Genomic DNA, 72,089 nt, shown 5'->3' with positions numbered 1-72,089 from the left:
CACCACAAGAGGTTAGAAAGGTACCCAGATGCCAGAACAACCTCCAAATCAACAGAGTTTACCTGAAACACCAGAGCCTATCACTCTTTCAACAGGATTGTAAATGAGATCTGGGAAGATTATAAGACCTCCAGACTGCCTGATCCTATGAACTCAGAGACTTGAAGGAGGGAGATGGGGGTCATAATAATGATGTAGACACATTGGGGTAAATTAGAATAACTTGAAATACATTGGATAAAGAGTTGGGGGGAACTGTAATATAAGGGTCTGGCACATGGATAGTTGATGTGGGATTGAGTATAGTACCCCACACAGAATTCTAAGAGAACACATGACCTATGGGTCAGTCGAGTGTTGGAAAGAGCCATGTGCACAAGCAAGCATGGAGACAGCTCCTAGCTTCAACCCTTTATTGTATACATGTACATCCTTCTTGTATTAAATAAATACATTCAGTTAACCTACTTAAAACTACAAAGACTTCATTAAGACCTATCAAACAATATCCAACACCCTACAACACAAAGCACTCTCAGTTCAAGCACTGTGGGCAAAAGACACTTAGACAAAGAAGCAGCTGTCACAGCCCTGCATTTAAAGGCTTCCCAGCCTGTCAATTACTCAGCTCTGTCAATCTCACTGTCCCCTCACCTTATTGAACCTGGCAAGTTTCAGACAGGCTGGCAAACCTGTGTGCTGGATGTTAAATTGTTTTTTTGCATATTAAATCGCAGACATCATTTCTATGAGGGTTTTTCACACACTTTGAAATATGTATCAGCTAAATGCAGAAGTCAGTGGCTTCCTGCCTGCATCCTGACATGTCAGCATTTTCTAGCACTCACTGTCAAACCCTCTCCCCATGGGTTAAAATTCCCACCTTTATATCTGTGAATAATATTTCAGTCTGATCAGCTAGGAATTACAAAGATAATACATTATCGAGTCATATAATCTTCACGTTATGTACATCTACATAAAAATTAGGGTTGGTAATGAAACCCATTTCACTCTGGGATAATTTAGATCAAGGAAAATTCCAACCCTATCTCTAATATATTATAATTACATATTTATATCCTTTCCTTTAATTACCTTAATCCAGCTAAATTAATAAAATCCTTACAATTGGTGTCAGGGTGCGGAGTGTGTCATTGCAATTTGTTGGTTTTAGTGTTAAAGGTAAAAGATTAAAGTGAACTTTTCAGGCAATCTCAGTTTCTGGAAGGGCCAAAAGTAACTCACTTCAACATTTCTTCTCTAACTTCATTGGATAAGTTCTGTCAGATTTCATTGAAATTCAGAAGTAATTGCACAAGGTAGACTGAGCAGATAATGGTCCAGAAATTGCTGGAAAAATAATGGTGAATTCACAACACCACCATTATTAGTTCAAAGATTTTGAACCAGTTGTGGTGAGGAGGAGATATGCCCTAAGTAGCAAATTGCACAAATCTCTGAATGTTTCACACCGCTCTGCCATTAGCCTAGTAAAAGCAAAAACTTGCATCAACCTCCTACGAATATCATGAAATTGCTGGATTTGTGCTGTAAATACAAATGAATCTTAATGCAGATATTTAGGACTGGTATTTCATGTTGTAAAGACCCTGCTAATATTATGATTATGGTCCTAAAATGATACTCAAGCTTGGAGACCCAGGACAGGAACAAATGCAATATGGAGTTCTACTGTACTCATACAGGTAGCAAATTTAAATCTAACATTTAAAGGTTTAAAGTTTAAAATTATTTTCTTACTTTTCCTTTCAGTCTCTCTTTCCTCTCTTCCTTATTTTAGCTGGAGTACAGTGTCCAATTACGGGTACCATCATTTAAGAAGGACATGAAAACTTTGGAGAGGGTACAGAATAGATTTATTAGATTTACTAACATGGTCCTGGAGTTGAGGACTCACAGTTACATAGATGGACTGGAGAAACTGGAGTTGTCCTCTTTAGAACAGAGAACACAGAGGAGATTTGGTTGAAGTATTTAATATCATGAAGGGTTTCTTCTTAAGTTCTCATGGTGAAGGCAGGCCTGGCCACAGCATCATGACCTCCATCACAGATAGGGCAAGGATGCTGGTCCCAAATCCACCCCAACCTCAATGGCGATCAAACCCCATCTTGTTGGCACCAATCTGACCCACACCAGTTGTCCAGCCAACCAGTGACCGCCACCACACCACCCCCACCCGCTCCCCCCAAGGTGTCTTAGCTGCTTTAGCAACATGCACTTTTACATGCATGCTGTAATCCAGAGCTATGAATAATTATGGCAGAGGTTCCAATTTTCATTCCATCGCATGGCCGACCATGCTCTTACCACATCCATCGGCATATGTTGGAAGGATTTACAGGTTGCTACTCAGCCTTTTTGGCTGCGTTATGAACACACCTTCTTTGACCATCAAGTCCTGGAGTGTGACTTGAACCGGGAGCTTCTGGTTCAGAGGCAAGGACCTCCATATGAAGGGTTTAGGTAGAGTAAATAAAGAAAAACTGTTTTCAGTAACTGAAGGGTCATGACGAGAGAAAACAAATAAAAGGCAATTAGCAAAAGAACCAGAGGTGATATGAGGACATTTATTTTGTGCAACAAGCCCTTAGGATTTGGAATTCACTCCCAGGTAAGGTGGTTGAAAGACATTCAATAGTAGCCTTCAAAAGGGATTTGGATAAATACTTGATGGAAAACAAAATTGCAGGGATATGGGGAAAGAACAGGAAAGTGGAACTAACTGGATTGCTCTTTGAAAGAGCTGGCACAGACTCAATAGGCTGAATGGTCTCCTTCATTGTACAATTCTATGGTCCTATAATCCAATCTTCCTTTTCCTCTTATTATTTCTCATTATGCATCTAATTTGACTCTAAATTCATCCTATTTTTTTCTCCGTTGTGTGCTCTATTTGTTTATCTTTAAATTTAATTATTAAAGTTTATTGGACGTGTTGTTCATGAGGTTCCAAATTCCCTGTTGACCTTGCATCAGATTGCGCTTGCAGTAACAAAAATAATATGATCTGAAGGGTGAGGTAAAAAAAATCAATTTCACATCAGTGCTCACTACGAGGGATTTGATATCACTGCATCACCGACTGTAACGTTGCACTCACCTTTATTTACAAAGTTGGGAAATACTTTATAATACACAGCGTTGGCATCAGTGTTCCTCGTTCCACATTTATGGAGTTAGTTAGTCTTTTCGAATTCAAGAAAGCCCGTGAAAAATATTGTCCTTGCATCGTGTTAACTAAAACTAACGCTATTGAGCTCATGTTTTCTTACAATTGCTTTTATTGAGATATTTTTACTTCAGCAAAGTTAATTGTCCTCACAGTTTTCACTTTTCACTTTGTAAAAATCTGTCAGCCATTGAAGTGTTAAATCTATAGACAGATGAATATTTCCCTGTATGTCCATAATCATGACAGGAAATTTTATAAAGTTTGGGGAATGACACTGATTTCCACTGGTCGGGGAATCTAAAACACAGAGGCACAGTATCAGGATAAGGGGCAAATCAATTAGGACTGAGATGAGGAGAAATCACTTCACTCAAAGGGTTGTGAATCATCGGAATTCTCTATCCCAATGATGCTCCCTCACTGAATACATTTAAGGCTGGGATAGACAGATTTTTAGTTTTTCAGGGAATTCAGGGATATGGGGAGCGGGTGCGAAAATGGAGTTGAAGCCCAAGGTCAGCCATGATTGTACTGAATGACAGAGCAGGCTCAACGGGCCATATGGTCTACTCCTGCTCCTATTTCTTGTGTTCTTGAAATATCGAAAGGAGAGTTTTGGAGGAACTTACCTTAAACAGTTTTATTTAAAAGTGCCTTATAGATTTTCTTTCTTAACTTGGGAAGGATAGGGGCAAAGAACAGTTTTAACAATTAGGCCTTCCAGCAGTTTCCCGCTAAAACTATAAGTCAAATTTAATTCTGTAAGTTAGAGAAGTACTGACCATTGTATTTTAAAATAAATGAATATTATAACAAAATAATTTTGTAGCTTTAAAATGTCATTCTTTATAGGAATACTTCAGTTACTGAAACTTCAGGAAACTACTGGCTCAACCTCAGTGCTTTCAGAACAATAATCCAAGACAAAATCAACAGTCACTTGGACAAGTGTGGATTAATTAAGGAAAGTCAGCATTGATTTGTTAAAGGAAAATTGTGTGTAATTAACTTAATTAGATAGCAAGAGAGTTGATGAGGGTATTGTGGTTAATGTGTGCATAGACTTGCAAATGACATTTGTTAACGTGCCACAAAATAGGCTTGCCAGCAAAGTTGAAGCCAACAGAATAAAAGGGACAATGTAATATGGCTATGAAGTTGGTTGAGCGACAGAAAACAATGAGCAGTGGTTCATCTTGTTTCTCGGCTGCAGGAAGGTGTGCAGTGGGGTTCCCCAGGGGTTGGTAATGGGATCACTGCATTTCTTAATATTGTTATGACCAGTGAGAAGGAGTGGACTGGCTCCCCACTATGCAGCCTCCTCGGTCAGTAACAACAAAGGTTCAAGTTTCTTTTTCACAAGGATATGCCTTTTCCAAATTCAAAAGTATTTAACTATTTATGCAGTGAGCAATAAGGAGCCAATCAAACAAGGTTTTCTTGAATTAAACAAAGACAAATTTATTAACCTCAAAACCCAAGAAAAAAAATAATAAAAATGCGACATCACACACACACACACAGCTATCAGAAATAGAGGAAGTTTGAGCCCAATAAAAAAAGTTAAAAGAATATACGATTGACTGTCATTTGATTTTTCTTGAGGCCTAAATTTCTCACGTTGCGGCCAATTTAGGTTAGCTGGTTTCTTGGATGCGGTCAGATGTAAAAGATGTTGCAATTATTACAAGATCTTGGTTCGCTGGTAGGTTTCTGATAGTTGACTTGTTGAACTGATTAATACACTTGTTCCAAGAGAGAGAGAGTGAAAGAACGCAGCTCTTCAGCCTGTTTACTCTGCTGAAAACTTTCTTGACACTCCATGTGTCACTTGCAAATCTCTCTGCCATGTCTGCAGCCTGGCCTGTTAATCTTCACCCTTTGTGTATTTCCAAGAGGTTTGGGGTGGCAGTTGTTGTTCCAATATCCAGTACTTTGAATTTTAACATCTCTTCCTTAGGCAGTGACGAGTTTCGATGGATTTTTGAATCATACAAAATGTCTCTCTCTTCACACTCCCCTGAAGGTGTCTTGTTTGCTTTTTCACCTTCACCTTGGAAGGTGGTCTTGAATTTTGAGTAGTTTGCTCTGTCTCATTTCAAATTGCAAAATTTCCAGTCAGTAGAAAGCTGTAGAGTCATATTTTCAAAAATAAAGGGCATAGCTCTGTGGCAATATACATTAATGACCTAGACTTGGATGTAAAGGGCACAATTTCAAAATTTGCAGATGACACAAAACTTGGAAGTACTGTGAAGTGCAAGGAGGATAGTGATAGACTTCAAAAGGACATAGGTAGGCTGATGAAATGAGTGGACACATAGCAGATGAAATTTAATGCAGAGAAGTGTGAAATGGTACATTTTGATAGGAAGAACAAGCAAGGAAAGGCAATATAAAATAAAGGATACAATTCTAAAGAGGGCGCAGGAACTGAGAGGCCTGGGGGTATTTTTGCTCGAATCGTTGAAGGTGACAGGACAGGTTGAGAAAGTGGTTAAAAAGGCATCCTGGATCCTGGGCTTCATAGAAAGATGCATAGAGTACAAGAGCAAAGAAGTTACGATGAGCCTTTATCTAAAACACTGGCCCGGCCTCAAATGGAGTGTTGTGTCCAACCCCGGACACCACACTTTAGGAAGAAAGTGAGGGCTTTAGAAAGGGTGAAGAAAAAATTTATGAGAATGGCTCCAGCAGGGATGAAGGACTTCAGTTACATGGATAGGTTGGAGAAGTTAGGCTTGTTCTCCTTAAAGAAGAGAAAGTTGAGAGGACATTTGATAGAAGTGTTCAAAATTGTGAAGGTCTGGACAGAATGGGTAGAATAAAAATGTTCCCATTAGCAGAAGGGTTAAGAGCCAGAGGACACTGAGCTAAGGTGATCAGCAAGACAACAAATTGCTACATGAGGAACAGCCTTTCTACACAGTGAGTGGTTAGGATCTGGAATACATTGCCTGAGAGTGTAGAGGAAGTAGAGTCAATCGTGGCTTTCAAAAGAGAATTGGATTAGCACCTGACAGAAAAATTGTTTGCAAGACTATGGGGAAAGGGCGGGGAGTGGGAATAGCTGAGTTGCTCTTGTAAAGAGCCAGTGCAGACTCAACAGTCTGAATAACCTGTGATGTAACCATTCTATGATGTTATGGGCTGAATTTTACGGCCCCTTGGGGTCAGTCTGGGTGGCAGGAGGGGTCAGAATATTTGGATGGAGGGCATCGGGACAGGAGCCCAACATCTTCAAGCCCTAACTGGATAAGGGCAACTGGCATGACATGGCATGCGCTCACATGTGGCGGAAAAGTGATTAAACAGGCAATTAACTTCAGTTTTACTGGGACTTTCTGATTTTTCATAGACTGTATGGAATCCATGGGGTCTCAGAGCTTCACGAGGTATAAGGAAGCAGTGAGCTCCCATGAGATCCATGCTGGCTTCAGATGACAGCCATCATGAATCCTAGGGCAGAATTTTACGCCTCGCGGGCGGGTGTACGCCCAACTGAACGGACACGAAATAGCGCAAGATGATGTCGGGCAAGCGTCCCAACGTCAATCCCGTGCGTAAGCAATCTTCAGGTCGGCGGGTGCGCGCAGCAATCAGAAGCGTGCCCGCCAACAATTAAGCCCATTAAGAAAACAATTGAGCAATTGAGAGTGATTTTTCGTGGCCTGTCCACTTTTACGGTTGGCGGACGGGCCAATCGGCCAGGCGGCCTTTACATTTTTGCTCAAACCTCAACCCAGGGCGGGATGAAATCTCCGTGGGGAAATAAAATAAAGACAGATATCTGGGGACTGGTTTTTTTTACGAGGTACACTTTCAGATGCTTGATTGTGCTGCATGGACATAATTTGCAGTATTTTTGTTGTTTTGTTTATTCTGTGGAGGTCTGCAGCTCCCTTGGGCAGCTGCCTGCCTTTGGGGAGCTCAGTGGAAGTGCTCACCAGCACCCGCAGTGACATCGGCACCCGCCCTCTTCCTGCCCTCACCGACGGTGCTGAGCCTTTCTTAGCACGCATTTCACACTGGCAGGCCGTTAATTGGACAACCAGTGTAAAATCATGGTTGGGGGCCGATTGCAGTCGGGGGCCCATTTCCCTTCCACTTCCGGACCCGCCAATCGCATGCGCCAGGCGATTGAAAACTTCAGATCTTAGTGTGGCTTGGCAGAGAGGGTGGAGCAGTGCAGGCATTGGCATTGTCAGTCGGGAGAAGGAGAAAAGTTGCCAGCATTGTCGGGGCATACGGCCAGAGTACCAAATTGGAGCTGGCATTAGGTAGGGCTGGTGGGAGTTAAGAGGTCTGGAGAATGAATGCATCTACATACCATGGACCCCTTTCACTCAGGGGCCCTCTAATGAGGAGTATCAAAGAGGGAGAGAGCTGCAGCCATGGCAGTGAGTTAGCAGCAACCTGAGGGGCAGCAGAAGCGCCAGCCCCAGTGTTGGGAGTACAGGAGAAGGGCAATGAGAGAGGCACACAGTCAGCCTCCTGTGCAAAGAACAAAGAACAAAGAACAAAGAAAAGTACAGCACAGGAACAGGCCCTACGGCCCTCCAAGCCTGCGCCGATCATATTGCCCGTCAACTAAAACATTTTGCACTTCCGGGGTCCGTATCCCTCTATTCCCATCTTATTCATGTATTTGTCATGCTGCCTCTCAAACACCACTATCGTACCTGCTTCCACCGCCTCCTCTGGCAGCGAATTCCAGACACTCGCTACCCTCTGTGTAAAAAACTTGCCCCGCACATCACCTTTATAGTTTTCTCCTCTCACCTTAAATCTATGTCCCCTAGTAATTGACTCTTCCACCCTGGGAAAAAGCTTCTGACTATCTACTCTGTCCATGCCACTCATAATTTTGTAAACTTCTATCAAGTCACCCCTCAATCTCTGTCGCTCTAGTGAGAACAATCAGAGTTTCTCCAACCTCTCCTCGTAGATAATAACCTCCAGACCAGGCAGCATCCTGGTAAACCTCCTCTGCACCCTCTTCAATGCCTCCATATCCTTCTGGTAATGTGGTGACCAGAATTGCACGCAATAAAGAAGAAGTTACCCTCCACAGAGGGTCTACTGACTGAAGCTCAGCTATCTTCAAATATCAGGGCAGCGGTGGGGCAAAGACTGTCTGCCCAGGTAGGCCATCACAGTGCTGCTCGCCATAATGGAGGATGAGCTGAGCCCCATGTGAAGTGGTGATTTTATACCTCAGGGTCATTCCAGGGATTCACTGGAGATATCTGTGCGATCTCCCAATATGCGGCTCATCGCTGCATCAAGATAGTTACCCATGAGAGAGCCCAATACGTGTGCTTTTGCACCAATCTAGACAGTCAAGCTGAGAGGGCCATAGGGTTTATGGCCATCTCTGTATTCCCCCCAGGTGCAGGATGTAATCGTCTGCACTTATGTGGCCATTCAGGCTCCCACTGACCAGCCTGCAACCTTCATCAACAAAAAGGGCTTCCACCCTCCCAATGTACTGGCCTATGATCACTGCAAGTGGTTCCTGAAGGTGTGCGGACGGTTCCTAGGAAGCAACCATGATGCCTACATACTAAGATAGTCTTGGGTGCCACAACTTTTCAGACAACCACCCCCCCCACCCCCCCCCCACCCAAACCAGGCTGCCATCCCCATGCCTCAAAGAATGGATACTAGCTGATAAGGGCTGCTTACTGAAGACATGGCTATTGATGCCTGTGAGGAACCCTAGCATAGAGATACAATAGTTGCCACAGGACAACTTGTGTGACCAGCAAGCAGGCCATACTGCTTTTGAAGATGCAGTTCAGATGCCTAGATAGATCTGGTGGAGTCCTTCAGTATGTCCCTGCACGGATCTTGTCTATCATGGTGCTCTGCACAAGCTGGTTGAACAGAGAGGAGAGATTTGAATCATGGAAATATCGTGAAGTGCGATGCCTCCTCCAACAATCAGAAAATGGAGGAAGATGATGGCCAGGAGCAGGATTGCTGAAGAGCCCTAGGGACCACAGGAAAGGCAAAATGAGGTGCGTGCGAGGGAAACTCGGGACACGCCAATACAGGAACATTTCACATGATCCTTAATGACAGATCCATGCAGTTCAACAAAGCTTCAACATTCTGCGGGCTTGTTGCTGCTTCTTTTGTTGACCTTGCCATTTATCTGCACCCGGTAAGACACTACACTGTGACATGGGGAATGCCTCAGCCTCACGTGGTGTGTTCCCACCCATCCCACCCTTAACAAAGCCAAGCTCCTGAAGTCTCAGCAACCTGCAAGGATACCTTTTGCCTTGCCACATCAAACATTTAATGGTGAACAAAAAAAGTTGCAAGGCAGCATGCATTAACACAATATTAACACTTGAACCCCAAGTGCAGCGAGGTGCACTTCTTGAATCTCTTACAGGTGCTTCTGTATTGTGCTCCTCCTGTGCTGTCAGCTGAGGTGGAGGCAGACTGCTGACTTTGCTTCACCCCTGGCTTGGAATGACCTTGCCAGCTGTCCTATGCCTTCCTGAGGTCCGCAGGGCCCTGGCACATTGAGGGCCTATTGCACGTGCAGGATCCTCCTCTGTCATCAGGTCTAAGTGAGGTGCTGGTGTCACTGACAGAGGGGTTGAGGAGCAGCTGTCTACACCAGGGGCACCCTGAGTTAAGCCCCCTGGTGCAACAGGCACACCTGTACATCTCTGCTCACCTGAGCAGTGTGAGGGCCTGGCGGTGAGTCCAGGTGCCTTGTTCCCTCTCTCATAGTTATTGGTGCACAAAACTCATGGAGTTGGTGATGACATGCAGGTCAGCATACATCTCCGGCATCTACTGTGTAGTTTGCTGGATATGTCTCTCCATGAGGGTCGCCAACCTCTTGATGGAAGAAGCCAAGCATGCACATGCCAGGGACATGGTGGCACTCAAGGCCTGGTTGGACTCCTCCATGCTAGGATTTGCATAATCTCTGGAAGCTACGCAAAATGTTCTCACATCTCACACTGCAGCTCCAGCATCAGCCACCTTGCCATCAACTCCTGAGGCATTTCATCAGCCCGAGGCTCAGCATCACCCAGGGCTCCTACGATCCTCCTATTAACAGTGATCTCAGCTGTCACAACCTCTGATAGCTGATTGGGCAGGTCTGTACTGTGCTCGCCAGATTGTAATCCCAGATCTACTCGCAAGCAGATACCCACCAATGTAATGGTTTCTGCGCTGGTGGAGGATGCAGGGGGATAATGTGACAGTGCATCCTCTGAGGCTCCCTCCTCCTCCTCAGAGGTGGATGGCTGTCCCCCAGTCTCTGGAGCTGTCTGTTCTTGTCTTTGACCTACGTAAGAGAGAAGATTAATTAGACAATATTGCATATTCCATCACATCCTTCAGACTACTCCTAGTGTGGAGCCCCCTGTGAGTCATGGTGGACACATGAGCACTGTGCTTCGTGTTTGCCAGAAGCTCTCTTAGAACCATAGACAAGTTACGGCACAGAAAGAGGCCATTCAGACCATCATGTCTGTGCCAGTCAGAGAAAAAAAGAAACTATCTGCTCGTTTTTAATCCCACTTTCGGGCACGTGATCCACAGCCTTGCAGGTTACAGCATTTCAGGCACAGATCCAGGTACCTTTTAAATGAGTTGAGCATTTCACCTATTTAGGCAGTGGATTCCAGAAGCCCACCACACTTGGGGTGAAAAAGTTTTTCCTCATGTCCCCTCTAATCCTTCTACCAATCACCTTAAATCTATGCCCCCTGGTAATTGACCCCTCAGCTAGGGGGAAACAGATCTTTCCTGTCAACCCTATCTAGGCCCCTCATAATTTTGTACACCTCAATTAGGTCAGCCCTTGGCCTCCTCTGTTCTAAGGAAAACAGCCCTAACCTATCAAATCTCTCCTCATAGCTGCAATTTTCAAGTCCTGACAACATTCTCGTAAATCTCCTCTGTACTGTCTCCAGAGCAATTATGTCCTTCCTGTAATGTGACCACCAGAACTGTACACAAAATTTCAGCTGTGGCCTAACCAGCATTTTATATAGTTCCATCATTACATCCCTGCATTGTATTCAATACCTCGTCCAATAAAGGAAAGCATTCCATATGATTTCTTTACCACCTTATCCAGCTGTCCTGCTACCTTCAGGGACCGGTGGATATGCATTCAAAAGTTTCTCACTTCCTCAACCACTCTCAATATCCTCCCATTTATTGAGCATTCCCTTGCTCTGCTTGCCCTTCCCAAATGCATTACTTCACACTTTTCCGGATTAAATTCCATTTGCCACTTTTCTGCCCACTCAACCAAACCATTGATATCATGCTGGCCTCTGAGTTCAAGAGCCTCCTCCATGGGGGATCAGCATTGTGAGGTAAGGGACACTGCCACCAGACTTAACCCTTTCTTTAGCATTGTGTGCAGTCTTCTCCACCAAGCATGTAGATGACCATTGTTAGTCACCAGTCAAAAACATACAGAACACCTATCCTGGTGGCAGCCTGACTGTCTATGATGGTACCACAGGAAAGCCTCTTGCATGCGGCCACTCAGACGTGGCAGTGCAAGAGTCAACTCTGATGGACTGGGGCCCTTTACAGCAAGGCTGACATGCCTCCGACAGCCAATGTTGTTGCCTGGCCATTGCCAGTAACTGGGTTGGCATTCCCTTTCTACCAATCTCACCCTCACGCATTGCCACATGTCAACACCAAAGGAAAGCAATATGCAGCATACTCACCTTGGCAGATTGGGATAATTAAAAACAAAAACAGAATTACCTGGAAAAACTCAGCAGGTCTGGCAGCATCTCACTTGCCACACTGCAGCTTGGTTCTAGAGATGACCCCGCAGTTGTTGACCTCCTCTGCAATCTCCCTCCAGGCTTCCTTGGTCTGGCGGGTATGTCTCTTCCTCCCATCCTGGAGGAAGAGAACCTCCCACTTTGCTCGGGCAGCCTGGGGGAGAAGCTGCAGGGAATCACCACCAAACTATGTGGCCGCCTGGGATCTTCCCTCTGCCATTTCTTTCCAGGCCTTCTTCCTCAGGTCTTCCACTAATGCTTCTTTGTTCATGCATGGATTTCAGTGAGTGCTGGCAGTCTATTGCGCCAGCACCTCCAACGTCGCCTGAATGATACCTCCTCCATCTGCCAGCAGTTAATTAGCCAGCTGGCAGAGAATATCGTTCCCCAGCCCACACCCCAGCAGCTCCTGTTTCCTGTACAAGCAGCGGGTCCTCAGGCCTTGCCACAGAATTCAGCCTCTGACTCTATTATATTTTACCACTGAAGCTTCATTAATTCATTAATTATCACATTTAGCAACCAGTTCAACGCAGAAAGTTGAAAGTGTCAAAGACATCGAAAGTAAATTTGTTTTTTTTAAATGGAAGCTTTTGCAAACACGTCTTGTACCTGTCAAAATCCAAATGATAAATTGCTTACTCATGTAAGTCTTGTGATGATGAAATTTCATTACATACAGAATTTTTACGCTCTGTTTTTCTAAAATAGAAGCTACATATTGCAGTTGTAGCACCAGTTTGTACAGTCTGAGTCTGCATTGCACAGCTAAATTATATCGTCTGGCATCATCAAGGGACTGATACCCATCATAGAGATGACAAATAATAGACGCCCTTATATTGAAGCAGATATTTACATGGGTTATTAGCTAATATCTGAGAACAACAAGAACCCAATAAACTGCAAGTAAAGCCAAACACACATTTATAATTTTCTGTCAATTTTGCATCCAGCCGAACTTTTCATTATTAACTTTTCACTTGAATTGGTCCTTTGTTGTGACTATAATTTTAATTTGATACTTTGTGAAATAGAGAATGTAAGTGTAAAAGTTCTCTGGAAGTGCAGAATATTCTGGTCCAATCCTTCTCCCAGGTGCAAACACAGAGGAAAGAATTTTCCCCCCATTGCGGGGGAAGTGCGGGAGCAGGCGCGGGTGGGTGCGCCTCCGATCAGTGCCCCCGATCGGGGCGCGCCGCCATTTTGCGTGGGCGGGCCAATTGAGGCCCGCCCAGCGTGACGTCCGCCAGGAAGCGCTATGTGCTCCCTGTGCGGGCAGCGGCCGGCTCAGCCGGGAGTGCACTCTTTCGCACATGCGCACAAAAGAGCACATAGATCTCCCTGAGGCTAAGTGCTGCCTCAGGGATATCAGCTCCGATTTAAAACTTTCATTCGACATGTTTAAAAATTTTCCCTGCCATGTCCCCCTCATGTGACACTGTCACATGAGTTGGGACATGTCCATAAGTTTTATTGAAACCTTTCTTAAAGATTTAAATATCCTCATGAAACCTCGTCCCGCCCATGGATGAGGTTTCATGTTTTTTCCAAAGCCCGCCAGGGCTCCTGGCCTGCCCGCCAACCTTAAGGTTGGATGGGCAGGTCCATTAACGACATTAATTACTTTTTCAATGGCCTCAATAGGCCGTTGACAGGTCAGCGGGCACACAGCTGACTCGGCTGTGCCCCCGCCGACCTGAAAATGGAAATAACACGGGGTGACGTCGGGAATTCCACCTGACATCATCCTGCGTCATTTTACATGTCGGCGAGCGGGCCCTGCCCCCGATCACTGACCGGAAGATCCTGCCCAGAGGATTTTTTTTTAGGGAGAGAATTAATTCCCTACGATTTCTTAACGTGTAATAATTTTACTGGGCTAGAGGAAAAAATGAAATTAAACACTCAGACAGTAAAATTGCTTTGTATTTTTTAAACTGTGACTTTTTTTTTAGCAATTACCTACTACCACAATCTTTTTATTTCATCCTACTCTTGATATACTTTCTATGGTAGAATTCACACTGGGCAGAGGCACAAAACTGGTGATATTAAATCAGCCGCCTGTTATATGTAATGCCAAATATCCAGCTCTATTGTAACTCCAGCGAGGACCTTGGCTTCAGGAGGCCCAGGTAAGTCTAACTTTTTAAAAGAAAAACATTTAAAGGTTCCTTGTGGACCAGGTGGAACCAGCAGGGAAGCTTACACTGTAAAGGGTTAACATCAGAGCATACTGTCGGATCACATGACTGAAAAGTAAGAGAGATCTGGAAGGAGGAGAAGCTCCAACCTCGTGTCGAGATCCAAATGTGTAAATACTTGCTGTAAATAAAGAGTAATGGTTTTGAGAAACTACAGACTCAAGCAGCATACTTTGGGAGAATAGACAATTCCCAAAACCCCCATCTAGACCCCGACTACACAATGAAACATACACGACTAAGAAGAATATCAAGGCAGTTTTATTAGATGAAAAAAATCTTCTGCAACAAATAATTAGGAATTGGATTACACTCTCTGATAAGGTAATGGATATAGATGCAGTAGAAACGTTCAAAATGGAATTGTATATAAACTTGAAGGAGAAAAAATTGCAAGTATATGTAGAAAGAGCAGGGGAGTGGAACTAACTTGATTACTCTTCCAAAGATCCCGAACAGACTCAATGGGCTGAATGGCCTCCTCCTGCAGTGATTCCATATTCCAATCTTTATTTCCTTCTCCTTATTTCTCATTGTGTACCTAAATTGACTCTAATTCAGCTCTATTTCTTTCCCTGTCCTTTGCCCTGTTTCTTTCTCTATCCTTAAATTTAATTGGTTGGGATCATTGAATCCGACATTCATGAGGTCCCAGATTCCCTGTTGACTTTGCATCAATTCACACTTCCAATGGTGTGCTGAAAAAAATAACATAATCTATGGATGAGGTAAAAAAATCCAGTTCACTCAGTTTACTGCAAGATGCCCCATTCTTTAGTTTAAGTACCTATGCCACGTATTGCAAAACTGCCATCCATATGAATACTCAATCGGCTGAATTTTACCTCGAAGAAGGAAGTCTGGTAATGGGACTGAAAGTGCATCCCGAGTTCACGTGGGCAAATCAGAGCTCAATCACAGTGCTGGGAAATTGGCAACCTTGGCATCGCCAACAATAATACAAGTGGCCTCAATGAGGCTACGGGGAGAAGGAGACATCGCCTCCATGTTGACGTACCCTCAAAGGGTAGGTAAGGATTTTTTTCAATGTGCTAGGACCAGGCAGGCAGGCAGGCTCTGGCGATCGGAGGGGTGAGCCCTCCAGCAAGGGTGTAGGAGATGAGGGGGGTAACCATTGCCAGTGGGCCATGGAGCAGCCATCAAGAAGGGCCCCCTCTGCCCCAGGAAACTGTTGGGAAGCTGCCTCAATGTAGAAGGTGGTCTCCCTATAGGATTGGGAGGGTCCTGTAAACAAACCAGCATCATCATGAAATGAAAGTTAACTGGCAAGTTGATTGAATGAATTGGCCATTCTCTTCTGGTGGTGGCCATCCGAGCCACTGCCATTCCTGCTTCTGAGAATACCCTGTGGCCATGGGAAGTTGTCAGTCTTCCCTCCCGACACCTTCTGCCGCTATTTTATGAGCCCTCAGGCCTCCCAGCCTGTCTCCAAAGTGCTGATAAAATTCAGCCCAATACCTTGGCAATAAAAACGATGTCCATCATTGCTCTTAATTATCCTTCTATCAAGACCCATGCATATCACAACTTTCTTATTTTACCTCATTCAAATAAAATTGTCACATTGGCCCAGATCTTCCGGTCAGCGGATATGTTGTAGGCGATTGCCGCTGACTGTGAAGATTGCTGCGCCCTGACATTTTTTGCATCCTTCCAGCTGGGACTCCCTGTCCTGGCTACAGCAGCCATCAATGGGAAGCACTGGCGAAGAGGAGGAGTGCAGAGGATGCACCCACGTTTTACATCAGCAGCCTTATTCAGCTTAAGTGTTTAAAGGTTCTCAAAGATTTTCGGTGAATGAATGGGTGAGTGAGTGGGTGAGTGAATCAGTGTAAATGGGTGGCTGGGTGGGTGAGTGAATAGATGGGTAGTTGGGGTGGGCAGTCAGGTCAGCAGGGTTGAGGGGCTGGATAGCTGGGTCAGAGGTTTGGTGGGGTGTGCAGTCTGGTCGCTGCAGGTAAATAGTCAGATTGGTGGGCGGAGTCGTGGTTGAGTAGGCAGTCAGGTCATAAGGGTAGTGGAGTGAGTAGTCAGTTCAGTGGAGCGTCAGGGAATGGGCAGTCAGGTTGGGGGTGGGCAGTCAGTTTGGCGGGGGTGCATTGTTGGGTCAGGGAGGTGGGTAGTTGTGTCGGTAGGATTGAGGAGTGGGCAGTCAGGTCAGTGGGGGTGCAGCTGGTTCAGTGGGTGGTGGGTTGTGTTATGCTGTTAATCTGAGTTAATCTGAGTGTAACATTTCTATGGTAATTAGCACATATGTATCCCAAGTCTTCGACACTGAGCATCCCGGGCAATGCAAATCAGCCCATCGGAACTTTATCTTTCCCAGGTGGTTACACTGCCTGTGCATGTGTTAGGATTTGCGATGGGTCCTAAAGTGCAACAGTGGTGAACACCTCAAAGTTCACCACTGTTGGCATCTGAAGACTTGGCCCAAACTACTAGGATACTGGTTAATCCAAATTTATAGCTTGTCACATTTTATGCACCACAATGATCCACAGCCCAAATGTTTTAGCTTAACAGAGAGTTAATAGAGAGCATTCTGCAAAGCCACAGGCTTGTTTGTGCATTCTGCCTCTGTGATGTTCACTATGCATACACTTAAGTGCTGCTAACATAGTAAGTTAGATTGTAAAATTAAGCAAAGTGTTAGCACATTTGCCAACCTAATGAAAGCAAGCAAATTTCTTCCTCAGCTACCCACAAGACCGATGCACATTTGGGGATGCATTCATCCTTTCACAGCCTGCATACAGACGAAAGTGCATTACTCTGTAGGATCTCCTGCAGCAGGATCTCCAAAGCCTTGTTCCAGCCATTTCATCTTCTCGAAGTAGAATGACTTTAAGAGCACTCAGCAGCAACTTAATAGTTGCTGGTATCAAATAGCCTGCCCTCAGACCCTAATGTTCTTCCAGTGCATCATGTTCTGTGTTCCTGAAGTGTAACCATATTATATGAACAAGATATATCATGGAGTCAGCTGAGCATTAGATGAAATATAGTGGGAGAAAGCTCATGTGTAGCATAAACACCAGCATGGACCAGTGGGACCGAGAGGCCTGTTTATGTGCTATCTAATTCTAGATAAGAATACTGAAGAGGCCACAGTATCCAGAAGGCAGCAGTCCACCATAAGTGTGATTACATCACATTAACAACCTTTGAAATGTTCCTACAGAAAACTCCTGGCATACTTAATCAAGAATAATTTAAATTTGATGAGGAAGTGACTGCTGCACAATTCGAAGGTGGCTCTGCAACTCATCCAATGCTGGGATCTGAATACTCAGTGAAAAGAACAAAATGTGGTTAGAAATTTGGCTAATAGATTTTGCATATCCACCTCACCTACTGCACAGTTGAATCAGTTCCTATGGGATTCCTATGAGGCATTCTTACACTGTTTTATCATTATACTATCTGCTTTTATAAATGAGCTAGTAACATTTGTGGGGATTTACAGGAGACATTATCAACAATCAATCAAGACCAATACACACAGAGTACTTTTAATAGTGTTTGCTTAATAGCAATGTTCAGTTAAAGTGAAATGTTTCTTTGTTAATCATCATCCACAGGCATGGGTCAGCTTCCATATAGATGTTAATTACACCCGCTCTACCTCTTCATCACCTCCACAATCCAACAACCAACTCTACTGTCAGACAAAAAACTACTGCGGATGCTGGAAATCCAAAACAAAAACAGAATTACCTGGAAAAACTCAGCAGGTCTGGCAGCATCGGCGGAGAAGAAAAGAGTTGACGTTTCGAGTCCCCATGACCCTTCAACAGAACTAAGTAAAAATAGGAGAGGGGTGAAATATAAGCTGGTTTAAGGTGGGGGGGGGGGTGGGTGGGGGGAGAGAAGTTGAGGGGGGTGGGGGTGGTTGTAAGGACAAGCAAGCAGTGATAGGAGCAGATAATCAAAAGATGTCACAGATAAAGGAACAAAGAGGTGTTGAAGGTGGTGATATTATTTAGTAAACACCTTGTCAAACACCAGGGGAGAAATGGAAAGCAATGAAGGTGAACAAGGCAGAAGAGAGATACGGAAATCCTATCGGAGTGCAGAGCAGTACTTCTTCAAGGCAGGCATCTCTTGAAGAGGAGTGGCAGTCAATTAAACACAGAGATAAAAACAAAAAACTACTGCGGATGCTGGAAATCCAAAACAAAAACAGAATTACCTGGAAAAACTCAGCAGGTCTGGCAGCATCAGCGGAGAAGAAAAGAGTTGATGTTTCGAGTCGTCATGTTTTTATCTCTGTGTTTAATTGACTGCCACTCCTCTTCAAGAAATGCCTACCTTGAAGAAGTACTGCTCTGTACTCCGAAAGGATTTCTGTATCTCTCTTCTGCCTTGTTCACCTTCATTGCTTTCCATTTCTCTCCTGGTGTTTGACAAGGTGTTTACTAAATAATATCACCACCTTCAACACCTCTTTGTTCCTTTATCTGTGACATATTTTGGTTATCTGCTCCTATCACTGCTTGCTTGTCCCTACAACCACACCCCCCCCCAACTTCTACCCCCCCACCCCCACCTTAAACCAGCTTATATTTCACCTCTCTCCTATTTTTACTTAGTTCTGTTGCAGGGTCATGAGGACTCGAAACTGCCGATGCTGCCAGACCAGCTGAGTTTTTCCAGGTAATTCTGTTTTTGTACTGTCAGACTGCCTATTTGGTAAGCCACAATTCCACCGACTTAACATTGGGTAGATCAAAGTCACCAGTTTCAGCTCCATTCGCCTTCCCAGCCAAATATTTGGGATGAACTTGACTGTAAAAAATTTTGACTACCTGTTCAATTCCTTTTCAATCCATTGCCAAGACTACTTTTTTTCACCTATTCAATAGTGCCCATTCTGCCAGCTCCTTCCTGTGGAAACCCTCTTCCTTGCTTACTCACCTCCAGACACGTCTATTCCAATTCTCTATTTTCTGGCCTCTCAACTTCCACCCTTTACAATGCCCAAAACGTAGTTGCCCATATCCTGTCCCACACTCTCTGACCAGTTTTACTGGTGATACAGCCAAAGAGGCCTCAAAGCACATTTAAATTATTTTCATGGGACCAGGATGAACAGAAGAGTCCCACTGAGTCCCTTAAATATATTCAGCTGCCAGAGCATCTCCAGTCTCCCCTTACATGACCATGAACCTCACCATCCCTGGACTAGCAGCTATTGGGCTGTCCAATATTGTGTCGGTCTGAATCAGGCAAATTTGAAAATCTCCTCCCACCTCCTCTGCCCAGATTTGTCTCGCATACATTGTAGTTAACAGTTAAATTTTAGTTGGCTAATTGGCGGAGCATGTCTGCTACTCACCCTGCTGGAGACAAAGACGCCAGAACCATTTTGAGACTCGGGACTCATTTAAATAAAGCAGGAGAGCCGCCTGTCACCAACGGGTATTGTGGTGCAGCTCGCCAGGTTTGGGCTGACAAAATGTTGGATATACTGGAGGCGTGCTGTCAGGACAGCCTGGGAAGCAGATGTTGCTCTTTTCATGATTGGAAAGGGCAAAAAAACCCACTGGACAAACAGCAGCCACAATTAGATTTCTGAGGCTTGGGAGGAAAGTCATTCTAAATGTATCTTTTTAAATCTTCCTCAGCTGTACCACCAGAGAAAATGAGCGAGGCGTGCAAAGCATACCTCCCACCTAATAGTTATAGTAGTGTTAGATTCCTTGTTGTTCAAGTATGTCCGAGCTGTAGTGATTTTGAAGGTCACTCTTTTACAGCTAATCCTATGTTAATGAATTTGATTACGGTGGAGGAAGGGGGCGTGCTGCTGCCTCACTCTCTCAGCTGCTTTTGCATGATCCCAGAGGTGAGGACCTCCAGATGCCTCCCAAATATGGCAATCATGGTTTTAGCTACCTCATAGGTGCTCTATTTGCTTATTGTAAGTGCCCACCTGTGTGAAACAGGTGGGTACCTCTGATGCCCAGCTGTAGGCCCCTTTAAAATTAATGGTGACTGAAATGTTAGTGTTAACACGACAGTCACGATCCTCTTTTGAAGCCAAATTTGTTTAATATATGTTGGCCGAAATTAGCCCCTCTTTATACTTGCTGCCTTTAACTTGCTATTTCCTGGTTCTGCTTTCCCTCCAGGACTGTTTATTTCTTCTGAATTAACTTTTTAATTTTCTACTTTTCCACCTGTGTTTTTTATTTGTTCATGGGATGTGGGCGTTGTTGGCTAGGCCAGTATTATTGCCCATCCCTAATTGCCCTTGTTCAGAGGGCATTTAACAATCAGCCACATTGCTGTGGGTCTCGAGTCAGGTTTAGGCCAGACTAGGTAAGGACGGCAGATTCCTTCTCTTAAGGACATTACATGATATTCCCACTGAAATGATAAAGTTAAGCTTAAGAAGCTATATATACTATATATATGAAAACATTCTGTAATAATATTAATGGACACTAATGATAAGCAAGCCTAGTATACAGGGGAAAACAGTTTCAGATTTTGTTTGTTTTATCAACCTTCAGATACTTTAATTTACCAGGAATTTACCAGGCTATTGAAAAAAAGTCTTTTTTCGAAAAAAAATATTCTTGAATAGTATATGCTGAAATGCCTGGGCCCAGAGAAAACACATAACCTGGGTCTGGTACAATGAATAGCAGGGAACTAGTGAGTGAATCTACCTCATCTCCTGGTGCCCAATGTTATGGGCAACTAAGGACTGTTGGGGAGAAAGAAAAAGGAAAATGAAACAGTAACTATGTGTTATCACTCGACTGAATTAGCTGTGCTGCCAGAAAGACCGATGCTTTACTTTTTTCTAACTACTACGAAGAAATTAACTGAACACAGTGCTGAAAATGATGCATTATACCGAGTTTACCAATACCCGGATTTTAGTGAGTTCTGTGTGTGGGGTTCCGTAGCCGCTATTGTGAAGTCAGGAAACCCTGAAAAACAGGTTTCTCGAATGTCCTGCAGAAGTTAACCGCAGCGCTGCTTTATTTTTTTCTCTCTGTGGGCTGGCTGGAGGCATTTCAGTCAGGAGGGAAGCCTGTTTCATAAAGCTGCAGAGAGGGTAGCAATATTGCGAGAGTTAGAAAGATCATGGGAGGGGTCCGATTTTGGGGTTGGGTGGGTTTCACATTGCAAGGGTGTGATCCAGATTGTGGTTGTGTGGGAGTGGGGATGCCTCATGGGATGGGTGGTGGAGGGGGGGCGGGTGAGGCATAGAACAGTCAGATCACAGGGGTAATGTTTACTAGGTTAGATTGTTGGGTCTTGTGGAAGCACTCGTGCTCTTCCTGGCCCATAAACAGTACTACAAAGCGACTTATCTCATGATTTAACCCCCTTCAAGCCCTTCTTTTGTATTTTAACTTCTGACATGAACCCACCATCTGTTTTTGGGAGTTAAGATTCAGCCAAATATTACAGCGTTAGATCCATTTCCAAGGGAACGGAGCCCCAAGGTACGTCGATGTTTACACCTCTGTGATTAAGAGGCCGTGAACTAAAACTCTTTAGACCTCTGTCCATGAGCAGTCTGATGCACCCACTTTGAGATTTACACTACCTCTTGCAGAACCATTCTGTTTCTTCTGACTGGAAATTGTTGATGGGAAAGCCAATTCTTCCTGACTCAAGTTAAATAGATTGAGAGCCGAATTGAAGGAAAGACAATTTTCATTGCCTTGTTAGAAGGCATGAGGGAGATCATAACGCAATGTTGAAGACATGAAATCTGAAGGAAGCCCATGAGTGCAATCATCAGTAAACAATGGATAGGATTGGATAATGAGCAGAGGGGGTTGATGATATGAAGAGGGAACAGCTGTACATTTCAGACACTGTTAAGAATTGTCCTGTGATTTGTACTAGTTGTAAAAGTATATAAATAATTTCTAAGGTACTAACTTCAAATATCATCTTGCTGCTCCCTACCCAGCAAAGTCCTCAGCAGTCAGGAGACGTTAGTTTCCTGGGGCTGAATTTCTGTGTCCTGAAAAAGTCGGGAAGGGTGGATTTAGCAAAAAAAAGAAGCCTGCAGGCAGCAATTTTGCACTTCCCATTGGAAAAGCAACTCTCACAAACTTCCCCTAGGCAGGAAGAAGTGTGGTTTAGGTTCAGGTTGGGATCCCACACACATGTCCTCTGACATCAAGGTCACCATTGACAGCCCCATGGGAAATTTATTTTTTATGGGCTGAGTGGGTTTTGGAAGGCTTCTGAAAATCTGCCTGTTTGACAGTTTGTGAACCTTGGGGGAAGCCAGTTGAGGAGTTGGGAACATTCTGACGGTTAAGTGTTAAATGGTTTCACAGCTTCAAATGTCATTATTAGATGCTGTATTATAACGTAGCTGTGTTTTTAGTGCAGTGATTGATTGTAGGGCACTGTCCTGCAAAGGTATGTTGACCATTTCATTGTTTAAGTGTTGAGATGTATTACAGCACTTCTCCCAACAGGAAAAGTGCATTCAAAACTGAAGAAAACAGTGCTTTGCAATTCGAGACTCATGGCCTGAAGTGATTTAAATCTCCACAGTGCTTTAAATTTGTAAAATAAACGGGTCTAAAGCTTTCACTTAGAGAAGAAAAACAGCGACCTGCTACCGATTCACAACCCATCTGGCTTAGGAAAAAAAGCCATCTCAATAGACTTTATTGTTTAGAGCTGTGATTGATTGTTTTGACAATTGAGTTCATTACAAATGCTTGGCTGAGTTTCAAAAGTTTCAGAACCAATCTCAGTAGATGTCCTGTTCATAGTTTGATTGACAGTTTTAAGAGATTAATAAGGGTTACAAAAAAACAGAAAATGTTGGAAAAACTCAGCAGGTCTGACAGCATCTGTGGAGAGAGAAATAGAGTTGAAGTATTTCAAGTCCATATGACTCTTCTTCAGAGCTCTGAAGAGCCATATGGACTCAAAACATCGCCTGTTTCTCTCTCCACAGATGCTATCAGACCTGTTGAGTTTTACCAGCATTTTCTGTTTTTGCTTCAGGTTTCCAGCATCTGCAGCAGCTTGCTTTTATCTTAAAAAAGGTTTATCTGTCTTTGATGTGGTTAGTGAATAGATGTTTGTTTGTTCTTAAAGCTGACGGACCACTTGAGGCGATTTACTTTTTTTTCATTAGGTCTGGATTTTTAAAAATATATGACTAGTTGTGTTTTTCAGTGACAGCTCTATTAGATTAATAGAGGTTTAATTTATTTTTCTGTACAAAGACTTCCCATTGCAACTACATGGCTCCTGATATGTATCCACATGTATCCACATAGTGGATACTAGATGAGTGGCTATAGAGCATAGATGGGCGGCATGGATGGGGGCATGGGAATATGAGTGGACCTGGAGGATATGAAGGGCATGGGGGGATAACTATGAGAGGGAATAAAATCTATGTTGGAGAGCTGGGCCAGCAAGCCAAGGCGGGCCTTCTGACCAGCCCACCTTGTCACCCGCACCCCCAAACACTGCCTCAGGAGTCTGGAAACCCGAACCATGCCCACCTACATCTCCAGAGAATGAAAATATGACAGGTATTGGCAGAGATGACAGGCTCAGGTTTCCAAAATTGGGAAATGGCTCGACGCATGACAATTCAGCCCCTAGAATCCAGCATACACAGTATTCCATCCTAAAATCGACCTAAAGCCATCATTTCATCTATTGTGACACTCCTCTAAATCTCTCTTGATCTGAGAAAATATCTAGCCCTAGATTTTGTAGTCAGGAATGAAGCAATGGCGCTCATCGCTGCCCACAAAGATATAGCAATCTCTGTTGTGTGGGTTCCCCCTGTCCCGGAGTCAATTTGAATCTGTCACTAAGAAGAGGGGGTCTTCAGGCTTCCAGCAACAGTAATGTCAACAAGTAGGATAAGCAGCCAATCACATTGAAGTATTCTTACTGACAGCAAACCAGGAAATAAAATGCAAACATAAAAACAAAAAACTACTGCGGATGCTGGAAATCCAAAACAAAAACAGAATTACCTGGGAAAACTCAGCAGGTCTGGCAGCATCGGTGGAGAAGAGTCGACGTTTCGGGTCTACATGACCCTTCAACAGAACGCACTGTTTAACCTTCACTTTTATAAAGTTTTCAGAGAGAAAAATAAATGATTGGGACATACACATTCTCTCTCTCTCTCCTCATGTAGCATCTTCATTGTCCAAGGGTTGTTAATCATGGCTCAATAATGCTATGATATCACAATGGGGAAGGAGAAGAGGCAGGTGACAAGAACTACTTCAGCCCATGTATGAACTCCAGAAATTCCAGTCAGTTTCAGAGGAGTAAGGACCGCTATCTCCCTCTCCTCTCCCAAAAGCCTTTCTTATTTCTTTGGGTTGTGGCAGGAGGAGTAGCAAACCAGTTTAGGACTTCATTCGTCATATGTTGTCAGTCCACATTGTTCTTTTCTGCCCAGTCTTTGACACTTATCTTCAGTAGCTGATTTATATAATTCCACCCACCTCATTCAAACCTGATTCCTATGCTTCTACAATTCTTTTATTCTTTTCCTGATATTTTACACAAAAGAATATCAATGTGTGCCAAAGCGAGGTAGAAACATACGATTTTATCATGGAGATCAGTGATCACACTATATGTTCTACTCACTAGCTGTGCAGTGTTTTTGGCAACGGTTTTTAGTTTTGAAGTTATTTGAAAATACTGAAGAATCCTTGCAAGTAATAATAAATGTAAATCATTTACAATCACTGACCTTTGCTGAATGATCTCAACTGTATACTTTCAGTGTTGCAGCATTTTGATGCTACCATTGGTGACCGTCAGCGAATTATCATGACTCTGCAGTCACACAGTAAAATTTTCCATCGAATTTTGTCTCACAAACAAAGGGACCCATCTGGGAGAAGACATCTTGTGAGTCAGAATTTAATGGAAAATTGTGTAATGCAACAAAACATAAATTAGACACATGATGTCATTCTACCCAGAATGCCACATACCTTCTGGGTCTCCTGGGAATTGTGTAATTACCACCACAAACAATACTGAGATTTTGCTGAACTATTTTAAAAGGACAGATTACACAACTACCTTTCTTAATCGTCAAGATATGTTTAGGGCCAAATGTTCAATGCCATCATGCCCTCTTTTGAAGTAGGGATCCAAAATGGCAGACTTACTTTGAGCCAGAAGTGCATAGCTCGCCATATTTGTAAACAAACAAAAATAGGTGTCTACGTGCAAATAAAGGGCCCAATGCCTGTTTAAGATGCCTCAGCAATATTAGTTTGCCCAAAATAGCCAGTGCCAGGCCTACATATGGCTTAATAGGTGGTTCTTAAAATGAATGTTGGAGGGCCAGCCAGCGCCAACAAAGTAACTTTGTTAAAATTATTTACCTAAATGTAGATCTGGGTGCAGCAGGAATGCTCCTCCAGAACCAACATTAGAATCATAGGCCATTTTTGACCACTACTTGTCCATTTCCAATTGCAACCTCAACCCCCTCTGATCATTCCCTGATCCATGCCATCCCCCTTTCATTGTCCCCTTTGGGTACTTACCCAAGGGCCATTGCCAGCGGTGCAGCCACCTGATCCTCAAGGTCTATTTGACGAATTGCCTGTGGCCACCCATTAAGTGCCCACAGCTTTTCAGTTCAATAATGAGATCTGAAGCCCAATTTAAGTTGTGCCTTCTAGACATATCCATTCAGGTGTGCCCCTCTTCTTGAGCACAGATAAATTTTTATACTGTACACAATGTTTACAGAATTCGAAAGACAAGAATAACAAGCTTCTGGTGATTAAAATACAATACTATGAGCTGGGCTTTTTTGGACAGGCTGCAAGATTTAAATCAATCCTGCTCCACTATCTATGCCAGAAATGTGATCAGCACCAGTGCAAACAGAGTGTGAAAGATCAATTCAAATAGTAGATTTGGGTTCAATTCCAGGAAAGGAATTTGTAAAAGGCAAACATGAATACCTTTGAATACACAGCTCAACACTGGCAAGCAGAAATCAAGCCAACTTTAACACCTGAGATAAACAAGGGTTTTTGAAAATAAAATAGTGATACAGGGCTCAACTTTTGAAAATAGAGAATTGTGGCACTATAGAACCATGGAAGTTTACCACACATTTAGCCCATCATAATTGTGCCGGCTCTTTGTTACAGCAATCCAAATCCCATTGTCCTGACCTCCCCCCATAGCCATGTATCTTGCTCCACTTCAAAAATACTTTCCCTTTAAAAGATGCAATGGTGTCACGTCCCGTGAAAAAGCATACCATTCTCTGCGGAGAGAATTTATCCTAACTTCTCGCCTTAGTGACAAGCTTAAATTGATACATGTTCACACTGATTCCTCAGCTAATGAAACTAAAGCTGTTTGAACATTTTGGGGGGAGGGGTTGTGGAAATCACCCGTAGTCCAGCATTATATGCAACTTTAAAGTAACTTCTTTTAATAGTCAATAATCTACTCCTCTTCTGGCATTTTATGGCATGGTGGCATAATACCATTTTGAAAAAAATCTGTTTAAAATATGTTGGCATAAGTTGCCCCTTCTTGTGTTAATTGTATACCAGTTGGTTGTTAATATATTTAGGTGGTGGGTATTAACTAGGGACTCACCTAGCTGTGCTCATATAGTAGGCTGGAGGAGGGGTTTTTTTGTCAGAGCTGCATGGTATGCATTGTGTATCTCTGTAAATAAAACCAGGTATAAGAACAAAGGTAAGGCTTCAGTATTCTCTGCTTCACCACCCGTCTATCTGAGTTTTGACACCCTGCACTGTGAGTTGTTGATTGTCTCCGATGCTTCAGTAGAAAATTCCACTTTTAGCTCAATGGAATTCACCTTTTACTTTTGAAGAATTGCCCTATCACAACAAACTAACATATGGTCTGCTATTGCATTGGATATTGTGCTCCCAATAGTGGGACATACTGAGACATTTACTGCAACTGAGGGTCAGAGTAGAACCACAGCATCCAGGGAGCCAACTAATGCTCGAATACGTAAGTTGTTTCACCAGAAATGGCCCTGGGGAGACTATGCTGATAGTCCTACCAGGACCTGTCAGCATCTAAATTTAAGCCGATTAGCCTACACATGCTGTGAGTTACGCTGATTTATTTAGGTCCACTCGTAGCAGGTGTCAAGACTGCTGAGGACCGCAGCCCTTTAAATCTGCAAGTTGTCGAGACACTGCAGCATCCTTCTGCCGCCCCCCGTTCACTCCTACCTTTATCACTCCTGTTCCGCTCCCATTCCCAACCCTCCTCCCGCATATGCATCACCAGCTCTGTTCCCATCCCTCGCCTGTCACCCCCACCTCCCTGCATGTTAATGTTAAAATCATGCTACATGGAGTGCATGCTTTAATTTCAATTGAGGGCAGCTGCCATCAATTGAGGGTAGATTAGGAAATTATTCCAATTGTATAAAAACCAGTTTACACCAGGTGTCGCAAAGGAAAAAGGAAATTTGTGCCTGTACTGTGTGGTCTTATGAGTAAACCTGGATGGGGGGGGACGGACAGAGACAAAGAGAAAAAAAAACTGGCTCCAGATTTATCCTTTCCTCAATGTATGAACAATGGTTTTTACACTACACCATGTCAGAGAAGAGCTGATGATGGATGGGTGGTTGATTTGGGGAGGGGGTGACAGGGTGGGAACAGGAGCAGGGGGGAGTGACGGGGTGGGAATGGGAGCGGGGGGGTGGGAATGGGAGCAGAGTGGGTGGGAATGGGAGCAGAGTGGGTGGGAATGGGAGCAGAGTGGGTGGGAATTGACAGGGTGGGAATGGGAGCAGAGGGGTCAGGAGTGACAGGGTGGGTACGGGAGCAGAGTCGGTGGGGGGGGAGTAACATGGTGGGTACGGGAGCAGAGTGGGTGGGGGGAGTGACAGGGTGGGAACGGGAACAGGGTGGGGGTGGGAATGGGAGTAGAGTGGGTGGGGGGGGGAGTGACAGGGTGGGAACGGGAGCAAAGTGGGTGAGGGTGGAGTGACAGGGTGGGAACGGGAGCAGGGTGGGTGGGTGGCGGGGGAGTGACAGGGTGGGAACGGGAGCAGGGTGGGTGGGTGGCGGGGGAGTGTCAGGGTGGGAACGGGAGCAGAGTGGATGGGGGGGAGTGACAGGGTGGGAACGGGAGCAGAGTGGGGGGGTGGGGGGAGTGACAGGGTGGGAATGGGAGCAGATTGGGGGTGGGAATGGGAGCAGAGTGGGGGTGGGAATAGGAGCAGAGTGGGGGGTGGGGGGAGTGACAGGGTGGGAATGGGAGCAGAGTGGGGGGTGGGGGGAGTGACAGGGTGGGAATGGGAGCAGAGTGGGGGGTGGGGGGAGTGACAGGGTGGGAATAGGAGCAGAGTGAGTTGGGGGGAGTGACAGGGTGGGAATGGGAGCAGAGTGAGTGGGGGGTAGTGACAGGGTGGGAATGGGAGCAGAGTATGGGGGGGTGACAGGGTGGGAATGGGAGCAGAGTAAGGGGTGCCAGGGGTCGGAAGGCGTGGTGGGGTACAGCCAGGGGGCCTGAGTTGGGGAAGCTGGAATTAAAAGTAGATTAAAGAAAACATTTTAAAACAGCTTAAAAATATTTACCTGTCTTGGACTTGAAGACTGACTTCAAGGAGCATGTCTTCGGCTCATTAAGTCAAAAGGGGCCCTGGCCTCACTGGAATTGCCTCGCCAAAAGGCCTCCCCGCTCACCTTGTTGATGGAACCACGCTGAAGCCAGGAGAGCAAGGTCCTGTTGCAAACTATCGGAAAGGTAAGAATGTCGTTTTAAATGCAGTCAGCAGCATGCCTCTGATGCATCACTGACTGCAAGATCCAAGCCATTACTTACCTCCTACTGTCTGGACATAAATTTGTTCTGGCACAATACAGTCATCAACACTGACATCAAAGATTCAGAGAAAGAAAACATCTTAAAGTTATTAATTTTTTTAGTAAGAAAATAATTGTACAACTTCAGAGAAAGAGATATGGAAATTGGATTATTCATTAGAAATGCTCCATCAATAACATTGGATCCTTCTCACTGTAAATCTTACATTATTCCCATGCTATTTTAAAATAATGATTATTTGGTTTTCAGCACATACAATTTGGCCTCGAAATTCATTGGCCCATCTGGCAGACTCCCTCCTGTAACTTTAAGAGGAGTCCACTGGAACAATCAATCACAAAATCAGCCAGGCCTCAGATACAGGTACATTGGGTATTAGTCTGATGCAGGGATTCCCCACATCCCACATTCCAACCCTCAGCTGGGACTCAAGGTAGGGTCAGCACGGTACCCAGGGGGACAGGTATTACCTGTGCCTACAGATATCAGGTGAACCTGTGGCTTAAGGCTTGGATCACAGCCTGAGCTCCCAAAGGAGAAGGGTCATCATTTTTCCAATGTATTACAAGTGACTCCCTGACCCTCTTTTCTGAAGGAGGACATTAAAAACAGTCAGCCTGCAGCTTGGAAGCTTTAACTGGTGTTTCCACATTCTAATAGCAGAAGGCAGAATACTCCCCAAACCATCAAAGGTCCAAATTTTACAGCCCTTCCCCAATCTGTGAGCTGAGTCCAATGTGGCAGAGCAGATACTGGCACTTAAGCTGGGATGCAGTCCTCAACTCCATGGATTTTCAAGGTCTTTTTGTTTTGCATCAATTAAACCACTCCTTTCAAATTGCTGAGGTTGTAGATTCAAGCCCCAGCAATATCTGTTGCAAAAATACCAGGTAGCAATATGAATCCATGCATCAATCCCCATTCGGCTGCTAAGTGAGACATTCTACAGAAGGGAAGTATCTGACCCGGGGAGAATATCCTTTTGCTCTTTTTTGAAGTGCAGCACCTACATTCTAGGCAACTGGGGTGGGTGGTTTCACCAGCTGCTTCAACAGCAGGCTGCGGGCGGTTGTCTTAATAGAGGGGTTAGAAACAAAAATAGCACAACATGGATCAAAAACACCTGCTTAATTTTATCGGCTTCTGTCCTCATTTTATTGATGTTAATTTTCAAGAACCAATATGAATTAATTGTATTAATTGCAGAAGAGTCACAGACAACAAAAGAATGATCATAGATCCATACACCAACATGCTTTCTTTGAATTATTACTTTAGTGTAATATTATTCCCAACACCCATATTTTTTTTAAACCTAATATAGGAAACTTCATAAAAGCAGGACAAGAGAGCCCTGAGATATCAACATTTATCAAGATCAGTCTTAGAAGTTACTTATTAAATTACAAAGACAAGGACATGCAGACTGCAGTCTTTTGTTCAGTGCTTATATCAGTCTCCAACAATTACACTCGGCTATTGCAATGTTTTAATTCTGCTGCATTGCTCTGCTGCAGGATTCTTACACCTATCAGAAATGTAACATCTTCAAAGGGTTGTAAAGCACACGCCAAACAGATGCACAGGGCTCCTAAAACAAACTGATGTTTGTTTAAAAATTGTAGAACAGTTCTAATAAATTAGTGGAAATAAATATTCCAAAGCTGAATTCTCTCAGTAATAAACATGATGGAGATTAGTGGGACTTCTGATAAGATACAGAGCCATCCACTTCTTTCCTAAGATATACTGCATTGGTAATGAGCACTAGGTCCATGTATAATTTTCCCAAGTTGATCCTAACATAGTCCTCAAACACATTCCCATAGTTCAAACAGATTAATTCGAGCCGATGTTTGATATTTGGTAGTTCAACCCTTATATCACAGTGGCACAATAACTCAATCTAAAGGTTTGTGTAAACCATGCATGTGTGAAAATGGTTTTCTCACATTTTAAAAATAAGGCACATGTCAATAGTTTAAAAAAAACTCCAAACTATTTTTTTATATTGTTCACCATGGTGCTTTCATATCTTTTTTTCAAGTAATTTCCTATTCTCTGGATTTTTGGCATTGTTGGGTGTTCTGTCATCCTCTGCTTCTGAATGTTGAACGTAGCTTGTTATAGCTGGAATATTTGTATTGTTTTCTTTCTCTCTTTCCTGTTCCTTTTTCTCTTCATCCAGTGTGCAATTTCCAAATGTTTCATATATTTTTCTAACGTTCTCTGGTATCTCTCTCTTTAATTCTTTATTTTTGTATCGTTTGGGCCCTCTTGCTGAAGATCCAACTTTATTGATGATGTTGTCTTCTGAAGCTCCTTGCATGTGTTTGTCATATTGCCTTGTTTCTTTCTGCTGTAGATTGTTAGAGTTTCCGTTTATACTTTCCTGAGATGATGCCTTGAATTGACCCGTCTCCAGACCTGCAAACGCCAACCGTTTCTCGGGAGAAAGCATGTCAAGAGAATGGGCTCGTTGGTCCAAACCAAGCCGCCTTCGCTCCATGTTTCGGATGGTTGCTGCCCTTTGAAGTTTGTCATGAATTTCCACACTTAATCGCCTTCGTGTTTCCCTGAACTCTGCTGTCACATTTGCTTTCCATTCAGCGGCGTGAGCCTTAATTTCACCAACCTGCAGGCACATGGGAATCATTATTGATTGTTACACAAAACAAAGAATGACTCAGTAAGGGCAACGGTAACATGTTAGATCAATGGCAGTGTTAAATAAAGACAACTTTACACACAAAAAATAGGTAAGAAAACAAAAGTTGCGTGTGTTTGTAGCAGTGTCAGTTTCCACTCGGTAGGCTGTGTTGTCAACTCGCAGGTTCTTTGCTTGCCCACTTTGGTATCTTGAAGTTACAGATGGGTTTGTTAAACTTTGCGTGTTGGAAAGTTTGAAAAATGTTGCAACTTGTGTGAACAAGTTTATTTTATTACACCGTTTATTTTAGATAATGGATTGCCAAATCATTTTTTTTTTCTCCAGCAGTGCATTGAGCATTTTGTTTCCTTCCCTCAGATAAGAATTATTGAATTTCCTAACCACATGAAGTGCGAAGTGATAAAGCAAAGAAGCAAACACTACTTTTAGTGGTCGAGTTGTAGACATTTGACCTGTTTCTTGAAATGTCCACTCATTAATGTGTACAATGGAGCTTTTCCCGGAACAAAATATTTAAATAACATAAGACTGCAACATCATAAGCTCTAGATTTTATAAATTGAACAACCATCTCTGATTCTGCTGACAAAAAGCTTCAAGATTCTGAAAATCACCCGAATAACAGGATTGCAAGCCAATTAATGCTTTCTAAGGGAATTTCCTTGTTGCTGGTTCTAAACCCCCAGGAAATAAATTGAGACAATCTGACTTCATTTCAGCCTACAGAGCCCATTAGAGTGAACACCTTAATTACACCTGTCTGAGCAGGTCCCACAGGTGAAAGCAGAGTGAACCAACATAAAATGCCACACACCCTGTTGTCTTAAAACTACAGCCGTGCCAATGGAGGGTGACTATTATCCTTGATAAGCTGCTTATGAGCTTTTAAAGACTGAGAAAGCTGCAGCACAGAGGGATTCGGGGGTCATCGTGCACGAATCCCAAAAAGCTAACATACAAGTTCAGCAGGTAATAAGGAAGTCAAATAGAATGTTGGCCTTTATTTCAAGGGAATGGTGTATAAAAGTAGGGAAGTCTTGCTAAAACTATACAAGGCACTAGTTAGACCTAAAGTACTGTGAACCGTTTTGGTCCCCTTATCTAAGGAAAGGTACACTAGCATTGGAGACAGTCCAAAGAAGGTTCACTAGATTGACCTCTGGTATGGAGGGATTTTCTTATGAGGAGAGGTTGAGTTGGTTGGGACTGTACTCATTGGAGTTTAGAAGAATGAGAGGTGACCTTATTGAAACATATAAGATTCTTAGGGGGCTTGACAGGGTAGACGCTGAGAGGTTGTTTCCCCTTGTGGGACAGTCTAGGACCAGAGGGCATAATCTCAGAGTAAGGGGTTGCCCATTTAAGACAGAGGTAAAGAGGAATTTCTTCTCTGAGGGTAGTGAATCTGTGGAATTCTTTACCTCAGAGGGCTGCAGAGGCTGGGTCGTTAAGTACATTCAAGGCTGAGATAGAAATATTTTTAATCAGTAAGGGAATCAAGGGTTATGGGAAAAAGGCAGGAAAGTGGAGTTGAGGATTATCAGATCAGCGAAGGTCTCATTGAATCGCGGAGCAGACTCGGTGGGCTGAATGGCCTACTTCTGCTCTTAAGTCTTATGGTCTTTGCAGATAATGCCCCTCATTAATATCTGTAGCATCCTTGGCTCTTGGGTTATCCTTTGAAGTACATTTTGTGGTTTAGTACTAAGATAAAAACAAAATATTTCGGATGCTGGAAATCTGAAACAAAATCAGAAAATGCTGGAAAAACTCAGCAGGTCTGACAGCATCTATGGAGGCAGAAACAGAATTGACATTTCAAGTCTGTATGACTCCTCTTCAGAGCTACAGAGAAGTAGAAATGTGATGGAATTTATACTGTTTAAGGGGGGTGCGGTGGAGCAGGTGAAGCTGGATAGAAGGCCAGCGATAGGTGGGAGCGGAGAGATTGACAAAGATGTCATGAACAAAAATACAAAGGGAGTGTTAATGGTGGTGATAAGAGCTAAAAAAGGTGCTGATGGTGGCATTAATGTAAGAAAGCAGAATGTGATAATAGCAGAACAAGAGTAAGCACTCTGGAAAGAACAACATGAACAAGTGACAGATAGCCCTTGTGGGGGTGGGTTGGGGAGAGGGGGCGGTGGTGGGGGGAAAAGGGGGGGATCAAAAATGGGATAAAACAATGAATAAATGAATGAAAATAAAAATGAAAAATAATTGGGGAAAAAAAAATGAATATTGAAAAAAGAAATAAAAAGGGGTGAGGATGGAGGAGCGAGTTCATGGTCTGAAGCTGTTGAACTCAATGTTAGGCCCAGAAGGCTGTAAAGTGCCTAATCGAAAGATGAGGTGCTGTTCCTCAAGTTTGCGTTGGGCTTCACTGGAACATTGCAGGAGGCCAAAGACGGACATGTGGGCATGAGAGCAGGGTGGAGTGTTGAAATGGCAAGTGACAGGACGGTCTGGGTCATGCTTGTGGACAGACCAAAGGCGTTCCGCAAAGCGGTCACCCAGTCTGCGTTTGGGCTCCCCAAAGTAGAGGAGGCTGCATTGGTCTGGACTTTATCAATTTTGCTCTCTCTTCTATCTACACCCCTTTTTTCAATATTAATTTTTATTTTTTATTCACTTTTTATTTTCATTCATTTATTCATTGTTTGATCCGTCCCCTTTTTTCCTCTACCACTGCCCCTCCCCCCACCCCACAAGGGCCATCTTTTACTTGTTCATGTTGTTCTTTTCAGAGTGCTTACCCTTGTCCTGCTATTATCACATTCTGCTTTCTCATTTTAATGCCGCTATCAGCACCTCCTTTAGCCCTTACCACTACCATTAACACTCTCTTTGTCCTTTTGTTCATGGCATCTTTGTCAACCCCTCCTTTGCCCCCACCTATTGCTAGCCTTCTGTCCAGCTTCACCTGCTCCACCCCCCCGCTTAAACAGTATAACTGTCATCACATTTCTACTTCTCTGTAACTCTGAAGAATATTCATACGGACTCGAAACGTCAACTCTGTTTCTCCCTCCACAGATGCTGTCAGACCTGCTGAGATTTTCCAGCATTTTCTGTTTTTGCTTGTGGTTTAGTACTGAAGCCTCGCGCTGTAACTCTGACTTTGAGGCTCTGCTGACATTAGGGAGGCACACAGGTGGTGGGTATGTCACAAACTCAGGTACCTGATACTTTGTGTACTGAATTTTGTAATGTGATTTTTAGGAACCAAATAAAGCAGTGCTAGCATAAAGCAGAACCCTGATTTTAATTGAACTTCATGGGCTGATTTTTATACTGCAGCAATGGTTCCACTCCCTTACACAAAAGTCAGGGAAGCCCTCTTCCACCTGGCCGGTTCACCCCACAATCATTAAACAAGCAATGGCCCTTTAATTGGCTAGAGGTGGGACATCTGCCTATCACCAAGAGGAAGCTTTGCCTCAGTTGCTGGCTGATTGGAAGCCTACCAGCTCTCATGTTCCAGCAGTGCCACCAGAGTGGTGGCCATTGCTGGGACTGCAGCAGGGTCAAGAGGAAACTCTTTTGAGTTATCAACAGTCACAGATTGCAACTCTTTTGAGTACAATCACAGTTCTTGGTTTCCGGGAGTGGGACATGAACCCACAACCCTCTGATTCAAAGGCGAGGGTGCTATGAACTGAGCCACAGCTGACACCTCAAAGAGGAAGGTGTTCAGCATTGGAGTTGGGTTGTAAATGTCTGGGGTCCTGCTAGGGCTAGGTTGGCAGGCAGCAGTGAGGGGGTGAGGGTCATGGAAAGGGGAACGGGGGTTAAAACTGGGAGGAGGATTGCACCTTGGCTGGCGGCTTCCAATGGGCACAGGTTGCTCTTCAATGAGGCACCCTCCCCCCAGCCCAGGTTTGCCAGCTGGTGACCATGTGTTGGCCTCTCCTGCCACAGGTAAAATCATAGTGGTGGTGGGAGGAGGCCTTTGCGTGGCCACTTAAGAGCCTCAATTGGTCCACAGGTGAGCAGGTCACCTGACACCTCTCCACCATGAGTAAAATTGTAGCGGGAGTTGGCGGGCGGCTCCAGGAATGGCAGCCGCCAATTTAACATAGCCCATACCTCTGCCCCACTTGCCATCTCATGCCTGGGGGTAAATTCCAACCCATGACTTTTCCCCAGTGCACTTTGCCCATACAAATGAAAGTTAAATGGCATAACTTGTTTGAAACTAAACCATGAATCAAGGTTTCAATTGATGATGAATTGTAGCTTTTTCTTGGCAATTAGCATTTAACTACAATTGCACTTAACTTCTTGCATGGCCCTCTGGCCTGTGCATTTCTGACCTTCTGTTATAAAGTGTTCAGTTTCTTAAGGTCTTTGCAATTGTTGTTCCTATTGTGCTGAATCAATTTGATGAGATTAGTTTCATGAGGGGCAAACCTTCACCAAGAGCAGATAAACTCATTCCCATCAATATGCAAGGAACTGTATTCATATACTACAAAACTTCTCTCTGATTTAAGTCATAGGAGACCTGACTTTGCTGTCTCCACTTAACTGCAGAGGCAATGATTTTGCTGCAGCTGTCTTATAGACAACGTCAATGTCTGGGATAGCTTCTCACATAACTACAAAGGTCTTAATGGCACCAAATTGTTATGCAATGGGGTCTTTCCACGTCACTACAAGGGACACCTGCCAGACAAGCCAATGCAAATTTGTATAAAGAAAGTAGTTGATGCCATGTTTATGAGTGAAAACTAGAGTAGGCACAGAATATTTTGACTGACAGGTTTCCCAATCGCCTAAGCTGCTATAAGTGTGACGATCAATTTTCTACACATAAGCTCTGATGCTGGAAGGAATACCAGCCCTTAACTATTTATATGGTTTCTGCAAGATAACGTCCAATATACATGAATCAGCCATGATGCTTTTACTATGTAACAATCCATGGTGACCACATTATTTGTAACCCTCACTGTTGGGAGCCAGATCTACAATTGCATCTGTCTCATGTCCCTGGATAGAAACCCTAACACAGCAAAGTACCAGTACGAGTTCCATGCCACCACCTGTTTGTACTGTCGAACACACATTAGGAATACTAAAGTAATGATTCCGTTATTTGGGCTACTCAGACAGGGTGTTACTTTCCACTTCAGCCAAGGTCTCCAAAATCATCACCATTTTGTAATATAATTTGCCATCCAGTGAGGAAGGAGCATGCAGCAGCTCGATTAGAAGGCCAATGAGCCTGCAGGACCACAGAAAGAGGATGAGGCAGGGGAGGAGATCAACATGGAAGAAGTTGATGTACAGGCAGGGAGAATGGTGAGGCATTCTGTGATCATGAACTTCTTCCAGCAATTGATACACCCCACTGAACAATTTGTATTCGCTGTGAAAATCCACACATTGTCCCACCCAAGAACATGCCATACATTCCTTATACCAAAGCTGAACTGCCATCTTTAAGTTCCCTCCCACCTCCCTCTCTGTGCAAATTAGCACAGAGACAAAAGCAAAAAACTGCGGATGCTGGAAATCCAAAACAAAAATAAAAATACCAGGAAAAACTCAGGTCTGACAGCATCTGTGGAGAGGAACACAGTTAACGTTTTGAGTCCGTATGACTCTTCAACAGAACTAAGGAAAAATAGAAAAGAGGTGAAATATAAGCTGGTTTAAGGGGGGGATGGGACAGGTAGAGCCGGATAGAGGGCCAGTGATAGGTGGAGAGAAATGGAAAGCAATGAAGGTGAACAAGGCAAAAGAGAGAGACAGAAATCCTGTCGGAGAAACAGTCAAACTGTTTGACTGCCACTTCTCTTCAAGGAATGCCTACCTTGAAGAAGTTTTGCTCTTCTCTCCGACAGGATTTCCGTCTCTCTCTTTTGCCTTGTTCACCTTCATTGCTTTCCATTTCTCTCCACTGGCCCTCTAACCAGCTCTACCTGTCCCACCCACACCCCACCCCCCTTAACCCAGCTTATATTTCACCTCTTTTCTATTTTTCCTTAGTTCTGTTGAAGAGTCATGCGGACTCGAAACGTTAACTGTGTTCCTCTCTGCAGATGCTGTCAGACCTGAGTTTTTCCAGGTATTTTTATTTTTGTTTAGCACAGAGACAGTTTGTGTTGACCGTACTCACTTGGAGAAGAACTTTAAACTCTTCTGTGCAAGGTATTAATGTGCTCTACTAGATTTGTGTCCTACAATTTGTTTTCAACAATAATGTGCTCAAAAAATGGGCAAATGTTATCTCCAAATCTGGCATGCTATCTCTGAGAGAGAGCAGCAGTTTTTTTATTCATTTCTAGGATGTGGGCGTCGCTGGCTCAGCCAGCATTTATTGCCCATCCCTAATTGCCTTTGAGAAGGTGGTGGTGAGCTGCCTTCTTGAACCACTGCAGTCCATGTGGTGTAGGTACACCCACAGTGCTGTTGGGGAGGGAGTTCCAGGATTTTGACCCAGCCTTTAGACTTGCTCCATGGGCGGATGAGGAAGAAGCAGGTAGACAAACATGGGTTTACTGATCTTTTGTATTTCTCTTGGTGCAATTGAAACTCTTACATATTTATTCTCAGGATCTGGCATACTACATTTGCCTGCTCTGCAGCCTCCACCCTGGACTTGTTATTTAATTAGTAAGTGGCCTTTAGCTCCAAAAATGGCTTGCATGTTTATATCAGCATCTTACCTCTTCCTTTGTTTTCTTGGATATCACACGTAGCCAGTCTCCAATCATGCTGAGGACAGCTGCAAAGTAGGCCAGACCCACAAGAATCCAGAACCAGACTAATGGTTTATACCATTCTCGATAATGAATAGCTATGTTTCCACCTGAATAAACAGATTATACAGAACTAAGTGCACACATTTTATGAGATTAATTGTTTCTTGATATTGCACAGTATATTGGAAAATGAGAGCCTAGTGCTTAATTTTCAAAGAAGATCTAATTACACAGTAACTGCTAACCTCTGTCGCCTACTGTGATCATTCAGTGACAGAAGATGTATATTCAGCACTACCAGGTGATGTCCAACAATTTGTAAAGCATTTCTTCTAAGTGTTAAAGTTCACAAAAATACTCACCAACTCATAAAACACTCAAAATAGCAGCAGTTCTTAATAGCAATAAGTAAATTGGCTTTGGTTCAGATACTTGGTTTGATTGAATCTGGCCTAAGCCAATCAAACTCAGAGCTGGAAACAAACAGCTAAAATTACTATTTCTGATTAAAAATCAAAGGAAAAGCACAGGCTGTGTCACAATCAGCAGTATTTTATTTACATAAATATACTCCTGACAGTCTGACCTCAGGTACAATACTAGCCACTGGTTTGCCTGTCTTCAAGATGGAACATCTGCCTTGCTGTTTCTATTGCCACATTACATTTACATTAGTTTATGTTGTACATCCTGTTCTTTCAATTATTTATCTCTTTACACAGAGTAATCCATTAAGGCATGAGGTTAGTCTAACAGGGCCCTGCCGTTGGCAAAGTATCAAAAATGCACGAAGCAAACTAGTGGAAAAACTTAGAACATTTAGATAAACGAAGAAACAGAGTCTGAGACTGTAAATTGTTACTCAGCACTGATTTTTATTTTTAGTTCTTTGTGAGGTCTGAACTTCTCTTTTAAAATCAACTTCAAAATTATGAATACTTATCAGGTGAGACTGGTATCCATAACAGAACGGTAAAAATGAAAATTGCAGCTTGAGTTATTAGGTGAATTTGAATGATATGTCCATGCGGAAGAACAATTTAAATGTATTTAAATAATCCACCACTAATAATTTAAAGAACAGATCCCTTCAACAACCTGTAGCATATACAATACATGCTGTTTTCAATAAAGTTTTCAAATTCTTTTCGGTGCATTTTTCGAGAACACAACTGACCATTTTTCTCATGGATTTATTTGCTACTATTGGAAAGCCCTTCTGATGAATATTAAAATTGAGTAATCTGTTTACACTTTTAGAAATGAAATGCGTGCTTCATTTATCATCTAGCTCGCCCCATTTTGTTGTTAGTTTCAGCCTGCTTAGGTCCATCAAGTTTCATATTTTTTCTATCTGACAGAGCAGGGTGGTGATCTAGCAGCGTGCATCCACAGAGGATAATGCAAGAGAAAAACAGGTGTAAAACAAGTTGGGGTAGAATAATTAAACACAGAAATGAATGGATTTGAAATAAACATTTCACTCTTGTATTTTCTCCATTCGTTTCTAAACTTACTAAAATTGCAACATTGTCATCATACAATTTCTCCAACAGATGTAACAATAGGAAAACTAGCTAATAAATTGATATTGAAGTCAAGGCATTATTGTACTGCAGTTTATGGGGATGTTTTCAAAAGGAGTGGTACTTATAAAAAAGGAAACTCCAAAAGCAGCGCAAAAGACTAATAGAACTGATATAATAACAATTTAGTTATTGTGGTAGTTGTTTGCATCCTGGTTAACATTAATCCCTCAAGCAGCATCTAAAAAAGATTATCTGATCGTTTATTTCGTTGCCCTTGGTGAGAACTTGCAGCACACAAATTAGCTTTTGCATTTCTTAGGGCAGCATTTTTAGGTCGGCGAGTGGGTGCACTCGGCGGGTCCGGGAGCATCCGGGGAACGGACCGCCAACCGCAATCGGCCCCCAACCATGACTTCAACCTGGCTGGCCAATTAACTGCCAGCCAATGTGAAGTGCAGACCAAAATGCTCAGCACTGCTGGGATGGGGGCGGGAGGAGGGCGGGCACTGATGTAAGCATGGGGCACGGGCAAGCGGGGAATGAAAGCTCCCTGAAGGCGGAGTGCTGCCCCAGGGTGCTGAAGACTTGAAAACCAATAACTAACGTTTTAAAAATCATGAAAAAAATGTCCACGCACCACAATCAGTCACCTGGACATATACATGATAAAAATGCTGTTCATAGATTTTTATTTATTTTTTTAATTTAATAACAGAAACCTCATCCCACCCTTGGATGAGGTTTCAAGAAAAATGCAAAGTCCAACTGGCCGATTTGACCATCCACCAACCATAAGGTTGGACAGACCATGAAAACTCGGAGTTAATTACAACTTTAATGGCCTTAATAGGCCTTTTAATTGTCAGCAGGGACACTTCTAACTTTCGCGCGCACCCGCCGACCGAAATGTCGCATGAGCGTGAGATGACGTCGGGATGCTCACCTGACGTCATCTGGCGCGATTTCACGTCCGATCGGGTCGGGTGCGTGCCCGCACGGTGACCTAAAATTTCTGCCCCTACATTACAACAGTAATGGCATTACTAAAAAAATGGTACTGAAAGGTGCCATGCAAATGCACATCAATCCATATCTAACTCTCTTAAATGAATATTAAGTCTGGTTTGTTAGCAACTAAAGCTTCAGATATGCATATGATTATCTTCACTACACAATGCAAGGGGTTGAAATACTTCAACTATCGCATTGATGTATATTCCAAAATCATATGCAGAATCTTGCCTTCAGATTCTTGTATTAGAAGGCATCAATATTTTGCATTATAGAAATGCAAATAATTACTCATTATTATGGTTTGAATTTTATTGAAGCAGACGTCGTAGCCACCCTGGGATTGTTATGTTGCTGCAGAAATAATCTTAGATCAAACAACATAAAAGGCTGTAGTAGAAGTAAAATGAATTATTAAATATCAAAAATCCAACTTCGAGTCCCATACGCCCAGTCATTTTTAGAAAAAAACTTATGTAAAGTACAGATTTTTAAGTTAAATATTTGAGAAAATTACACCAAACTGCCAAGAAACTAAATTTTTCATATAAAAATATCCTTGCAAAGTCACATACATGGAGTAACAATGTAACATACCACGTAATTGTAGCTTCAAGTGTTCAAACCCCTAGTGTCATAAGTGTGAGCTGTTATCTATTTAACGCAAGTTCTGCTCAACTGTGCCTAAAGCTCAGGCAAAGTGGGCAGCTAACTTTTAAAAGGCAGCATGAGGAGGAATATCCGATCGAAGCGGATTTCTTCATTAGTGGCACATTGCTTTAAAACTCAATCACTGGACAATCAAAATAAATTACATAAAATTGGCATAGAGCCTCCACATGATTTATTCCTAACTATCAGCTTAATAATATAGACAAAAATGAAAAGGTGCTAAAGATTGCAGAATTTTAAGTGTGAGTTGTGCACAACCACTTTATGTGCTGAGTATGTACTATCTTTTACACTGGTTCAAAAGATCATTTACCACAGAACTGCTATGCTCCCAGGTTAGAAAGGTGAGTTTCTGCTGATTGTATCCCATACAGAGATGTTGATAACATTGGCCCAGATCTTCCAGTCAGCGGCAGAGTGGGTGTGCCCGCCGCTGACTGCAATTTAAACTTACCACTTTACACTAGAGCCTTTGCACCTTCCGATCCTGGCTCCAGTTTGAATCCAATAATGAGCAGAATCAGGAGACCAAGTGACGAGCGTAATTCCAGAGAAGCTACACCCCTTTTTCATTAGAAACTGAAGACATGCCCCTTAAGATCTGTTTTTAAATGGACCTGTCAGCCTCCTAAACTGCACAGCTTCACCTCCCAACAAGGTACACCCCTAACAATGTTCACCCCACCCACCCCCAACACGCACACACACACACACACATAACTGACAATGCTCACCCCCTCCTTTCAAGCCTGGGGTGAACTTTGTCAGGATGGGGCGTGAGCATTGTTGGAACAGGGGTAGAGAGGGTGGCGAATACTGTCAGGATGGGGGGATAGCATTGTCAGGAGGGAATGAACCTTGTTAGGAGTGGAACGTTGTCGCGAGTGGTGAGCATTGCCAGGAGGGAGTAGTGAACATTGTTTGGGGATGAAGAGGGGGTGTTGGGTGGTGGTCGAGCATTGCTGGTAGAGGGGTGAGCATTGTCGGGGGTGGGGGGGAAGTGATCATTGTTGGGGGGTGCCACAGTGCTGGAGTGCTTTGACACCCCAGCTAATTTATTTGGAGCTCCACTCCTGAGCAGGCTTTAAACCTGCTAGGAAATACTCTAAGTAAATCTGTGTAAAAACCAGAGTAAATATAGGGCAACCAGCACAAGTCTCCATGGTATTGTCCTTCTGATCCCACAGTTGTAGGGAATCATGCAACAATCCGGGTAAAACCAGCAATGGGAAGTTCAAATTTCCTGCGTCAGTACCAAGCATGTGCGAGACATCAGCCGTAACCTCTGACTAGCGTTGGAAGCTGCTGGCCTGCAGGAATTAGAAGAAATAAATACCTGCTTACCTGGTCTTAAAAATTACACTGACACTTCTTCACTGGAGCTGCTCGGGGCCTGTATCGAAAGAGTCTTCGCAGAGCCCCAGCAAAGTCTAGGTTCAACATAGTCAAAGAGGCCACGCCCCCTTTTTTACAGCACTTGCTGCCTTAAAGCAGATAAGTTTAAAGGGCCGGGGAAATTGACAGGCCAGGGAGAAGGTAAGTGTCTAAGGTAAGTGTATAGGATTTGGGGGGTGGGGGTATCTGGGGGCGATCTGGGGTGTTGGTTTGGAGGTCTGGGAGTGGTGTTAGTTGGGGGTGGGCCTGGGTGTTCGGGTCAGGGGGGATCTGGGCGTTTGGGTGGGGATTGTCGAAGTTCAGGGGATGCTGTTGGAGTGCGGAGGAGTGTTGGAGTTCGGAGGTGATGGGGGTGTCGGAGTTCGGAGGGGTGGAGGATGTCGGAGTTCGGGGGTGTGGGGGATGTCGGTGGTTGGGTGTCGGGGGGTGGGGTGGGGTGTGTCGGTGGCCGGGGGGTGGGGTGTCAGAATTCGGAGGGGGTGGGGGGTGTCGGAGGTCGGGTGGTGGTGGGGGGCGGTGTTGGTAGTCAGGAGGGTGAGAGGTTGGGGGGGGTTGGGGGCTGTGGGGGTTGGGGGATGTTAGAGGTTGTGGGATGGGGGTGTCAGAGGTCGGAGGGGTGTGGGCTGTTGGGGGTCGGGATGGGGGTGGGGGGTGAGGGAGGTCGGGTGATGGGTGTCAAAGTTCGGGGCGTGGTGGGAGGGTGTTGGAGTTCAGGCAGGGTGGGGCGTGAGGGTGGTCGGGGGGTGAGCAGGTGGTGGGTGTCAGGGTGTGGTGGAGTGTCGGTGATTACGGGAGTTGGGGGCTGTGGGGGTGGGGGTGTCAGAGGTGGGGGGGTGACAGAGGTCGGGGATGGGGGGTGTCGGAGTTCGAGGGGGGTTGGGGGGATGGGGGCTGTCGGAAGTTGGGGGTGGGGGTGTCGGAAATCAGGGGATGTGGATTATCAGAAGTCGGGTGGGTGGGGGGGTTGGTGGGTTGGGGGTGGTTGTTGGGGAGGGCGCTGGGGGTGTTGGGGGAGTCACGTGGGGTCGGTCCAGGTCTTTACAATGATTACTCAGAAGTTAGAAGAGGTTTTAATTCTTCTAACTTTTTTCTGAGGAATTATTGGTGTAACCCTGGCAGAACCATGCAAAGTTTGCGATTTAAACAGCATTTTCGGATGGTTCCCAGCGCAGCGCAATTCTCCAGAGGAAGTGTGCACTTCTGGGTAATTTCCATCCAACCCTTTCCTGGGAACATCCCAGAGGGATTCCCCAGTGCATCTTTGGGGTACCCCCCCAAATCCGACACTGGGGAGCATGGAAGTTAGGGGCCAGTTTCAGGGTCCCGACATGCATCAGCGACTTAAGTTGAGCGATTTGCCTCTCCCCATATTGGAAGATTCAGGCCATAATTGTTCAGATTTACGCCAATAAGTTTGTGTGGAAACATCAGCATAACCTAACCTTGGCAAAAATGACAAGGCATCCAGTGCTTTCTGGCCACATTTTGCTGATTGTGCCCTGGGTTGAAATGATGGACCGATAACTTTGCATAAAAGCATAAAGTTGATAATGCACCAGAGTTTGTACAATTGTTCCAAAAAACTGAATTTTATATACAGCCTGGCATGCATGGGGCATTGAGAACATTTAAAAAAAATTGTGTTTGCACTCGCTGTATTTATTTTCATTACAAATAGTTGACACCTTTCTGGATTGTGAAATAATTAGATGTACTTGTAATTAGACATAGCCATAGCAGAACTGCAGTTTGTAAGATCTATGCGACAGGATGTTTAAATTGCCAGGGTCACTCAGACAGCCATTAGTGCAATGCTTTGCCTGCCAAGGATCAACTCAGAATGTCATTATTTCCTAATCATGGACTTATATACTTCCCAACTTTGCAGACAATATCTTGGATAGCTCAGGTTTTTGACTCATTTACATTCATCCCGAGTCAGACACATTTTAGCCTGATCCTTATCCCTTATTCTAGTCATACAAATTGGATCAGAGCTAACAATAGACTGAAATAAATATCTATTCTGATGATGCAATCTTCCACGTTCATTTCCAATATCTTCCTTTTTCCTCAACTGAGGAATCCTCCTCACCATGGTTAACAGGGCTCTGGACTGTGTCTGTTTTATTTCAAGTGCTTCTGCTCTCACCTCTTCCCCTTCCCCCAGAACAATGATAAAGTTCCCTTTGTCCTCACCTTCCACCTCACCAGCCTCCGTATTCAACAGATCATCCTCTACCATTTCCACCACCCCCAGCTTGATGACACCACGAAACATATCTTCCCCTCCCTTGCCCTTTCAGCATTCCAAAACAGCACATTCCATCTGCAATATCCTGGTCCACTCCTCAGTCATTCCCAACAGCTCCCCGTCTTCCTATGGCACCTTTCCATGTAAGCACAGGAGATGCAATCTGCTCCCTTCTCACTGTCCAAGGCCCCAAACACTCCTTCCAGACGAAACAGTGATTTACTTGTACTTCTACTTTAGTAGTCTCTCTTGTTTCTTTCATATTTACTTTTCTTTGCTTTCGGACGGCAGCTATTCATGATCCTGCCATTCACACCTCCTAGAGACACATATTTTGTTTCTTTACTTGTACCAATACAATTCCCTTTGTCCTTACATCATGAAATCTTTTATCATTTAATCTCTCCTGCCCTCTAACCTATCAGAGACTTTGGCCAGCATTTTTCCGTCAGCGAGTTGGGGACGGGGCCTGCTCGCTGATGCAAAAATGACGCAGGATGATATCGGGGGGGAACCCCCTATGTCATCCCGCCCCATTTAAATATTCAGGAAGGCGGGCGGACAGCGAAATCAGCTGTCCACACGCCGACCTGTCAATGGCCAATTGAGGCCATTGACAGGATAATTAAGGCAATTAAAGGCCCAGCCCGTCCAACCTTAAGGTTGGCGGGCAGGCCAGGAGCCCCAGCGGGGAATAGAAAAAACATGAAACCTCATCCACTGGCAGGATGAGGTCTCATGTCAGTTTTTAAAAAGTTTAATAAAGTTTTAGTCATATTTATTAACATGTCCCATCTCGTGTGACATTGTCACATGAGGGGGACATGTTAATAATTTTTTTATTTTTCTATTTTCTAAGTTTATCAAACTGTCAGCGCTTTCCCTGAGACAGCACCTAGTCTCAGGGAGCAGTGTGCTCTTTCACGCATGTGCGCACTTTGACAGTTGGGGAATCCCTCCCCCCCACCCGCCACGCACAGGAACGCATAGCGCTTCCTGTCGGGTGGCCCGCTGAGCGGGCCTTAATTGGTCCACCCACTCAAAATGGCAGCAGGGCCCGTTTCGGCGGTGGAGTTCGGCTGCCCGCCCGCCGCTAAGCCGGTGGGGCCTGCCCGCCCATTGAGGGATAAATTCTACCCTTTCTCTTTTGTTCTTTTTCCCATCTGCCCCCCCTTCACTTTATCAAAGCCTATTAATTTTCCCCAGCTCTGATGAAAGATCACAGACCTGAAACATTTCTCTCTCCACAGATGCTGCCTGGCCTGTTGGGTATTTCCAGCATTTTCCAATTTTACTTCAGATTTCCAACATCGGCAATATTTTGCTTTCAAAATAAATGTCAAGTTGATTGTCAAACAATTCAAGTAAACATATAAACTAAGCAAATTTACTAAAGCCTTAAATTTGTACCTGAAATGTTCTTAGGCCAGTACACTGTTTACCTGCTACATAGTCACCAAATCCTACAGTTGTTAAGGTGATAACAACAAAATAGATGGAGTCCAGAGTTGTCCAACCTTCGATGTGCTTGAAAATAATTGCTGGAATAGTCACAAAAACAAGGCAGCCGGCTAGAATGAAAAGGATTGTGGAGATGACTCGGATTTTAGTTTGGCTCACTTGCTTTTTCTGAAAAGAAGAGATAAGGGATTAATATTTATTTATATCTACAGCTGAAGACAGAAATTGATTTAATTTAAATGCTATATATTGAAATGGCAAAATGCTTTGTTTGTTTAAAGTAATTGTATCTGAATAGTCATTATTATGCTCACAGATGATGTTGGGATATAGAACATTTTTCCTACTCGATGATGTGATGCCTCTGGGTATGAGTTTTAGCAGAAAGCACAGGTGGGGGTCAGATGCTGCTGTGACCTTTACCTCTGAGACCTGGGTTCCATTCTGTGGGGATGGAGGGATGGGGGCAGCGGTGCAGTAGTTATTATACTGCTCTTTAACTTCTGGGGGCTCTGTTAAGAAGCGGTCAGAGGAAAATGGAATTTACATTGCCGTACCAGTTAGAGAAAAGCAGCACTCTACTGGCCTCCCATTGCTGCACTCATTTACTTTTCCACCTGCCACTGTACTTTGCCCAGAAGTAACGCCAGCAAGTATGGTGACAGTTCACAAGACCAGTGGAAATGTGGGCCGCTGCTGCTAGATGAAAGCAAATCGTTCTTTCACATTTCCTAGTACAGCCAGCAGTGGGAGGACTGTGAATTTGTCATTGGCTGATTTTTAGAAAGTAAATGTGCCTACAGTCACCTCTCTCTGCTTGGTGTAAGGGTTTTATGTGAAATGAACTATGAGCATGTGCCCTGGATTTAAGACTTCCTCTAATTTGACAGTAAATTAACAAGTGAAAGATCACAAATGACTGTTGTAGGAAGTGGTGTAACAAGACATTGTTGGGGGCCGAGTTGCCAGCATTAATATTACTCATAAATATAAAATTTAGCGTAACATTTAAAGAAAAATAATTAAATTCATAAATAAGCTAAGAAAAATAATTAAATTCATAAATAAGCTCTCTAAACATCTGAGCCAGGAATTGAAAAGAATGGTTGTCGAATGGCCGTCAGAGACAGTTGACACGTTTCTGAATTGGATTTAAGACCATTAAGAGATTTTTTTTCACAAGGTCCTCCTGATTGCCTGACAAAACTTCAGCAGCAGTTTAGTGGAAAACTGGAGAAACTGTATTAAACAGCTATTTCCAGCAGTTTTTGTCATTTCTCCAGCAGTTCTGCTAATGGTCCCAAAACCATGAAACAGTTTGTGCAAATACTAACCCAAAACTGAATGTGGAGTTCATACTTTGATTTTTGGATTCATGAAGTCAAAGCCTGCATTAGAATATTGAAATAATATAATCTTTTTGATGTAGTTTGCAGTTACCACTCACAGTGCCCTATTTCTACATTTACCTGAAATGTGCACAAGAGCCATCTGAAGTCCAAATTGATCTGAAACTCTGCATTGAAGGATAGGATGGTAGCACAGCATGTTGACACTTCAAAGCACTATGCCATAAAATGGTAGGATTTGGGTTCTCCTTTCCAATTGACCATATGGTGAATTTCTATCCTTAGCCATGCTATCAGATGCTATCAGCGTGAGGTGTAGAGCAAAAGCAAGACATTTCCACACAGGCTGGAGGAAAAATGAAAAGGCACGACAAACCAGGGCATTCTTGCACACCTCCTAGTACTGTAATCAAGAGCAATACCGGTTGATTAACTGCCATCTCAGTCAGATGTGGCATAAGGAAAGAACTATCAAATTTAAATAAAAACATATGGGATGCAGGACAAATCTGAATAAATAAACCCAATTCAGATCGCTTGACTGGCTCAGTCAATGTGAGGAAGTGGGGCTGCCAAATTTTTGATGGACCCATTTTAAATGACACTAACTTCATTCCAAATTGTGGGGGTGGGGTCATTAGTGTGTTCAGAGCTGGTGGCTGATACCACAAGGCCAGGACGGAACCCACTCCCAATCTGCCTAACTGAAGAGACAGACGGACACACACAAACACACATCCCTGTTGCGCAACAAGGCTGTTCCCAGGTTAAGAGGAACCAGCACTGAAATATTTGTGATTCCAATGGAGCTATAGCTCTGGCAGCATAAAATAATTGATCCCCTCCGGGATTTATTATTTTACATCTGGCAATGTCTGGCACCTTTCCTATGGCCTCAGCTGAACTCAACCCAACTTTCAACTGGCATGAGTTCCAATGAAGCCCTTTAAGGGTGTAAATGGGGAAATTCCCAGGGCAACTCAGGATCTCCCCCAGGACAGCCGCTCTTGATTTTGTTTGGGGGGTTGCGGACGGTGGGGTGGGGGATAAAATCAGGTCAAAGATCAACCCATGAACCCTGCCCTTTGGAAACAATCAATCTTCCAGCCCCCAGTTAGGCAATCTGACCCCAGAGCTGTTCCATGCCTGACTGGAACTTTGACCCGAACTCTGTCTCCATTTCCTTCAGATCTGATGTCACCTAATAAATTCCCCGAAAGGCATGATAGCCTTTATCATAAACTTTCCATCAACAGTACATCTTCATCATAAACTTCACCATCATCAGTACACCTTTACAACTGAATGACAAAATGTGGGAGGGCTAATTTTGGTGTGCACTGTTATGCAGCACTCCATCTAGCAGCCAGGCCAGGACCTGATAAACATGCCCACTGAGAAAGAGTAATTTGAACCTTAATGGATGTTAGTTTTTGAACTCTGGTGGGAATAGATCATTTGGAAGAACTACTGGGTGGTGTAGGATATTTCATGAACTATCAAGCCAGGATTTAAAGATGCAGATTTGTTTTGTCTTTAAAATCTCCACAAGCAACTTTGGGTAAGGTCTTTTCAATGTATTCTTTAAGCTGTATTTGTTGACAGCCTTGGTAATCCAGCAAATTTAGTCTAATGATCCATATATTTACATTTTAATACAATTAATTAACAAACTATGGCTGAAATTTCACTAGGTTTTGGAATTATTGCAACCATTACAAATTACACACCAGAGACCAGCTTTAATGACTTATAGATATTGGCATTTGTATTGATATGCCAAATCTAACTCAGCTGTTCAGAAGGTACGTTTAACTGGAAAGAGCTGTATTACCCTTTTCAATGTTCCCTTCAAAGTTAGAATGTTGTGTAATGATTAACAGGATTTAATAATTGAAAGTAAAAAAAAACATTGCACACATTTATCCATATAATGTAGGGGATTGTGACTCCAATGTCTCCTGAATTACTCATATTCTACCAAAAAGTCTAATTCCTTAAAGAAGGTAAATTGCAACATACTTCTAATACAATAACGCAAAAGGAGCAATTTTTAAAATTTGTTTTACTTTGTTTTCTTCCCTCTTTAGGTCTAAAGGTGTCACACACCATTGTTTTGTTGAGACAGTAGGATGATGGCTTTGCTACCTGGTATGTAATTAGACTGCTCTATAAACGTCTGCAAGGATGTATTAACAGTCGCCTAAGGTGACCTGTCTAAAATTTTGCAGTATTCTATATGAAGAAAGGCCTGAACTCCACTGATACTACAACCAATGCCACACAGGGAATAGAAGGTGAAAACATATGTCCTTCTACTGCTTCTAATAATGTACTGTCACACACATGTCTTCCCATGAAGTAGTCTTTGAAAAGGTTCTATGGAATTATGAATTTGCTTTATGCACAGCCATTACAGCTAATGTTTATTTCCTCCTTGTTGAAAAGTAAATTAAGTGAGCAATAGCTCAAATTAAGATACAGCAGAACACATTTTTGTTATTAGTTATTTCCAAAATCACATCTCCTCTTGGATTTACATTCCATGAACTGTACATTGCCTGATAAAACCTTTGATAGATCCTTTGAATTGAACAAAATTGTTACTCTCATAAAATGTTTAAATTCCTGCTACTTATCATCTGTAGTGACTTAATTAAATAAATTATATGCATTAAATGTTCTGGTGTAGAAATCAGGAGAATTAATTCACATCCCACACATTGATATGAATATCTAATTTTATGATTCATATGTTTTAAGCGTATAAATTTACGGTTGGGGATTGAAATTTTAAAATGTAGGATAAATGAAAACACTTGAGGTGGAATCGTCCCAGATTTGCACTAAGTGCAGTAGTAGGCGGGTAAAATGAGGTTTTGCGCACCGGCCGCAATGGCAGCTTTTCACGCCGCATCATCCCAAACCCGCCATATTAATTATGCATTCCTGGGAAACATGCCATTTCCATGGCGGGCGGGCTGTCATTCGCCCACCACACCATCACCTTCCCACTTCAGCACGCCAGGGGCCATAGTGACACATCCCTCAAGCACCTTTTGTATGCTGTGGAGGCCCGCCATGGTGTCTTCTAGACAGGAGGGGTGGCAACATTACCACTCTGGCTTGGTAGGTGATGGCAGTGGTGATCAGTGCCAATGCTGCACAGAGGAGGTTGGCCATCCAATGCAGATAGAGGACGAATGACCTCATCTATGCCGCAAGGGTATGGCAATCATCTCATCACTCTAAATTCCCACACTCAGGCCCATCACATAAGCTCTGGAATCTCACTCACTGCCAGTTCACAGGACATCACCACTCATTCTTTCACACACACCCTCACATCTCCATTTGGCCTCATCTCCTCCGGAGACTGCTTCCTCAGTCCTCACCATCTTGAGGCCACTTACACAGATCAACTTGTGCCCCCACACAAGCCCAGGTATACCCCCCTTCCCCAGTACAGCCTTCATCCTGCAGCTTCTTCCTTTGCCTGAGGCCACTTCTTCCCCTTCCCCAAGCTAGTTTTAGCCCTGCAGCCATACAAAGCCATCCCCACCTTATGGCTGGTCCGGTAAGTAGAGATCCTGCCCGTGAGCCCACCTAAAAGTGATGTGGTGCTATCTGCGAAGCCTGGTGCTGATGACTGCGAGTGCTGCCTGAAGCAAGCTAGGCAAACAAACATCAAAGTCCCGAGAGAAGTGCAGGTCGGCATGTGCACGTCGCTTATGTGCTTTTGTGAAACACATAGGTGTGCTATCACGCCGAAATGGGCGGATGATCCAGCGTGGGGGATGAGTCCGGTGGGCTAACCTTATGCAGGTGTATTAGAATGAAGTTCCTGACGTCTGATGGCGAGAAATGTAACCCGCCATCGACGGGCTGAGCGGATGATCACAAACTGGTTTCACAACGTCATGAAACCGATTTTTGGCCTTCTCGCCATATTGTCCGCTCACACCACCAAACACACCCGACGTCAGTGGACACGGATGATTCCGCCCTTGTTTTGAGAAACGGATAAGCAAACTTAAAGTGATAGCAAATCCAAGAGTGACCTATAATTGTTTATTAAGGTCATGGTGGGAAGTATTGGAGACTAAACAATGGGCTAATTCTCTGAGCTTTATGGCGGAGATGGCTACAGCCATATAAATAAGGTGTTTAAATTATTTAAATGGTTTCCCAGAACAACAGAGCAGTTTTGGAATTGGAGACAATTAGTATAAATCTCTATCTGAGACATCCCAGGTGTGCCACATTTGCCATGGGGATAGATTGCAGGGAGTTTTTTTTTGTTTTTTGTGTTTTATTTGGGAGATTTCTCACAGAAACAGGCAGCCAGCTTGGGAACGGCTTTGAGGCAGGCAGAGGCAAAAATCTGCCAGGAGCTGTAAAGGAGCTGGAACCAGGTGCAAAGGGCTATCAGAAACCAAGGGTCTTTTCTGATTTGGAGTCCCTGATCAAGAATGCGGTGAGACCCATCCTTGAACTGGGGAGCGTTGAAGGAAAGTTAGGGGGTTTGCCTAGCCAGATGCTAGTGGAAGGACCCCAAGAAATCTCATACCTCAGAAAATAGTGGGGGCACTGAAGAAAATCAAAGTGAATTCCTGAGAGCGGTGGCACGCCTTGGTTTGATCCCAGGAGAAGTGATAGAAGCTTCACGATCCCTTAAAGTACAGGGGAAATCTTGGGTGGAAGTAAAAGTGGAACAGGGAATGTTCTGTTGAGAGCTTTGGGTTTAAAGTAGGGCCAAGATTTTTCCCTTGTCGGGCAGTCTTCGCGGGAGCAGGTGGGAGCAGTCGGGAAGCCAACCACCGCCCGCGACCAGGGCTGAACCATGATTCACACTGGCAGGCCAATCAAAGCCCACCCAGCATGAAATGCACGCTTCAGTGCTCAGCCCTGCCTGTGGGGGAGAAGGGCGAGAGTGCAAGTTCTCGCATGCGTGAGTGCACAGGAAAAGCTCCCTGAGGCACAGAGCTGCCTCAGGGAGATAAAGAGTTTTGAAAATTAAAAATAAGGATTTTTAAAATGTTAAAAAAAATGTCCCCTCGTGTGACTCTGTCACATGAGCCAGGACATGTTAGAAATTAGGGTGATTTTTTTTTTGTTTAACGACAGATCGAAACCTCATCCCGCCCGTGGATGAGATTTCGCAAAAAATGCAAGGGCCGCTTGGCGAACCATAAGGCGAAAAATGTAATTCAATTACATTATTAATGGCCTTAATAGGCCACTTAATTGTCGGCAGGGGCGCTGCCAACTCCCGCACGCTCCCGCCAACCAAAATATTGCGCGACATCATCGCGTGTCATTTTATGCTCGAGCAGGTCAGGCCTGTGCCTGCCCGCTCAGCAAGAAATCCTGCCCTACGTGTTCATAAAAATATAATGTTAAGTCAATAATGCTTGCTTTGTTTAAAACTTCTACAGTTAATGTTTGTGTTTAAAACATGGAATCTTGGGGTATAATTCTTTTGGTTAATAACTGGGAGTTCAAAAAAGTTTTTAAAAGTTACTGATCTCTACTGAGATTGTCACAATACTAAATGTTCAAGTTTCAGTACTAACTCTAAAATCATCACATATGCCAAACAAAGACCTTGTTGCAGATCATTCCTACATTAACAAGGCATAGTTATTTTTCAAGTCCCTCTTTTTCCCTGCACCAGTCCATCTCAAAACTGACTCTCATCAGAATTGGGGGTATATGCAGAATATAATAGTTTTTTTGTTGTCTACTTTAGGGTCTTAAAAACCAAATAATCACCTACTATCTAAAAATCTCAACTTAATTTAAAACAAGAATATGGATTTTTGAGGCTAACAAACATTCTTGGTTCTGGGTGTGGTATTTGTAAGGGTGCTTTACTTTAACTCCACATGACATTAAATTATTAATCAATGACAGTGGGATTTCCTTTTGATTGTTTCAGTGGCTGAAAAATAATTAGAATGACATTGGGTACAGGAGTGCACAGGTTTGTTACTAGGCTAATAAGCTAGAGAACAAGACAATGGGTATTTGGGAACTTAAATTCAGTTTTTAAAAATTCTAGAGATAAATAGCTAGTACCAATAAAAGTGAAAATGAAGCTGTCAGATAGTTGTAAAAATCCAATTGGTTCACTAATGTCCTCTAGGAAAGGAAGTCTGCTGTCATTACCTGCTCTGGCTTATACATTATTCAAGTCCAACACCAACGTGATTGACGATTAGCTTTTCACCAAAGTGCCCTAGCAAGCCATTCAGTTTTATCAAGACAACTATGCAGCAGATCAAGAATAAGGCTCAGTTACCTTATCAGGGACAATAAATGCTGGCTTTGTCAGTGACGTCCACCATGCAAAAATAATTTAAAATATATAATAACATATTTAAGTGTAGCTCCTGGATGGTTTGATATAATATTATTTATCCTTTAGCATCTAGTTAGTTTGTTCCATTAAAAAAACAATGCTTTGGTCAAGTTTCTACTTTGATTGCCATAGTTATTTTGCTATCTGTTCAGATGTGGATCATTTCCTCATAATGCACAAAAGGAAGTGTGAACTATTAATTTTTCTGATGAAGGGAAAACTATGTTATATTAATAGAGTGAAACATGTGAACGTTTGAATCTATAATGATGTAATTTTTGCTAAATACATATTCAGTTTGTACTTTGTTAATTTGTTTGGTTGTTATATCAAAACCTTCTGGGAATGAACAATTTGTAGTCCAAAGAATTCATGGCGCATAAAATTACATAATAAAATAATGAATATCTGTCAACTTACTCTGAATACTTTCTCCACTCTTGCAATACTTTTACCAAAGATTGTGCCCAATTGATCCCCAATCCCTGCTAACAGAAAGCCGAAGAGAGGAATTCCAAACAATGCATATAAGATGCAGAATATTTTCCCTCCTTCAGTACTGGGTGCAATATTCCCATAACCTATTAAAATAAATAAGAACATATTTTTGGGATATAACAATAAAGACATGCTGATCTCCTGCTACTTAATGGATAGTTGTCAGGAATTAATACACGAGATCATCAAACAGTTCGGAGATAGGCATAAAAGGTATAGCATAGAAGTGGCAACTGGGGTTCAATCAGTGAGCTATAAACCTGCACAATTAAATTATTACTCTGTCTTTTATTCCTAGGTGATTAATCCTTACTTGAGAAACAATTTTTTTTTTCTCCATTATATAGTTCGTCCAGTGCTAAAAAGGTAGATTAGTTCAGTGTACTACAGCAATGCAAGAAATGCATATAATGTTTTATCTGAGAATCCATGATTAGAGACCTGTTTAGAAACCAAGGCAATCCAAAATTGATATTCAGTTTCTCTGTTTAGGTTCTGAAGCTTTGATACCTTATTTTGAAATCTGAATGTCCTGTGTACCCAACAGAAATGTTCAACCGATAAAATCAGTGATGTCCCAGAAGAAACAGTTCAGAGATGATGGATTGAAATATAGTGTCAATAAATCTATTTTTGTTCTGTAGTTTTTACTTTGCCTGCATATTAGGGAAAAAATAAGCATGAGAAATGAATGGTATCAGCATTACCTCTCCATGTTATTAATTGTGCATACTTTGTTTATAGTACATGAAGGTTGTAAATGTTATGCCATTATAGATAACAGCTCAATATTATGCTAATTGGACCTAATCTACATGCACAAAGTAACTATGTTTAGCTAATTACCAAGGCACATCTCAATGGAACTTTGAGTAAGGGTTCTACTATTATAGTAGATTGTTGATGAATTATCATTGAATTTAATTTGTAAATTAAAATTTGCTTAATTATAAAATTGTTTTTCCTCTGTAGCACAAAACAAGTTTGAGGGGCTGAGTGGCCTAATCCTGTTTTTCATTTCCTAATGCTGCTGGGCCCAGAGAGCTGCTGGCCAATGAGCTGAGACTTCCTCTCCAAATGGGGATGGAAGGCCTGCCTACAGCCAATTAACACTCCACAGAATGTTGCATGGCCATGGGACAGGGGTGTATACCCTGCCGGCCTTTTTGGTGGCGGGGTTTTCCAAAATATCCTACCTTCCAAGTGTAAAATCTTCATCAGAACCGTATTAATGAAGGATCTTCACCTCTTTTTTTCAGATACTGATGGATTTTGGTAAGTGCAGCTCCCCACTTTGAATGTATTTCTCTTTTGATTAGTACTTTGAGAAAAGCCTTTTGAAAATTAAGTGCACTCCCCTTGTCTCTACGCAAGGTATGGGATTTCAGAATTCCTTACCTGTTAACACAATGGTACCATACACTAATACACCACACTGCTGAAAAAACTAACATTTTAGTCACCTAGAGACCCTTATTGTGGGATAAAAGCAAAGAACTGCGGATGCTGGAAATCCAAAACAAAGACAGAAACAGAAATACCTGGAAAAACTCAGCAGGTCTGGCAGCATCGGCGGAGAAGAGCACAGTTGACGTTTCGAGTCCTCATGACCCTTCAACAGAACTAAGTAAAAATAGGAAAGAGGTGAAAAATGAAATGAAAAATGAAAATGAATTTTCACCCCTTTCCTATTTTTACTTAGTTCCGTTGAAGGGTCATGAGGACTCGAAACGTCAACTGTGCTCTTCTCCGCCAATGCTGCCAGACCTGCTGAGTTTTTCCAGGTATTTCTGTTTCTGTTTTTGTTTTGGACCCTTATTGTAAGACCAGTTTGTGATCTTGCTAGAAGAACAGCATTCTTCTCATTTCTAGATACCAATCACGCTACAAATTTGCAGAACATACCACATTCCATCTCTCTATACATTGTTACGGAACATCCCGCACAATTGTCATCAAATGTATTTTACCTCTAAAATGATTTTAAACAATAATTGCAGAATTCAGCAATAGTTGATTTACTTGTTAACTAAGAAGATAAAAACAAAGAGCATGCTTATTCATTTCTTCTATCCACTTATAATAGTTACAGCAAAGTATGGAATCTTTAATTGATACACATTGAATTCAAAATGAATCTTTACATAATGTTATGAAAAACATTTTCAAAGATTTGGTTGTACACTGTAGGTCCTTATGTTTCACATTGGGTCTTTAAAAGATTGAAGGGTAGGGTTGTCATTTCAGATTATAAATGCATTCTCTTTTACAACACTAATTCACAAATGCTGATTACAAACCAAAACATTTATCTGACCTGTAGAGTGAAGTTGAAGTTTATGTGGAGGTATTGGGCCCATCCCTCCAGCTTCTAAGTCAGGGGTGTGCCCATCTCCACTTGGCCAGGTGGTCTTGAGCTGATTTTACAGCTGTCATGCTGCTATTTGGCTCAGGGTGAGACTTACACCCTCCCCCAGGAGGACATCCCGCCTCCGAGAGCAGCTAGCCAATCAGATGTCCGGCAGCTCTCTAGTCCCAGCAGCACCACCAAGAGTGCCTGGCAGCCTACTCATGTAGCATGGATGCCTCCTGCTGCTGCTAGTAAAATAACAGCAGGAAGAGGTCCTGAAGTGGCCATTAATTAGCTACTTAGGGTCTCAATTGGCCCAAGGGTGGGCAGGCGGTCTGCAACAGATCCACCACTGGTAAAATAACAGCAGAAGCAGTTAAGCAATGGGAATGTGACTGCCACCATAGCACCCAAATTAGCAGCCTGCCAGCCTGCCAGCCCGCACCCAGGGTGTTTGTAAAGTTCCACCCATGATGGGAGTGCAGCAGACCAGGATGGTGTAGTTTTCTTCCAACATATGCAACAGCTTCTATTTTTATAGTGCCTTTAATGTAATGAGCATCCAAAATAACTTCACAGAAAAGAAACAGCCACCGAGCAATAAAAGATGAGTGAAGGCATAATTAGAGACGGGTTTTGAGGAGGTTTCTCAAGAAAGAAAGTGGTAGAAAGATGGTGTGGTTTAGTTAAAAAGGTTCCAGACCACAGGGCTAAAATTGCTGAAGGAAACATGGATAATTTTGGAAAGCCAACGTTTGCAACTAGTGCTTTTTCTCAAAAGGACTTATCTTAAAATCTGTTCTCCCTTTATTGAAAGATATTGCAATAAAGCTCAGGGTTCTAGATGGCCCACCCAATTCGCACCAGGCCCACCCAAATCTAAGCCCGTGTGAATACTGCGCTGGAAATGCAGCAAAGTCAAGTGATTCTCAACTGGATCTCATACATTGGTGCATTTAGCATCCCAGTTCCCTCCAGTCAACCAAAAAAAACCTGTGTGTGAGGAAGTGGGGAGGATGAGAAAGTCTGGGTGGGGAAATGAACTGCACTGATGATGTTGCAAGATTTTCTCCCATCATTGTAGTGGGAGATGAAAAAAGGGGAAAAAATCTCCAGTAACTCTTTAGCTGTGAGCCACTTTGTGAGTGATGTCAGGAGTTTTCCGCTCCAAGTAAACAAGAGCAAAGGCAGCCAAGTTCCAATTTGAAATTTTTAAAAAGCCAGCAAAAAGAATGAACGTCCAGTCATGCTGAGCCAACCCTCAGACAACTTGTGAATGTGATGTGGACTTGTTGGTGAAGCAACCAGTGGTGCACTGAGTGTGAAGGACGGGGAAGAAAAAGAGGAGAGCATGAGGCTGGAGATGTCTGGCAGCTGGGATCTGATGCACAGATCACCATTAGCCAATGCCTGCTATGTGTTTGTTTCTTTTTGTTTGTTTTGTAAGTACAAGACCTGAGGAAGGTGACGTGCATGAAAAGTGAGAAACTTTTGATGGGCGAGAGGGAGAAAAGCAGGAAGAGGAAGAGTTTCTGATTGTGGTATAATCTATATCATTCTCCACCATCACTGTAACTAATACTGAATAGCCTCACTTATTTTACACCATTCATATCACAATTATGCCAGCAGGCACCAACAGTAACAGTCATTATTCTTGCTGGTGTCTCAATCTGCATGACTGCTTTTTGACAAGTGTTGAATTTATCTTGATGAAGAGGAGATGGGAATGTTGCTGGGTGTAAGGCATGTGTATGTTTTTTCACAAGGTGGCATTTTTATCCTGTTTTTTGCACAGCCCATCAACTAGGCACTCCTAATTACAATACAGTCAAAAAGTCCCTTTCATCCCTCAACCAACAGATTAGCCGATCCCTATCATAATTCTGTTTGTGGGTTTTTGATGTGTGTAAATTAGCTGTCACCGTTTCTACATTATAACAGTGGCTATATTTCAAAAGTATTTCATTGGCTGTAAAGTACTTGGGGGCTCCTGTTGTTGTGGAAGGTGCTTTATAAATGTAAGTCTTTCCTTATACTCCCTTCAGATTCACCCAACACTTTTTATCCTTAATGAGATGCTCCAGGTTCATTAAACACATGAGCATCATTCAGGAATGGATTGCTCTTGGCTATTATATTAAAGCATAGGAGGTCTTGTGGCACAGTGGGTAATATCCCTGACTCTGAGCCAGAAGCTCTAGGTTTAAGTCCCACCCCAGAACTTGATGCCTAAAGAAGGTGTGTTTATATGCAGTCAAACTGGTTGAGTATCAACTTGAGTATCAATTATCAACTTGAGTAAATCTTTCCAATATACACCAATGACAGGTCCTAAAAGTAGGAGAGATTCCTGGTCATTCATGTGATGGAATGAAAATTGGAATATCTACCATTACTATTTATAGCTCCAGGCTATGACGTGTACGTTGCAACAGCAGCTTGGACCCCTTTTGGGGGTCAGTTGGATGTGGATCATATGGTGGGGAGACAGTGATACAGTGATAATGTCACCGGACCATTAATCCAGAGGCCCAGACTAATGCTCTAGGGACATGGGTTCAAATCCCACCACGGTAGCTGGTAGAATTTAAGTTCAATTAATAAAATCTGGAATGGAAAGCTAGTCTCAGTAATGGTGACCATTAACTCATCACCCTTACCTGGTCTAGCCTACATGTGACTCCAAATCCACAGCAATGTGGTTAACTCCTAACTGCCCACTGAAATGGCCTAGCAAGCCACTTTCAAATGATGGCCTTGCTATCGACGCCCACACCCCAAGAAAGAAATTTTTTAAGATGACGCCAATAGCATGTTTGCTACCTGTTCTGGCTGGGGTGGATTAGCCTCCTTACCTTTTTGCCCAAAGTGGAGGTCGTGGCGCTGTGGGTCAGACCTGCCTTCAGGCAGAGAACAGAAGAAGATCAGATCAAGTGGCCAACAAGAAACCTCAATGGGGAGGGCAGAGCCAAGATGGTTGCTCCACTAGCTAGGCTCCGAGGCACGAACAGGAGCAATGTAATCAATGTGAAGGAAGGATGGCTTGTTATTGTTGCATCGTGTGTTTCCCCCAAATTGGTAGCAAATTCAGGAATGGAAACAAACTTTAAGAATGGAATAATAGGAAGAAGGAGAAAAAAATAGCATCAGGGCTAAGTTTTTTGTGTAATGTATATGGAAACAGTTAACAGCAGAGTGTTTTCATTCCTGTTGCATTCAACATATTTTGTGGTTCACAAACACACTTCAACTTTAATTCAGACTTCAACACCAGATGATAATTTTTTAAAACTCCTTTTTTTCATTTTGAATCATACCTACTCCAATTGTGCATTCAGTAGATAATATTCAAAAAAGGGGATAAAGCGAATACACACTAGAAGAGGGATCAGCAGACCTCAGCCAATGCCTGTCCACTATAAGTTAGGGCTCATACAAATTTGTATTCCTAGTTACAGCACTGGTAAGGTATGTACCTAGTTTATGTAAGAAGAGAAGAGGATTGTAAAAGATAAAAGGGGAAGACTTCACACAGATATTCTGGACTGCTTTACATTGTAGTGAAACTGTTTTCACATATAATATTAGTATTGGTAATAATATTTTTTTTAAATTACCTATTGTGGTTATCACAGTCCCAGCGAAGAAAAAGGCACTACCAAGTTCCCAGTTACTTGTATTGTTAGCTGAATTATCTACAGGATTCACTCCAGCGCCAAGAGCCTCAATTGCATGCTGGAAAGAAACAATTGTACATTAATAAATTGTACTTTTTAAAAAGTCCACAACAAGAGCAATAGAACCATTTGCTTGTGAGAGCACAGATTAATAGCTTTACAGAGGTGTTCAAAATACTATATGTAAGCTATATATAGCACATGGCCCACAAAGCCTAAGCACACTGTTAGTTTTCACGTGTATGCTGATGACACGCAGCTCTACCTCACCACCACCATTGTTAAATTATCAGACTGCTTATCAGACATCCAGTACTGGATGAGCAGAAATTTCCTCCAATTAAATATTGGAAAGACTGAAGCCATTGCTTTTAGACCCCACTCCAAACTCTGTTCCCTAACTATTGACTCCATCCCTTTCCCTGGCAACAGTCTTAGATTAAGCCAGTCCGTTTACAACCTTGGTGCCACATTCAACCCCAAGATGAGCTTCCAACCGCTCATTTGTGTCATTACTAAGACTGCCTATTTACATCTCCCTAACATCGCCCAACTTGCCCCTGCCTCATCTGCTGTTGTAACCTTCATTCATACCTCCATTACCTCTAGACTTGACTATTCCAATGCACTTTTGGTGGTGTTGTGAATATCTGATTCCAAATTCATTTGTTGTTAGAGGTATAACTTTGAATTTTAAGAATATAATTTTGAGGTTGGAGATTAAAGGGTTAAATGTAAGTTAAATGGAAAACTTGGTTGAGGAACTGGTAACAGATCATGGGTAATTACAGTTCAGTGTGTTATTTAATGAGGTCAGAATTGGAAGTGAGAAACTTAAACAATGAATGATCCAATTGTATGCTTGTGATAGAACCAGGAGGTCTACAGTTACTTCAATAAAAGATTTAGAATATTTATGTAGCTCCCAGATGAAAAGAAGCTAAAAGCACTTTTGTAAACGTTTCTTGGTGGAACCACTAATTCTAAGGAGAATTCCCTGACTTAATTAGAAATTTAAATTATGCATGTGGGTCTCAGAATCAAAGGTTTTGAATCTAATAGTTAATTAATGTAAATTACTGTTTGGAACATCCCTGGTATGCCACACTGCCGTGGAGATAAATTGTAGGGAACTGCCCTTCTGTATGTGGTTAATCTGTATGTGTTTGCTCACAGAAGCAGGCAGTCGACAGTTCAGTTTGGGAACAGACAGATACTGTTACAGCTTACTGAGCCGAGGGAAAAAAAAGGGTGTGTTAGCCAGGCCTGCACCTTAAACAGAAATAATGCTAACATTATCATTCATTGTGCAGAATGTGAATGGGAGATCAAATTCAGTTTGGGGATAAAGCTCATAGGGAAAAGAGACTGGAATTTTGCTTAGCTTGGAGTTAGAAGAATAAATGTACAGTAACCTTCATAGTGAAAACTAGCAGTTATCTTAGCGAATGCAGCAAAGCCTTAGCTTGAACTGAGAAATCCACAGTTGTGAGGTTTTGAACAAAAGTTGGAGCATTGCTTAGCCAAAAGCTAATGGAAAGATCCCCATGAAATTTCATACCCCAGAGAATAGCTGGAATACTGAGGAGAAATTAAAGTGAATTCCAGAAAGCTGTAGCATACTTAGTTTGAATTCCAAAAGGAGGATTTAATATATTCTAGGTCTTAACAAACTGTGGTGTTAAGTTAGTAGTGCTTGCTTTGCTTTTTTTATATGCAGTAAAATTTGTTTTTGTTTAAAAGCATGAAATCTTGTGGCATAATTTATTTTAATTAATCACTGGGTGTTTGAATTTCCCTTTCAACATTAACTGTCTCTATGGGAATCATAACACTCGTCTCCCACATTCCAACCTCCGAAAACTTGAAATTATTCAAAACACTGTTGTTGTGTCTTAACTCGCACCAAGTCCCATTCACCTATCATCCCAGTGCTTTCGGACCTACACTGGTTCCCAGTGAAGAAACATTTTGATTTTATAATTCTCATCATTGCTCTCAAACCCCCTCCATAGTCTTGCCCCTCCCTTTCTTTGTAATTTCTTTCAGCCTCACAACTCTCCAAGGTCTCTACACTCATCTAATTCTGGGTTCTTGTGTATCCCCAATTTTAATCACTCCACCATTAGTAGCTGTGCCTGAAGTTGCCTAGGCCCCAAGCTCTGAATTACCATCCCTACACCTGTCTACTTGCTTTCCTTCTTTAACACACTATTTAAAGCCCACCTCTTTGACCAATCATTTGGTCATATGACCTATCGCCTTACGTGGCTTGGTGTAATTTCTAATGCTCCTGTGAAGCACCTTGAGACATTTTATTATGTTAAAGGCTGTATATAAGTTGTCGCTGTTGTTTTAGTTACTCTCCTGCTGGCCATTCCAGAAACCAGCAAGAAGTTGAAACTGCAGTATTAAATTTAAAGTTAGTTTGTAACATAGTTTGGAAGGAAGTATTTTTATGCATTTTTAACTCTTGCCTGAGTTAATGAAGAAGTGTTTTTATTTATTTGGTATTTTATACATTGTTTTGTTTCCTGTATCCTACATAGCACAATCTGTTATTGTGAGAACTAATGATTTAAGTGGTACATAGTTAAGTAGTCCGCTTAAAAAAAGTTTGGACACTTTTGGTTTGAATATTTCAGATCATCCTAAAACGTATATATATTAAAAACAGAAAATTATGGAAACACTTGGGTCAGGCAGCATCCACGCGGTGGGGAAGGTAGAGTTAACATTTCAGGTTGATGACCTTTCATCAGATAATCATATCTTGATATGCGTTCAACTGGCAAAATCAATTGTAACAAAGTTATGGAAAAACATGCCTCAAAAATTGTTACAAATCTTACAATAGCTTCCTTTGTATCAATCAGTTGCCTTTTTTAGAACTAATTCTGGTAAAACTTTCAACTTTATTTCATGAGCTATTCTTCAAGAATTGTGATTCTGTACAATCCCAAGGTGTCAGTTTCATATTTTTTGTTTGAAATGGCCCACTTTCACTACATAACAGATCCCATGACACAACATGAAGAACAGCTGCCAAAATTTATTCCTGACCAGTAATGATCTCTCAACCCAACATCACTAAATAAAACAGATTATCTGACCACTATCTTCTGGTTTTCTGTGGGGCCTTGCTGTGTGCAAATGGCTGCTGTATTTCCTACCTTATAGCAGTGGTTACACTTCAAAAGCCCTTAACTGGGTTGGAAAGCACTTTGAAACATTCTGAGGTGGTGAAAGGGGTATTTAATTGCAAATCTTTCTCTGTATTCAGGACAAAAGATAACGCACAGGTGTGTATTAATCTAGGTTTAAATGTGATATATTATGTTCAGTTGCTGGCTCTTTAAAAAAAATAATTGGCACGATTTAGCATGTGTTCATTGTTTTGTTTCCTGTATCCTACGTAGCACAATCTGACTGGTGAAATGGATGATTCTAAGTCAATGCCCAATACATTGCACACTTCAATGTTTGGGTAATGCCATTGTCTACGGGCTGATTGAAGACTAGGGAATTATCGGCGTATGTTATGGTGATGTATTAAATTATTGTCGAAATCTAAAGTGAAATTAGTGTACTTGTGTTTGAAATACCACGGTCTCCTGGAAATGTACGCGAGTTATTAGTTGCAGCCGACATGTTGTTCAAATATTACCTTTCGACCGTACGAATAACATGAACTTACTTAGTTTTAACCATAAACATCGTGCAACCTTTAAGACGACTGAGATGTTTAAGTAATAAAATAAAGGTATTTATCTGAAAAAGGTTTATTGTAACAGGAAACAATTTGACACTCTTCCCTGGCGATTAAGAACCTGTTGATGGTTAGTTGTGGATAAAGGTGATCTTATGGGTAAAAAGCAACTCGAAATGGCCTGCCAATAAGGACTGAGCTTTATTAATCTGGACAAGAAATCCGTCTCCCTCTTAAAAAACAAACTGCGTCCCTTCACCAAAACCGAACAAGCTCTTACTCTTCAAACACTTCCTTTGGTGGGTAGAGTTCGGGCTGATCGACACAGTGCATGTATTTATTTATCCAATCACTTTCACATGAGAGATGTATGCAGCTGAACCTGAGCACACGCTTGTGAATTCATTTTCTTACCTCAATAAGCGCGTCAAGTTCTCCGGGGTTCACACAGGGGTGATTTCGAAGAAAATTGGATTTCTCCGTCGTGATCTTAGTCTTCTGCTTGCTTTCGAAAGGTTTCTCCAGAGCTCTGAAGACCGTACCTCCGATCACCAGGTAAACCACGACCACCACGAAGATAGCCAGCACCGTCTTCCACTTCATGACTGTGGGAGATGTGTGGGGGCCACTGTCCATGCTGGCTATCACTGTGGTCCTGGAGGATATGGACAGCCTGGACACCGGGTAGTGCCCGTTGGTCTTCGGGTCACAGGCTTGCACCGTGGATTGAACAGCGACTGAAACAAAAATAAATGAAGAATGACTCCGACCCCAGGACGGGGAGGGGGGAAATGAACTATAGGTCTGTGCGCCAAGAGCGAGCATTTGCAGCGTTAACTGTCAATCTGATATCAAGTTAAGGATACATACTAACTTCATAATTTTCCTTCCGAGTCTGACCTTGTGATCACATGTTTCCAGGAGGTGTGCAGATGAGTGAAACGCCCTCTGTTTAAATTGTGTGTAAGTCAGCCTCTCCAAGTCTGCCCGGTGCGCTCATGTCATGCCCAAGTGTTCCTGTTGCCGGAGTGGTATTTTCATCGTTTTCAATGGGGGTGGGGTGTGTGGGGAGGGGTGAATGCCAGCAGCGCTCCCTCGTGCTGTTTCTCATATTTAAAAAAAAGTTACTTGTAGCCGTGTCAGAGTACGTGAGTAAACTCTGGGCATTGGGTCAGTCTCCATTCAGCATGTGGGGTAAATAGAACCGTTCAACTATGTGTACAGAATTCAGACATTGAGGCGAGAATGCTTCTTTACTGTGAAATTTAAAAGTTTAATTCGTCCCCGACCCCCACCTATATATTCTCGGCTAAAATAATGTTGATTAACATACACTAACTTCAACTAACTATGACAAATATGTATTAACTGATACCATGCGTCTATTTCGGTCGGATTCAAATCTATTCCAATATATAAGGCTACATCTATTCGGTATTGTTTTAAGGGTAATTGGTGTCATTCTGTGAGGGTGATCAGAGCCAGCAGCAGTGGCTTAGAATCGTTAAATGTATGAGCAGAAACTGACATCTTGAGTAGGGTTGCCGGGAAAGGGTCGCTTTGCATCTAATTCATTCTGCATGCAACGAAACGACAGCTCCTAGGCAACACTCCACTCGTAGTTGTTGGTGTGACCAATAAATGTAGCCTGGCACCAAGCATGTGTAACAACGCATCGCCCAACCCGTCAGGGGAGCAGCTTAATCCAAAAAGTCGGTTTGGGTGTGTGCACACGGTTTCTAAAGCCGTTGAGAATATGATGAAGAGTTCGGGTCTGTTACGAGAAATTAAAAGCTACTTGGAATGATGTCATTCACTGTGGAGCCGAAATGTAAAGCAGTTTCTAGGTTAAACAGTGCCCCTCCTCACGTTCAGCGGTCAATGGACTTCAATTTTCCATCGGGGGAGCGTTACTGTTGAATGTTTTGAAATTGTTGTGCAATGTGTGCTCTGGGTGCTGCGATGAAAGAACCATTTTCACCAAACATCTCAGCGGGAATATGACAAGGCAGCAGCAATAGGGATGGCGAATGGGGGAGCCGGTTAAAAGCTGAAGAGGTGTAAGCATATTAATTTCCCATTTTAACATGTCAATGAAATACAGTAGAGTCTCAGAAAAAGATCTATTTAGCAATAATCTGCCCAGTGAAGCTTTTTTTTGTTGCTTTCTCCCGCACCAGACTGCGGGTTTTTGCTCAGCTGTGTGCTCGCTGGAGTGACCCGGTCCTTGCAATAAAGCAAAAAAAACCACCAGGCAGCCCCACCACACACACACACACACAGCTGCTCGAGTAATGGAAACGATCGATTATTTAAAAAAGGTAAAGAAATAAAAAGAAAGCGAGTGAAATAAATGATATTCCCACCATGCATTTTGGAATGGATAAAGATTTACATATTCAAATTAACCCTTCTAAAGCCGTTCGGTCCGATACCCCGGTGATAACTGCTCAGTTAATAGCGCAGCAGAGAATGAATCGTTTCAAAATGGTATTGCCAGGACCTGGAGTGGGAACCCCATTAAAATGAATTCTCTCCAGTAAATGTTAGTGAAACCAGGAAAAGGTTTGCCCACTGAAGGACAACAGTTACTCGCTCACACAATTGACCATCGTTTTGTTTATGCATATATATCTTAAATGATATGCTAAGAATATCAACCCCGTGGGCAAATACCGTTCAATTCGTGGAACAAAAATACTAACAGCGCAAACACACGCACACAAACAATTTTTTACTGCAGTACAGCTACGAACCTGGAGGGTCACAACTAGTGTGTTTTCTTGATGATTCTATTGGAAATTTCATCTTAGATCGCCAAAACCTTTCCTTTCCTTGCATTCGCAAAATGCAGTCAGTTACTCTGAATCCGCGGACTTAAGATGAGCGGCCATCCTTTGGAGTCAACATTTTATGTCTACGTGTTTTATTCCAAGCCAGTCGAGAAAATAAAGAAAATGAGATTTTAAAAAAAATATTAACGCCAAATTCATAAAGCGAGCTGAGGCTCAGCAACATCAGAAACGATTCGTGCATGAATGATCTCACACTGCAGAGTGCAGAAGGAATTGCAGGCGGCTGTCTTGCATGTGGCAATTAAAACAAAAGTATATTGTCCATGGAGAAAATAGCAGATCTCGCTTCCGGAGTGGCTAGAGTGGTTGAACTCACTGTTTTCTGGCTGGAGATGGAGGCTGTGTGTGGCTGTGTCGTGTTGTTAGGTGGAGTTGTGAGTCGGAGACACCCTCGGTTTGTCGGCACATGGCAGTGTCCTGCGGCAGGCGGCAGCCACCTCATCAAACATTCCCTACACAAAGAGGGAAAAGACGGTTAACATCAGGCGGATTGGAAGGGATTCTCTCCAGGGAAGCGATTGTTTACACTATTGCTTCGGTAACGGTTGAAATGTGTATGTGGGTGATCGTATCCATTTGCAGAATGGATGCATAAACATCACTTTGGACCTATAGTCCATGTATGCATTTGTCTCCGTACGAGCTTGTTGTAACATTCCACCATTTACCAATTGCAGATGCTGACATCACACACACAACAGTTTGCTACATCAGACCACATATAATTTATGTGCATCGCATCGTGCATAGTAAATCTCCGAATAACATATACTTTAAAAGTTTTTATTTCATAAGCACATCTGAATATTGTAATGCATTGCTTTTATAAATTGGGTCCAAAATATGATTACATACTGTGGGATCTGTTTTATACGTATTCGTTAAGGTACATGTACGAACGCATATGTTCACAAACATCCCATGCGCCTACATCCAGGCGTGGCCTATGGTACAAGCGAATAAAAGGGATAAGGCAGCGGGGAAATGTACCAAATCATTATCGGTGTCTCATAGAAGTTCAACTGGTGATTGTTTTTAACATTACTGAATCGCAATTGTGCCGCAACCGGTGTTCCTGAACCTGTGCCGAATGTTAATGACTACGGCTTCGCCGGGCGGCGCTTTCATCTGCAAACACAACTCACACCGATTGAGCCATCGGCTCTTCAAGGGAAACAACGAGAACAAAAGGGAGGGCGGCGTTTTGCTGGCACGTTGACAACAGAAAGTTAAAAAAAAATTTGGGAGGGGAAACCGGTTCGTTTAACTCTTTCTAAGAGGTATCAACAAACGCAATCTTTCCTAAATTGTCAATGCTGGACATCACAGGATGAGATTACTATATGTACAATAGCGTAAATACAATCCGCGTGGAGTCGAAACAAAATCAACAATACTTATCTTGGGAACGCGGCTACAACCTTGTGGGGGTATAGTTCGCAAGTGGTTACGCGAGGATTTCTGCAGTGTTTTTCCCAAAGTTCCCTCGTCCCTTGTTTTCTATGCACCTGCTATAATTGACAAAGCTGCAGCAACCCTTTCCCATGATTTTCTCGTCAATCCGAAATCAATCAACCAACATCATATCCGAAAGCTCATCACAGGACCTTAAAAGTGATTGTTGTCAATATCTTGTGCAACTTTGGTAACTGTAATTTCATCCTGTAATGTTCTAGCAATACACTTTGAAACACATTTTGCTGTTCTAGTGGTCTTGATACAGCATGTGGGCCTTCATTTTTTTTTAATCCACCATAACCAACAGGTATCTCTGGGCCCCACTAGATTTAGCGGCTATTCCTGCATTGTAGACTATGACAGGAATTAGTCAAACCCAAATGCATTCCATTGCGCTAAATATCTACCAAACACCAGCCATTCATCTGCTATGCCATTTTTTTGATATTCATTTATGGGAAGTGAGCATTGCTGGCCAACCCAACATTTGTTGTTCATCCCCAATTGACCCTTGAGAAGGTGATAGTGAGTCACCTTCTTGAATTGCTATAGTTCCTGTGGTGTGGGTGTATCCACAGTGTTGTTAGGTAGGGAATTCTAGGATGTTGACCCAGCAACGATGAAGGAATGATGATTTATTTTCAAGTCAGATGACATGAGACTTCAGGGGAATTTGCAGGTGGTGGTGTTTCATGCATCTGGCTGCCCTTGTTCTTCTAGATGGTAGTGACTATGGGTTTGGGGGGTGCTGTCAAAGAAGCCTTGGTGAGTTGCTGGAACCTGCTAGATATTACACACTGCAGTCACTATGTGCCGGTGATGAAGGGAGTGAACATTTAAGGTAGTGGATGGGGTGCCAATCAAGCAAGCTGCTTTGTCCTGGATGGTGCCAAACTTCTTGCATGTTGTTAGAGCAGCACTCATCCAGGCAAGTGGGGAGTATTCCATCACATGCCTGACCAGTGCCATGTCGATGGTAGAATGGTTTTGGAGAGTCACGTGGTCAGTTCATCACCACTGAATACCCAGCTTCTGACCTGGTCAAGTAGCCACATTATTTATGTGGCTAGATAAGTTAATTTTCTTGTCAATGGTGACCCCCAGGATGTTGATGGTGGGGGAGTCAATGATGGTAATGTCATTGAATTTCAAGGGAAAGTGGTTGGGTACTCTTGTTGAAGATAGTCATTGCCAGGTACGTATTTGGCGTGAATATTACATGCCACATCAATCCAAACCTGAATATTTCCCAGGTCTTGCAGCATGTGGGCATTGACCATTGCATTATCTGAGTTGCAAATGGAACTGAACGCTCTGCAATAATCAGTAAATATCCCCACTTCTGACCTTCTGATGGAGGGAAGGCCATTTATGAAGCAGCTAAAGGTGGTTGGGCCTAGGACACTACCCTGAGGATCTCTTACAATGATGTCCAGAAGCTGAGATGATAGCCTCCAACAACAACAATCATTTTCTTTTGTGCTAGGTATAACCACAGCCAGTGGAGAGATCTCTCATCATCCTTATTGTCTTCAATTTTGGTAGGGATCCTTGATTTTACATTCAGTCAAATACTGCCTTGAATTCAAGGGCAATGACTCTCACTTCACCTTTGGCATTCAAATTTTTTTGTCCGTGTTTGGACCAAGGCTTTGATGTGATCTGGAGCTGAGTGGTCCTGTTGGATCCCAAATTGAGCATTGTACAGCAGGTTATTGGTGAGTAAGTGCCACTCGATGGGATTGTTGATGACACCTTCCACCACTTTGATGATGATTGAGAGTGCACTGATGGGGTGGTAATTGGCCAGATAGGCTTTGTCTTGCTTTTCGTGGATAGGACGTATCTGGGCAATTTTCTATGTTGTCAGGTATATGCCATTATTGGAGCTCTACTGGAACAGCTTGGTTAGAGATGTGGCTTGACCTGAAGGGCACAAGCCTTCAGTTCTACAGACAGTTGTTGTCAGGGCCATAAACTTTGTTATATCCAGTGTGCTCAGCTGTTTCTTGATATCATGTGGAGTGAATTGTATTGGATGAAGACTCACAGCTGCGATGGTGGGGACCTCAGGAGGAGATCAAGATGGGTCGTTCACTCAGCACCTCTGAAGGTGTTTGTAAATGCTTCGGCCTTGTCATTTGCATTCACATGCTGGGGTCCACCATTATTGAGAATGATGATTTTTGGGGAGCCTTCTCATCCCATTAGTTGTTTAGTGTCCGTCACCATTTGTAACTAAAATAAAAACAGAAAATACTGGAAAAACTCAGCAGGTCTGGCAGCACCTTGGAGAGAGAAAAATAATTAACATTTTGAGTCGGTATAACTCTTCTTCAGACTCAAAACGTTAACTCTGTCTTTCTCACCACAGATGCTGCAGGACCTGCTGAGTTTTTCCAGCATTTTCTGTTTTTATTTCAGTTTTCCAGCATCCACAGTATTTTGTTTTTACCATTCACAACTGGATGTGTCGGACTGTAGAACTTTGACCTGATCCATTGGTTTTGGGATCACTTAGCTCTGTCAATAGCATGCTACTTCCACTATCAGCATGCATATAGTCATGTGTTGTAGCTTTACCAGATTGGCACCTCGTTTTTAGGTATGCCTGGTGCTAGTGCTGGCTTGCTGTCCTATATTCTTCATTGAACCAAGGTTGGTTTCTGGCTTGATGGTAATGTCAGACTGAGGGAGATGCCAGACTTTGAGATTACAATTGGGGTGCAATACAATTCTGTTGCTGATGATGGTCGACAGTGCCTCATGGATGTCCAGTTTTAAACTGCTAGATTTGTTTTGCTTCAGTTCCATTTAGCACAGTGTTAGTGCCACACAACACAGTAGATTGTGTCCTCAGCGTGAAGATGGGACTTTGTCTCCTTAAGGACTGTGAGGTTGTCACTCCTACCAATACTGACATTGTGGCCTCTGCAACAAATAGATTAGTGAAGATGAGGTCAAGTAGGCTTTTCCCTCATGTTGGTTCTCTCATCACCTGCACAAACCCTGTCTGGGAGTTACGTCATTCAGGACATGGCCAGTTTGGTCAGTAGT

At 42.9% G+C, this 72,089-nt stretch overlaps 1 protein-coding gene across 1 annotated transcript; it reads right to left on the bottom strand.

Annotated features, from left to right (window-relative positions):
• Positions 1 to 30,185: 30,185 nt before the first annotated feature.
• kcnk10b (potassium channel, subfamily K, member 10b) lies at positions 30,186 to 69,030 on the bottom strand. Its single transcript, XM_078563329.1, has 7 exons — positions 67,476 to 69,030; positions 65,134 to 65,456; positions 60,951 to 61,068; positions 54,903 to 55,063; positions 46,751 to 46,937; positions 38,412 to 38,554; positions 30,186 to 31,698 (listed from the first exon to the last, which is right to left on the bottom strand). Exons 1-7 carry the CDS (start codon positions 67,558 to 67,560, stop codon positions 31,093 to 31,095), a joined length of 1,623 nt encoding a protein of 540 aa, XP_078419455.1. The 5' UTR covers positions 67,561 to 69,030; the 3' UTR covers positions 30,186 to 31,092.
• Positions 69,031 to 72,089: the final 3,059 nt, after the last annotated feature.

This window comes from Cetorhinus maximus, chromosome 18 (assembly GCF_964194155.1).
Source record: "Cetorhinus maximus chromosome 18, sCetMax3.hap1.1, whole genome shotgun sequence".
Lineage (NCBI taxonomy): Eukaryota > Metazoa > Chordata > Chondrichthyes > Lamniformes > Cetorhinidae > Cetorhinus > Cetorhinus maximus.
This window is presented reverse-complemented; position numbering and strand designations above follow the sequence as displayed.

What these genes read in the sequence shown, in the direction of transcription:
- kcnk10b (XM_078563329.1), bottom strand. Translation starts at nt 67,560, where the DNA reads ATGCAAGGAAAGGAAAGGTTTTGGCGATCTAAGATGAAATTTCCAATA. An exon ending in CACTAGTTGTGACCCTCCAG is followed by an intron (nt 65,457 to 67,475) that starts GTTCGTAGCTGT and finishes TTTTTGTTTCAG; the next exon opens with TCGCTGTTCAATCCACGGTG. An exon ending in GACTGTGATAACCACAATAG is followed by an intron (nt 55,064 to 60,950) that starts GTAATTTAAAAA and finishes TTATTTTAATAG; the next exon opens with GTTATGGGAATATTGCACCC.